Source organism: Malaclemys terrapin, chromosome 21 (genome assembly GCF_027887155.1).
Source record: "Malaclemys terrapin pileata isolate rMalTer1 chromosome 21, rMalTer1.hap1, whole genome shotgun sequence".
In the NCBI taxonomy this organism is placed as follows: Eukaryota; Metazoa; Chordata; order Testudines; family Emydidae; genus Malaclemys; species Malaclemys terrapin.
In genome coordinates this window covers 1,753,653-1,820,132 of record NC_071525.1, presented here as the reverse complement: position 1 = coordinate 1,820,132, position 66,480 = coordinate 1,753,653, and the positions used below count along the sequence as shown (strand labels likewise).

At 56.8% G+C, this 66,480-nt stretch overlaps 7 protein-coding genes across 9 annotated transcripts in view; all 7 read right to left on the bottom strand.

The window, feature by feature from the left end:
- S100A7 (S100 calcium binding protein A7) overlaps positions 1-330 on the bottom strand; it is a 2,010-nt gene extending 1,680 nt beyond the window's left edge. Inside the window, exon 1 of the mRNA XM_054011357.1 lies at positions 226-330. The gene's annotated coding sequence lies outside the window, so the exon portion shown is untranslated. The remainder of the gene's footprint in view (positions 1-225) is intronic.
- A 20,348-nt stretch (positions 331-20,678) lies between these two features.
- On the bottom strand, positions 20,679-23,554 carry S100A6 (S100 calcium binding protein A6). Its single transcript, XM_054011113.1, has 3 exons — positions 23,445-23,554; positions 21,979-22,141; positions 20,679-20,893 (listed from the first exon to the last, which is right to left on the bottom strand). Exons 2-3 carry the CDS (start codon positions 22,114-22,116, stop codon positions 20,759-20,761), a joined length of 273 nt encoding a protein of 90 aa, XP_053867088.1. The 5' UTR covers positions 22,117-22,141; positions 23,445-23,554; the 3' UTR covers positions 20,679-20,758.
- A 206-nt stretch (positions 23,555-23,760) lies between these two features.
- LOC128827260 (protein S100-A5-like) lies at positions 23,761-28,517 on the bottom strand. Of its 3 annotated transcripts, none has more exons than XM_054011111.1 (3): positions 26,537-28,517; positions 25,081-25,237; positions 23,761-24,467 (listed from the first exon to the last, which is right to left on the bottom strand). In XM_054011111.1, exons 2-3 carry the CDS (start codon positions 25,231-25,233, stop codon positions 24,324-24,326), a joined length of 297 nt encoding a protein of 98 aa, XP_053867086.1. In that variant the 5' UTR covers positions 25,234-25,237; positions 26,537-28,517; the 3' UTR covers positions 23,761-24,323. The 3 variants fall into 3 exon arrangements, with proteins under 3 accessions (XP_053867086.1, XP_053867085.1, XP_053867084.1); XM_054011110.1 differs by having other exon boundaries at positions 27,805-28,517; XM_054011109.1 differs by lacking the exon at positions 26,537-28,517 and adding an exon at positions 25,723-26,238.
- Positions 28,518-30,684: 2,167 nt separating this feature from the next.
- LOC128827261 (protein S100-A4-like) lies at positions 30,685-33,600 on the bottom strand. The gene is made up of 3 exons (XM_054011112.1): positions 33,492-33,600; positions 31,910-32,068; positions 30,685-31,022 (listed from the first exon to the last, which is right to left on the bottom strand). The coding sequence occupies exons 2-3, from the start codon at positions 32,048-32,050 to the stop codon at positions 30,858-30,860; spliced, it is 306 nt and encodes a 101-aa protein (XP_053867087.1). The 5' UTR covers positions 32,051-32,068; positions 33,492-33,600; the 3' UTR covers positions 30,685-30,857.
- A 1,148-nt stretch (positions 33,601-34,748) lies between these two features.
- Positions 34,749-41,313, bottom strand: LOC128827122 (protein S100-A2-like). The gene is made up of 3 exons (XM_054010864.1): positions 41,196-41,313; positions 36,987-37,151; positions 34,749-35,315 (listed from the first exon to the last, which is right to left on the bottom strand). The coding sequence occupies exons 2-3, from the start codon at positions 37,131-37,133 to the stop codon at positions 35,151-35,153; spliced, it is 312 nt and encodes a 103-aa protein (XP_053866839.1). The 5' UTR covers positions 37,134-37,151; positions 41,196-41,313; the 3' UTR covers positions 34,749-35,150.
- Positions 41,314-45,693: 4,380 nt separating this feature from the next.
- Positions 45,694-48,058, bottom strand: LOC128827123 (protein S100-A2-like). The gene is made up of 3 exons (XM_054010865.1): positions 47,949-48,058; positions 46,280-46,436; positions 45,694-45,928 (listed from the first exon to the last, which is right to left on the bottom strand). The coding sequence occupies exons 2-3, from the start codon at positions 46,418-46,420 to the stop codon at positions 45,764-45,766; spliced, it is 306 nt and encodes a 101-aa protein (XP_053866840.1). The 5' UTR covers positions 46,421-46,436; positions 47,949-48,058; the 3' UTR covers positions 45,694-45,763.
- Positions 48,059-50,556: 2,498 nt separating this feature from the next.
- LOC128827307 (protein S100-A4-like) lies at positions 50,557-53,531 on the bottom strand. Its single transcript, XM_054011166.1, has 3 exons — positions 53,391-53,531; positions 52,657-52,815; positions 50,557-50,752 (listed from the first exon to the last, which is right to left on the bottom strand). The coding sequence occupies exons 1-3, from the start codon at positions 53,529-53,531 to the stop codon at positions 50,588-50,590; spliced, it is 465 nt and encodes a 154-aa protein (XP_053867141.1). The 3' UTR covers positions 50,557-50,587.
- Positions 53,532-66,480: the final 12,949 nt, after the last annotated feature.

The following is a 66,480-nucleotide window of genomic DNA, read 5'->3' as shown; positions in this document are numbered from 1 at the left end:
AACACAGAATCTAAAGCCCTCTCCGTGTGCCTTGGAGACTATCCTGTACTTCCAGCAGCATTTCCTACCCCTGCGTCAGTGGGGGGGATCCTGCTTCGTGATCTCCCTGAAGCAGCCCGGCAGTGTCCCCTGTTTATAAAGCGCTATACAAGGCAGTTGGTTAGAAAAGCCAGGGTGTGGTTCAAATAAATAAATAATAAGGCTACTTATCGTAAACAGACTTACCCGAATCTTGGAGATCAGAAGAGGAGATGATCAGTCAGGTGTGGTGAAGCCAGTGCAGAGATCAGACACTTTTATACTCTCCTTGCACTGAGTTTAGTACACACACAGACAACGCCCTCAGATAGTGGCATTATTGTTTTCGTTCTTTAATGCTATTTGGAGTCTTGTGCAACGCGCTGCACCCAGCACGCCCAGGCGAGAATTCTGGAACCGGTCCAGAAAGTGACGCCTGCCAGGGTCACTTCAGAGGCACAGTCTGGGCGTTTGCTCTGTGCGACCAGCCGGCACGGGGTACAGACAGGGGTGCAGGAATCCTGAGGCTGGTATGTGCATTCTAGTTCCCCAAACAGCATTATGGGGGGTCTCAAAAGCCAGTGCCACACTGGTTATCAAAGTCATTGCAAAACAACTGTATGGATGTTGTTATAGAATATCAGGGTTAGAAGGGACTTCAGGAGGTCATCTAGTCCAACCCCCTGCTCAAAGAAGGACCAATCCCCAGACAGATTTTTGCCCCAGATCCCTAAATGGCCCCCTCAAGGATTGAACTCATAACCCTGGGTTTAGCAGGCCAATGCTCAAACCACTGAGCTATCCCTCCTCCCCACTGAAAATGTGTTCTTTGAGTCTGTGTCCAGCGAAGGTGAAAACCAAGTTTTGTCAGACAAGAGATGTTTAATCTGTAACACTGGTCCACAGTGGGCCTCCTACCACCAGTCTGAACTGAATGCAAAGGAAGGATTGTGAGAACTTCAGAAAGAAATGAAGAGGAAGAGAAAAACAGTGGGGCAGTCGGGGGGGGCATAGACCTCACTTCGAAGGATTGCTCTGCTATATTTGGGGTGCAGAGAAGACACGTCCCACCTAGGAAGTCAATGGATAGTGGATTTGCTTTATGAAAGTAGGATCTCAACCAGGCTTGGCTGAAAATGCTGCCAGATCTTCAGCTCCTATAAATCAGTGTCGTTCGTTGATTTCAATGGCACAACGTTGACCTAATACCAGCTGGGGGCTCTCTGACCCATTGACTTCAATGGAGTGCTGTCTCTTTACACCAGCTGGGGATTTGGCCCTCTGACTTCAATAGATCCATGCCCCTTTACACAGCTTAAGATATGACTCGATGTCTTTAGTTTCTCAAGCCAAGAACGCAATGTTCCAGGTAAATTTTTGCTTCCTGTACATGTGGGCGGTAGGTAATGGCCCATATTTCTTCATTCTCTTGCTCACACTTTTAAGCCCATGAACTATCTGCTCCGCCCTCCATTCTGCATCTCCCTAGGGACTTCTCCTTTCTCAACTGTTTTCTAAGGGAGTTTCTTGCAAAAGAGACGAGGGCTACACCCCTGAAATCTGCCCAAGGCTTATTAAATGGGAGGCATATCACAGCAGCGTTTTTCGTTATCTTACTAGGAACAAAACTGAGACAAAGTCAGCAGTTAGCTCCTGTTGGCCTGGCCTCTTTTAACTCATCTGGTAAAACAGCAATTTGTCACCTCCCCTGAATTCTCTGTGATGGACCTTTTTCCCCACTAGAAATCCATTCTCCATAACCAGCATTTTGCACTGCCAAGCCCTGTCACCTGCCAGCTTTTTTCTGCCTTCAGTAAAACTTGTGAGACTTGAAAGAAAGAACCAGCCGTTGCTCCAATAATTCCTTCTCGTGATGGGCGGATTGGACGCCCCTCTTCCCTCCACTCGTTCTGGAAGGGGCATCCCAACCTTGTCCACTCAGGTCCCGATCCCCCACGCACGCTCCATGCACTTCATAGGAACGAAGTCATTCCCCCTGAACCGATGCCAAAGTCTTGCCTCGACTGGAGACGCTGCCAGCCGAGCATGGATGAGTTGCCAAACTAAAGTCATCGCAGCACATGATAAAAGCTTCGGGCATTTCAATCAGGTGCATCATCCTTTTGATAGAAAGTTCAATGCCACCTACTGCGTTGTGCAGCCTTTTCTATTTCTCCCAGGGGTATGCCTCAGGAACCCCAGTTCGCAGGCTGGACCCCTTCCTTGGCTCGCTCGGTAAGGTAACAAAGACAGCTTAGCGCAGACAGTAACATTCAGCTTGCCTTGGTTTGGGGTCAAAGCATTTCCCTCCCTCCCCGACACTTCTTCACACTCCCGGTCGAGGAATACCCATTAACGCGACCATCTGAGTCAACCATTCCCCCATAGCCATTCACCCTCTCCATTACAGGGCAAAGTTTAGCTTTTTTAAAAGAAACCTTCACACTGGAAGGTCAAATGGCCCATGCATCAGTCTTTAAAATAAGTCCACTGGCTGCCTTCTTCAATGGAAAATATCCTCGCCACACTTATCGACTGATTCATAGATTTTCTAAGGCCAGAAGGAGCCATCTGATCCAACATTCTCCATAACCCAGCCCACAGAATTTTACACAGTAATTCCTGTATCCGGCCAACAGTTTGCGGGTGAACTAGGGTATGTCTACACTACGAAATTAGGTTGATTTTATAGAAGTTGATTTTTAGAAATCGATTTTATACAGTTGATTGCCTATGTCCACACTAAGCGCATTAAGTCGGCGGAGTGCGTCCTCACTACCGTGGCTAGCATCGACTCACGGAGCGGTGCACTGTAGGAAGCTATCCCACAGTTCCCGCAGTCTCCGCCGCCCATTGGAATTCTGGGGTAAGCTCCCAATGCCTGATGGGGCAAAAACATTGTCGCGGGTGGTTTTGGGTACATGTCATCAGTCGCCCCTCCCTCCGTGAAAGCAACGTCAGACAATCATTTCGCGTCTTTTTTCCATGCAGACGCCATACCATGGCAAGCCTGGAGCCCGCTCAGCTCAGCTCACCGTCACCCATGCTGTTGTGAGCATTGTAAACAGCTCGTGCATTATACTGCAGTATGTGCAGAACCGGACTAAGAGACGGCAGCACGAGGAGGATTTTGATGAGGACATGGACACAGACGTTCCTGAAAGCACGGGCTGTGGCAACTGGGACATTATGGTGGCACTGGGGCTGTTGATAGAGTGGAACGCCGATTCTGGGCCCGGCAAACAAGCACAGACTGGTGGGACCGCATAGTATTGCAGGTATGGGATGATTCACAGTGGCTGCGAAACTTTCGCGTGAGTAAGGCCACTTTCCTGAAACTCTGTGAGTTGCTTTCCCCCACCCTGAAGTGCAGGAATCCCAAGATGAGAGCTGCCTTGACTGTTGAGAAGTGAGTGGCAACAGCCCTGTGGAAGTTTGCAACACCAGACTGCTACCAGTCAGTCGGGAATCAATCTGGAGTGGGCAAGTCTACTGTGGGGACTGCTGTGATCCAAGTCGCCAATGCATTCACTGACGTTCTGTTATCAAGGGTAGTGACTCTGGGAAATGTGCAGGTCATAGTGGATGGCTTTGCTGCAGTGGGGTTCCCTAACTGTGGTGGGGCGATAGACGGAACGCATATCCCTATCTTGGCACTGGACCACCTTGGCAACCATTACATAAACCGCAAGGGGTACTTCTCAATGGTGCTGCAAGCACTGGTGGATCATAAGGGACGTTTCACCGACATCAGCGTAGGATGGCCAGGAAAGATGCATGACGCTCGCATCTTTAGGAACTCCGGGCTGTTCGAGCAGCTGCAAGACGGGACTTAGTTCCCAGACCACAAAATTACCATTGGGGATGTTGAAACGCCAATCGTTATCCTTGGGGACCCCTTGCTCCCATGGTTCATGAAGCCTGGACAGTAGTAAGGAGCAGTTCAACTATAGGCTGAGCAAGTGCAGAATGGTGGTAGAATGTGCCTTTGGACGTTTAAAAGCTCGCTGGCGCTGTTTGCTGACTAGGTTAGATGGAGCCACCTCCTCGCCACCCCGTCCCCGCCCCCCGCATTCTTGGGTGTCTGGGTGAGGAGGATATGGAACATGGGGAGGAGGGTAGGTGGTTATACTGTGGATGCAGTGGGGGTCTGTGCTCTTGTTGGCTTTCCTGCAGCTCCAACACACGCTTCATCATGTCCATTTGCTCGCCCAACAGACGCTTCAGCATGTCCATTTGCTCCCCCATTAGCCTCAGCATCACGTCCTGCCTCCGCTCTTCGCACTCACTCAATTCTTTCCCGGCCTCTGCCACTGAGTGCCTCCATGCATTAAGCTGTGCCCTACCAGTGTGCAGGGCCGGCTCTAGCGTTTTTGCCGCCCCAAGCAGAAAAAAAAAAAAAAAAAAGCTTTTATCGTGATCGGCGGCAGCTCTAGTGCCGCTTCATTCTACGGAGGCAATTCGGCGGCAGGTCCTTCGCTCCAAGAGGGAGTGACGGCCCCGCCGCCGAATTGCTGCCAAACAGACGGACGTGCCGCCCCCCTCTTCATTGGCCGCCCCAGGCACCTGCTTGCTACGCTGGTGCCTGGAGCCAGCCTGTTAGTGCGGGAGGACGGCATCAGCTCAGAAAATGTCATCGCGAGTGCATTTTTTTCACCTTCTAATCTGCAATATCCGCAGAGACGGAGATGATAGGGGGAGCATAGAAACATTTGCACCTGGGGGGAGACAAAAAGGGAGAGTAAAATTGGGTTGGCTTCTTATGACTTCATAACATGTGGGAATGTTTTCAAACTGCAGCGCCCCCCTTTCCAAGAGCAAGCAATGGGTTGGGTTTTACATTTAAAAGGAGGGGCTGCAGTATTCGGGTAGATGTGCAGCACACACCTTCCCCCACCCCACCACATGGCTATTCTCCGGAATGATTCCTTCTCCCCCGCCTCCCCCCGACCGCGTGGCTATTCTCTGGGATGATCCCTTTTAGCCAAGCACAAACAGCCCAGCATGAACTTTTACTGTTCCCTTACAAAAATTCCCCTATTTCAACCAGGTGACCATGAACACTATTGCTTTTAAACACTGTACTGTAGTTACAAATGTTCACTCACCAGAGGTGTTAGCAGATGTGCCCATTACTTTGCGGTATGCTCATTTATTCGGGTTACTCCTCTGGGGAAGGGGGTTCTGTAATCCTATCAATGTACTGCTTGTGTCACTTGTGTTTTCATATGGAGCTCTACTTCTCCCTTCTGCAAGTCCCCTCCCAATGGAGCTATCCTGCAGGACCTAGGTTCCCCAGGGCTGGGTTCCTCCAGCCCCAGAACCGGATGAACACACACACACACACAGCAAGTCTGAGCGGACCGGGTCAATCAGCACTGTCAAGCTGACCCCTTATCTGTCTCTGGACTCACTGGGCTGGAGGAAGCAGCACTTTCAAGCTGCCCCCCCCCCCATATGCCCCTGAGCTCAATGGACTGGGTCAAGCAGCACTTTCAAGCTGTTACCCTTATGCATCCCAGATTCAGCACGTCCCTATCCCCACTCTCACATCACAATTGTACTGGCAGTAACCTACTTGATGAGCAAACCCCGCAGTATTTTGGGCACTGCAGGGATCTTTAGCTTAGGTAAAAGAAGTGTTGCTGTAGAGTGAATGGGGGAAGCTAAAAACACAAACGAGTAAAGTTCAGCAAGAGAGAGAGAAGCAACCAGCTTAACCATAGAAGTTATTTATTGAATAATAGTGATAACTACACAAGGAGCCTAAACCAACATAACCATACATGATTAAAGGTTAATACCTAAGGTAGAAAGGAAAACAGAGAGAGAGAGAGAGAGGGGAGGGTCTCACCCACTCCATGAGGCTTGAACTGGTCGGGGTTCCCAGATGATGGTGGTAGCGGAGGGACCTGAATGCTGGAGACAGGCAGAGCCCCCAGCACAATCAGTCAGGAGATGGAGTTTTATAGATTCATAGATTATAGGACTGGAAGGGACCTCGAGAGGTCATCGAGTCCAGTCCCCTGCCCGCATGGCAGGACCAAATACTGCCTAGACCATCCCTAATAGACATTTATCTAACCTACTCTTAAATATCTCCAGAGACGGAGATTCCACAACCTCCCTAGGCAATTTGTTCCAGTGTTTAACCACCCTGACAGTTAGGAACTTTTTCCTAATGTCCAACCTAGACCTCCCTTGCTGCAGTTTAAACCCATTGTTTCTGGTTCTATCCTTAGAGGCTAAGGTGAACAAGTTCTCTCCCTCCTCCTTATGACACCCTTTTAGATACCTGAAAACTGCTATCATGTCCCCTCTCAGTCTTCTCTTTTCCAAACTAAACAAACCCAATTCTTTCAGCCTTCCTTCATAGGTCATGTTCTCAAGACCTTTAATCATTCTTGTCGCTCTTCTTTGGACCCTTTCCAATTTCTCCACATCTTTTTTAAAATGCGGTGCCCAGAACTGGACACAATACTCCAGCTGAGGCCTAACCAGAGCAGAGTAGAGCGGAAGAATGACTTCTCGTGTCTTGCTCACAACACACCTGTTAATGCACCCCAGAATCATGTTTGCTTTTTTTGCAACAGCATCACACTGTTGACTCATATTTAGCTTGTGGTCCACTATAACCCCTAGATCCCTTTCTGCCGTACTCCTTCCTAGACAGTCTTTTCCCATTCTGTATGTGTGAAATTGATTTTTCCTTCCTAAGTGGAGCACTTTGCATTTGTCTTTGTTAAACTTCATCCTGTTTAACTCAGACCATTTCTCCAATTTGTCCAGATCATTTTGAATTATGACCCTGTCCTCCAAAGTAGTTGCAATCCCTCCCAGTTTGGTATCATCCGCAAACTTAATAAGCGTACTTTCTATGCCAATATCTAAGTCGTTGATGAAGATATTGAACAGAGCCGGTCCCAAAACAGACCCCTGCGGAACCCCACTCGTTACGCCTTTCCAGCAGGATTGGGAACCATTAATAACAACTCTCTGAGTACGGTTATCCAGCCAGTTATGCACCCACCTTATAGTAGCCCCATCTAATTTGTATTTGCCTAGTTTATCGATAAGAATATCATGCGAGACCGTATCAAATGCCTTACTAAAGTCTAGGTATACCACATCCACAGCTTCACCCTTATCCACAAGGCTCGTTATCCTATCAAAGAAAGCTATCAGATTGGTTTGACATGATTTGTTCTTCACAAATCCATGCTGGCTATTCCCTATCACCTTACCACCTTCCAAGTGTTTGCAGATGATTTCCTTAATTACTTGCTCCATTATCTTCCCTGGCACAGAAGTTAAACTAACTGGTCTGTAGTTACCTGGGTTGTTTTTATTTCCCTTTTTATAGATGGGCACTATATTTGCCCTTTTCCAGTCTTCTGGAATCTCTCCCGTCTCCCATGACTTTCCAAAGATAATAGCTAGAGGCTCAGATACCTCCTCTATTAGCTCCTTGAGTATTCTAGGATGCATTTCATCAGGCCCGGGTGACTTGCAGGCATCTAACTTTTCTAAGTGATTTTTAACTTGTTCTTTTTTTATTTTATCCGTTAAACCTACCCCCTTCCCATTAGCATTCACTATGTTAGGCATTCCTTCAGACTTCTCGGTGAAGACCGAAACAAAGAAGTCATTAAGCATCTCTGCCATTTCCAAGTTTCCTGTTACTGTTTCTCCCTCTTCACTAAGCAGTGGGCCTACCCTGTCTTTGGTCTTCCTCTTGCTTCTAATGTATTGATAAAAAGTCTTCTTGTTTCCTTCTATTCCCGTAGCTAGTTTGAGCTCATTTTGTGCCTTTGCCTTTCTAATCTTGCCCCTGCATTCCTGTGTTGTTTGCCTATATTCATCCTTTGTAATCTGTCCTAGTTTCCATTTTTTATATGACTCCTTTTTATTTTTTAGATCGTGCAAGATCTCGTGGTTAAGCCAAGGTGGTCTTTTGCCACATTTTCTATCTTTCCTAACCAGCGGAATAGCTTGCTTTTGGGCCCTTAATAGTGTCCCTTTGAAAAACTGCCAACTCTCCTCAGTTGTTTTTCCCCTCAGTCTTGATTCCCATGGGACCTTACCTATCAGCTCTCTGAGCTTACCAAAATCTGCCTTCCTGAAATCCATTGTCTCTATTTTGCTGTTCTCCCTTCTACCCTTCTTTAGAATTGCAAACTCTATGATTTCATGATCACTTTCACCCAGGCTGCCTTCTACGTTCACATTCTCAACGAGTTCCTCCCTATTTGTTAAAATCAAGTCTAGAACAGCTTCCCCCCTGGTAGCTTTTTCCACCTTCTGAAATAAAAAGTTGCATAGTTTGGATCTAAGCATCAGAACCCTGACTGAAGGGTGAGTAGGGATTTTTGTAGAGAAATTACAATGGTTCAAGGGAGAACACTAGATTTGTTTCTAGGTAAGCTGATGACTCCAGGGTTTTCTTTAGACTAGACAATAGGAGCTGATCACTCTGGGCTATGGGGGGTGTTTTCTTCCAGGGAGCTCACAATGCAACTAGGCTGCGTCAGTATTTGGATATCAATTAAGGATTCATTTCTAGAATTATTTGGGCATAAGCTTTCATGGGTAAAAACCTCACTTCTTCAGATGCATAGAGTGAAAGTTACAGATGCAGGCATTATATACTGACACATGGAGAGCAGGGAGTTACTTCGCAAGTGGAGAACCAGTGCTGACAGGGCCAATTCAATCAGGGTGGATGTAGTCCACTCCCAATAATAGATGAGGAGGTGTCAATTCCAGGAAAGGAAAAACCACTTCTGTAATGACAGGTTTCAGAGTAGCAGCCGGGTTAGTCTGTATCCGCAAAAAGAACAGGAGTACTCCTAAGTACTCTAAGGTGCCACAAGTACTCCTGCTTCTGTAATGAGCCAGCCACTCCCAGTCCCTATTCAAGCCCAGATTAATGGTGTTAAATTTGCAAATGAATTTTAGTTCTGCTGTTTCTCTTTGAAGTCTGTTTCTGAAGTTTTTTTGTTCAATGATAGTGACTTTTAAATCTGTAATAGAATGACCAGGGAGATTGAAGTATTCACTTACTGGCTTATGTATGTTACCATTCCTGATGTCCGATTTGTGTCCATTTATTCTTTTATGGAGGGACTGTCCGGTTTGGCCAATGTACATGGCAGAGGGGCATTGCTGGCACATGATGGCATATATAACATTAGTGGATGTGCAGGTGAATGAGCCCTTGATGGTGTGGCTGATGTGGTTGGGTCCTCTGATGGTGTCGCCAGAGTAGATATGGGGACAGAAATGGACAAAAATCGGACACTGAGACAGAACAAATGACTTGACCTTCTTGCATCTGAAGAAGTGAGGTTCTTACCCACAAAAGCTTATGTTCCCAATACTTCTGTTAGTCTTAAAGGTGCCACAGGACCCTCTGTTGCTTTTTACAGATTCAGACTAACACGGCTACCCCTCTGATACTCAACTTTCACTCTATGCATCTGAAGAAGTGAGGTTTTTACCCACGAAAGCTTATGCCCAAATAAATCTGTTAGTCTTTAAGGTGCCACCAGACTCCTTGTTGTTTTTGTAGATACAGACTAACACGGCTACCCCCTGATACTTGATTACTAGAATTGGTCTGATAACTGCTGAGCTGGGTGTGTGCAGACATAGGTTCATTAGCATCTGGAGCAGAGATTCCCAGGATTCAGTGCTTCCCTGCTTTTTCTGGTCCCAGAGTTCAGTGAGGTTCTCTGTTCTCCATTCTGTATGTAAATGGAGATGTCTCCCTGTCCCATCATTCATGCAGATGAGGCAAGGGGAGTTGTCTCTGCTCTCCATTCTGTATGCTAATGGAGATGTCTTAATCTTGTCACCCTTGTCAGGAGGGGTCTAGGTGTGTCTCCCAACGCCCTTCACTGCTCTCTGCAAGTTTTTTTCCTCTGATGGGTTTTGGTTTAAGCAAAGGCTGGGGGGGAGGGTGTCTTTCATGAGTCAGGCTGGATACTGCACCCTGGTTCCCTAAGAACACAGAGGTGTTTGGTATCAGAGGGGCCTTCTCCGGCTTCAGGCTTGGGGATCCCACCATGGGAGGGTATTGACTCCAGGGTGATGAAAAGGTCCTGGCTGCCAGGGAGAAGGGATTCACCACCTGCCTGCTGCGCATTCTCCTCATCCTCATCCTCCGCCTCTTCCTCATCCACAAAATCCTTCTCCATGTTGCGTGAGACTCCCCCCTTGCAGATGTCCATGGACAGTGGTGGGGCGGTGGTAGGGTCTCCCCTTAGAATGCCATGCAGCTGTTCATAGAAGCATCATGTATGGGGCTCTGACCCGAAGCGACCATTTGCCTCCTTTGTCTTGGTAGGCTTGCCTGAGCTCCTTAACTTTCACGCGGCACTGCTGTGTGTCCCTGGGGTAGCCTCTGTCCAACATGCCCTGGGAGATTTTGGCAAATATATTTGCATTTCTTCTTTTGGATCAGAGTTCTGCCTGCACAGATCCTTCTCCCCATACAGCAATCAGATCCAGTGTCTCCCGTTCACTCCATGCTGGAGCTCGTTTGCGATTCTGGGGGGACTGCATGGTCACCTGTGCTGCTGAGCTCGCCACGCTTACCAAGCAGGAAATTAAATTCAAAAGTTCCCAGGGCTTTTCCTGTGTACCTGGCTAGTGCATCGGAGTTGAAAGTGCTGTCCAGAGCGGTCACAATGGAGCACTCTGGGATAGCTCCCGGAGGCCAATACCGTCAAATTGCGGCCACACTACCCCAAATTCGACCCAGCAAGGTCGATTTTAGCGCTACTCCCCTTGCTGGGGAGGAGTGCAGAAGTCGATTTTAAGAGCCCTTTAGGTCGACGGAACAACCGGGTTGGTTGTGTGGACGCAGTCATTTTTAAATCAACCTAACGCGGCTAAATTCGACCTAACCCCGTAGTGTAGACCAGGCCTTAGACAGATCTCCAATCTTGATTTAGAGACTTCAAGTGACAGAAAAACCATCGTGTCTCTTTAGAAGGTGCCCCAAGAGTTCAGTACCCTCACTGTCAAGAAATTGCACCTTATTTCCTGTTTGAATTTGTCTAGCTTCAACATCCAGCCATTGGATCTTGCTATGCTTTTGTCTGCTAAAGCAAAAATGACCTCTAGTATCAGACATCTTCTCCCTAGGCAGATACTTATAGACCATGATCAAGTCACCTCGTAACCTCGTCTTGATAAACTAAACAGATTGGACGTCTCAAGTCTTTAAAGCAGGTTTCCCAGTCTTCTAAAAACATCATTCTTGTGTCTCTCTTCTGAACCCTCCCCAATTAAGGTTAATTAAGGGCTCTCACTCCCCTGCACCTCACTTCTCTTTCTATAGGATCTGTCTATAGTCAGAAACCCAGCCATTGCTAGAATGGTGCTAAATTGACTTCCTGTGTAGGTAGGTTTTTATTGATGGTATAAACCTGTCTACCAGTCATGCTATAGACTAAATCGTGAATTCTCAACCTCTAGAGGTCGCAAATAGGCTTCAAGGGAGTCATGGCCACCCTCTCCTCCTTTATGGCTCGATGGGAAGAGGGGTTGACTACTTTTTTCTGTTGTCATGATGGAAAAGATGATAGCCTTGTTTGCTATGGTTGGTTCTGTTTCATTAGGGTCCCTATAGCTTTTGGGGGGTCCTCTCAGGTTCCTGGAGATTGTTCATGATTAGAAAAATTATTATTAGTTATTTGGATTGCAGTAGCCCTGAGGATCCCTAGCCCGGGACCAGGCCCCCATTGTACTAGGGCAGGGGTCGGCAACCTCTGGCACGTGGGCCAGTTTGTTTACCTGCCGCGTCCGCAGGTTCAGTCGATCGCGGCTCTGACTGGCCGCAGTTCGCTGCTCCAGGCCAATGAGGGTGGCGGGAAGCCGCGGCCAGCAAATCCCTCGGCCCACGCCGCTTCTTGCACCCCTCATTGGCCTGGGACGGCGAACCGCGGCCAGTGGGAGCCACGATCGGCCAAACCTGTGGACGCGGCAGGTAAACAAACTGGCCCGGCCCACCAGGGTGCTTGCCCTGGCGAGCCGCGTGCCAGAGGTTGCCGACCCCGGTGCGAGGGGCTGTACAAAGTCAGAACCAAAAAGATGATTTGGAGGAGAAACATAGCTTGTTCCATTCCTCCAGGCTTCCTGGCCTGTAGCACAGACTATAGGGTTTAGGAATGTCACAACTGCATAAGCATCTATGCTGAGATGCTGGAAAAAGAAACCAAGGGATGCTGTGAAGACAAAGGCCTCACTTAATACCTTACATTTCAAACCATGGCCAAATGACACGCGTGAGGGAGGAGAGCTCTGGACCCAGGCCTGCTTCGGGCTCCGGCCCCTCCCTGCTCCCTCCTCTTCAACCCCTTCTTTTCCAGCCACTGGCCTTGCCCGGACCTGTTGGCTCAGTGACGCTGGCAAGAGAAGATCTGCCATGCCGTTGGCTCTGAGCACACCGCGGTGCCCTCTGGGGAGGGATCTGCCAGCGGATATCAAAAATGCCCTTTGCTCAGTTCCCCGGTGCAAGGACAGCTTCGCCTGCACGCGCGAGGTGCGGCGAAAGGAAGGCGCACTGTGGTTTGGAACGTAGCTCACTAACTAAGGCAAGAGAGGAAGGCAGCAGCACAGGGAAGAGCCCTCAGCCTCCACGGCAAAGAATCATCGCCGTGGGGTGCCGGGCCTGGCACCTGGCTTGCAAATGGCCATTGTGGAGCGGGTAGAAAACAGATCCTGGCGGCTACGGTCAGCGCTGTTGACTGTCTGGTTGGGGCTGGCAGGCTCCCTGCTAGCCTCCACGCACGTCCCCCGTCCGGCTCTTAGGTGTAGGGGCAGCCAGGGGGCTCCGCATGCTGCCCCTGCCCCAAGCGCCGCCACCACAGCTCCCATTGGCCGGGAACTGCGGTGGTGGTGCCCGCAGACGGGGCAGCACGCAGAGCCGCCTGGCTGCACCTCCGTGTAGGAGCCGGAAGGGGGACATGTCGGCTGCTTCCAGGAGCTGCTTGAGGTAAGCACCACCCAGAGCATGCACCCCTGAGCCCCCCCCTGCGCCCCAACCCCCTGCCCCAGCCCTGATCCCCCTCCCACCCTCCGAACCCACTTGATCGCAGCCCGGAGCCGCCTCCTGCAGCTTAAACCTCTCATCCCCATCCCCACCCCAGAGCCTGCAGCCCCAGACAGAGCCTTCACACACCCCCACACCCAAACCCCCTGCCCCAGCCCGGAGTCCCCTCCTGCACCCTGAACCCCCCATTTCTGGCCCCACCCCAGAACCTGCAGCCCCAGCCCAGAGCCTGTACCCCCTCCCGCACCTCAACCCCTTGCCTTAGCCCGGAGCCACCTCCCATAGTCCAAACCCCTCGGCTCCACCCCCCCCCCCACAGCCCGGAGCTCCCTCCTGCACCCCAAACACCTCATCCCTGGCCCCACCCCAGAGCCCGCACCCCCCCCCCCCATACTCCAGCCCCCTGAGTCAGCCCAGTGACAATGAGCGAGTGAGTGAGGTTGGGGAGAGCGAGCGACGGGGGAGGGGGAACGGAGTGAGTGGGGGCGGGGCCTCTGAGAAGGGGCGGGGCCTCAGAGGAGGGGTGGGGCAGGGCAGAGGTGTTCGGTTTTGTGTGAGTAGAAAAATGTCAGGCCAGGTAGTCAGACGGCTACAGTTTATAGAGTGGCTGCGGTTTGCTAGCCAAGCCGGCAGGACCCCCACCCAGGGCGCTCGCAGTCTAGGGACCGACAGAAGAGAGGATGCAGTCGAGTCGAGCTGGCTGCACAGATGCGTCTCGCACCCTTCTTGTGAATTGCAGGGGCGGGGCTCGAGTGGAGGGCAGCGTGGCAGGACAGAGGCGACGCCGGCAGCAGTGGATCCCAGGGGCTGAGTGGCAGAAGGGACCTGTGGGAAGGGCAGACAGACCTGCTTGTGGGCAAAGCTGCGGGAGAGCTGGCTTCAAGCCCCACTCCGCCACAGACCCCTGCGTGACCTGGACCAGTCACTTAGCTCCCCACCTGTAAAATGGGAGAATGAGCCTTCCTTTGTCTGCCTGGCCCACCTAGCCCGGGAGCTCTCTGGAGCAGGGGCTGTCTCCTGCCACGTGTCTGCAGTGCCCGGCCCGACAAGGCCCTGAATTCCATCTAGCTCTTAGGTGCCTCCATAACCTGGGGCGGGAGGTCAGTGGAGAGCAAAGGGGGCTGGAAGGGAAACGGAAATAGATCAGATCCGCAGCCTAAATGTCCCCCCTTCTCCGTCCCGCCCCAGTCCTGCTCCTTTGGGCAGCCGAAAACAACCCCTGTCACAGGGTGGCTGGGCCCCGTCAGGGGAGACGGGCCCCAGCCCACCTGCGACCAGCCTCACTCACCTCCCCAGGTGGGGAGAATGCAGAGCATGTGAGGAAGCAGCTGCAGAGAGCAAAGGGCACGTCTACACTGCGAAACCCCCCTGCAGGAGCGCGTCTCAGAGCCCAGGGCGACAGATTCGGGCTCACGCTACGGCAGTGAAAATAGCCGCGGAGACATTCCTGCTCGGGCTGGAGCCTGGCTGTCAAACCCGGCCAGGGGCTTGGATCTCCACCAATGCACCCTGCATCACTGCAGCCTATTTACGTGAGTGGCGCGTTAGGACGCTGGCGACCGCTCCCTGGAGAGGCTGCGGAAGCAAAGCCCAGAGCCGCCCCGCCACATGGAACCAAGGGAGAATCATTTACCCTGCCCGCTAGTGACATGGAGCCCTCCGGCTTTTGGGACGCTGTTGGGGCCTCTTTTGGTTGCCCGGAAGCCATGCACCCACCCTGGAGACCGGCAGGGTTCTGAGGGATACGCCGTCCCAACACGGAGTGCTACCTGGAGCGAAGAAACCAGTCCCCACATAGGCCCGAACACACAAGAGTGTGTGAATCTCCATCGACCTGGTACGCGCCAAGGACACGCCGTCCATAGCTTTGCTGCCATCTCGTGGCCTGTCCCGTAAACACACCCCACTGCTAACACAGCCCACTCCCCACGCGTGCCTGTAAACCAGGGGTCGGCAACCTTTCAGACGTGCTGTGCCGAGTCTTCATTTATTCACTCTGATTTAAGGTTTCGTGTGCCTGTCATACATGTTAACGTTTTTAGAAGGTCTCTTTCTAGAAGTCTATAATATAGAACTAAACTATTGTCGTATGTAAAGTAAATAAGGTTTTTAAAATGTTTAAGAAGATTCATTTAAAATGCAGAGCCCCCCGGACCAGAGGCCAGGACCCGGGCAGTGTGAGTGCCACTGAAAATCAGCTCGCGTGCCGCCTTCAGCACGTGTGCCATAGGTTGCCTACCCCAGCTGTATACACAGGGAGCTCTGTCTCATGCCTGCCACCTGGGGGCACTTCAGGTTGTTGGTCTTCTTTAAATGCAACAGGCATTTGGTTCAATGGATTTCAATAGTTCGGCTGCTTTTTACACACAGGCCAGGCCGTACGACCCCCCATGCAGCTGTGCTCTGCCTGCAGCGTGGAATCCCTCTCCCTCCAGCAAGCAGGTCTCCCCCGAAGCCTGTATCCCTCTGAGCCTGCCGTTTCTGAGTCCTGGTTGTGTTGGGGTAGCTGATTTATTGCAGATAAACAAGGGATTGCAGGTGGTGAGGAGATGGAAGGATGGATGATGGGTGTATACGGAGAGAGAGAGAAAAATTGCTGGAAGAAGGAAGGATAGCTGGATGGATGGATAGACAGATAAGGATCTAGGAGGATGGATGGGTAATTTGTTTACAATATTGACAACCCCAAACATTTAAAATCATGAATGAGGCACCCACCATGTCACACTGGCTTCAAAACCACGAGATTTTAAAAAACAACTTGGGGAGGTGGGGGGAGGGGTCCTTGGATTTTGAGCTTTCACTTGGATCCTGTTTTCAGGCTTTTCTCTGAACCAATAAGGACTAGAAACCTCTTTCTTTTTAATGAAAGCTGAGGTTCTCGTGTAATTAGGCTGCCCGCTTCTGGGGCTCTGAACTCTGGGCACCGAGGAAGAGAGAAGAACAGAGCACGAATACCGTGGAAATGAAAATGTTAAGACGGATGCTTGGAGTTACACGGCTGGACCATGTTCAGAGCAAAAGAATCCAGGGAAGGGGGAAGGTGGCCTAGGGTGACCAGACAGCAAGTGTGAAAAATTGGGACGGGGGGGAGGGGGAAAGGTGCCTAAATAAGAAAAAGCCCCAAATATCGGGGCTGTCCCTTTAAAATAGGGACATCTGGTCACCCTAAGGTGGCCCCAATTATAGAAAAGCTCCAGGAATCCAGGCTGTGAAAAGAAGAATGGAAGAACATATCGGAAACAGGGTGTTACACTTAGAAGCGGAGAGCAAGAAAACCCAAAATTAGATGGGTGGATGTCATACAAAAAATTTGATTAACTACAGAATTTACAAGGGACCGTTTCAAGACCGACTGGAACGGCAAAGAAGGGCTGCAAGACCCGCTCCCATATAGTTGGGACTAAGGCTAGAAGAAGAAGACGGTTCTCGTGTAATCACAGGACTCCGGGAGCTGCTGCTTTAAAAGAAAAACACCAAATATCACAAAAACTTGGCAACAGTGTAACAGTTTATGAGATGCTGGTTGGGGATTAGCAGAGCTCCTGGACCAGATCCCCAGCAGCAGCCTAGTGCTATCTCTCTGGCCCAGCGGTGCTTGTTACTTTTGGGGACAAATCTCCTGTTTCAGAGGGCCAGCTGGGGTAAATCAGTGGGGGAGCGCCATGGACGTCAGCTGAGGATCTAGCCCAGAGTACTGTGTGTGCATCACTTAAACACCCTAGTTATCCCGCTGGCCTGCGTTAGCGCCCGCGTGTTTCATGCAGTCCTGCTCCGGTTCGCTGTTTAAGAAGCAGAGGCCTGACCACGCTGCTCTTCCCTGTGCACGGCGTGTGTACGTGAACAATGAGATGCGTCTCTGCCGGCCGATTGCAAAGAACAAACAAACCCCGGTGTGTGCTGAACGCGTCACTCTGGGATCTCTGACCTCGGCTGGCTGGTTGGTAACGTTGAGTGCCTGGAACGCCTGGCGCTGGTGTCAGCGACGGCAGCTTCCCGCTGGAACAGCAACACCAGAGAGGCCCATTTGGGTCACTGCTGAAGCCCTATCTGTGCAAAATGAGCGGCGAGAGGGGCTGAGAACCTGCTTGATCACCGTCCTGGCTATTTGGCTGAGGGGTTCCGGGAATCATTTAGCAGGGCCAATATCCTCGCGAGTAGGCCAGTCCTGCAAGAATGTGTGTGTGGCTTTCGTTGCTATGTGGCGTGTCTGAGCGCTGCAACGCTGGCCTTCTCCTAACCACATCCTGAGATGTTTGCAAGGCTTGGCACGGCGGCTGGTTCGCATGGCAGCCGGGTTTCACGCAGCGACCTTTAGAATTCGCCGCCGCAATAGCTCTCCCTTGATTTACACCAACGGGGCAGCTGGCCCCAAATGTTTAGCGGTCACCTTTGCAAGCTTTGCTCTAGTGCCTTTTGTCTGCTAATGCTCTTCACAACCGAACGCTGAAAACTCGATTAGCAACTGAAACGTGAATACCACAAACACGCTCATTCCGGCCGGACCACAACGGCAAAAGGCTAGTCCCTCAGCTGGCGTGAACCAGAGTAGCTGCATTGACTTCAGCGGAGCAGAGGATCAGGCCCAAAGAGCTTCCAGGCAGCTGGTGTTAACATTAACTTCTAAGGGGCAATCGAGCAAGTGCATCACTGCAAAGTTGGACACCCATCTCCGTAGGGAGCCGGTTTGTCCTCCAGGTGGCGCTGCTGCGATCTGTTATCTACGCCAGTGGCTCCAAACTTCCCAAAATACTGTCCCCCTCTCAGGAATCTGATTGGTCCTATGCACCCCCAAGTTTCATCTCACTTAAAAACGACTTGCTTACAAAATCAGCCAGAAAGTGACAGACGTGTCACAGCCACTAGTACTGACAAATTGCCGCCTTTTGCCTTTTTACCATCTAATTAGCAAAGAAGCGATTGGAATATAAATCTTGTACTTACATTTCAGTGTATAGTCTATAGAGCAGTATACAAGTCATTCAGTGGTTTGAGCATTGGCCTGCTAAGCCCAGGGTTGTGAGTTCAATCCTTGAGGGGGCCACTTAGGGATCTGGGGCAAAAATCAGTCCTTGGTCCTGCTAGTGAAGGCAGGGAGCTGGATTTGATGACCTTTTGGGGTCCCTTCCAGTTCTATGAGATAGGTATATCTCCATATATTATATTATTGTCTGTATGAAATTTTAGTTTGTACTGACTTCGCCAGTGCTTTTCATGTAGCCTGTTGTAAAACTAGGCAAGTGTCTAACTGAGGTGACGTACCCCCTGGAAGACCTCTGCGTACCCCAGGGGTCAGAGGTGCTGGAACTAGGGGGGCTGCTGCACCCCCTGGCTGGAAGTGGTTTCCATCACACACTGGGTTACAGTTTGGTTCAAGGCTCTCAGCTCCCCGACTGTACACACTGTCCCAGTGCCCCTGCCGGGGGGATTGAGACCCACTGCCCTACAGTGCCCCAGAGCACAAGCTTTCCAAGCAGACAGTTGCCCTGTGAAATCCGAGTCGTTAATTACCCACGCGTAAATCTCCCCCTTCTTGAGAAGGGGAGCAGTGCAGCGAGGGCAGGCAAGGGGCACAGGGCTCCTGGGTTTTACACCTGGCTCTGCCCCTTGCTCAAGTCTCTGTCCCTCCAGTTCCTTTTCCCACCCCACGTCGGTCTCGTTCAGGACACGGGAAGGGACTGGCTCGTACTCTGGGCGTGCACACACCTCAGCAGGCAGGACGAGGCCCTGCTTTTAGCTGGGGCCTGTCGGTTCTCCTGCCGTACAGACAAGAACCGTCCGTCTCACTAGCAGGAAGCACTTCCTTGTTGTGCAGCCCTACTATCCCTATTGGGAATGGCTCCTCTGCCCCGGGGTGAGTGACGCTACGCACCTCTCCCTCTGCAACATTCGCTCTCTGCCAAGCCTGTGGGGGCCGGATACACAGCCCTAGGGTCGCTGTGGATTGGCCCAGAGGGCTATAGGGTGTGGGAGCCGGGGGGGGGGGGGGGGGGAGATATTACTCACTAGTAGAGGGGGGGTCTGGAGGCACATTAATAGTTTATGGCACTAGACAGACATTCGTTCTACGCACGCACTATGTATACAGCATCAGATGTAGCCGGTCACCGCGGCATTCCCGAGAGGAACGAGCCCCTCCTTTGTTTGAAGAGCCCGCTGGGGCCGCGCACTGCCAGGGCGACACCCACGTCTGCCCAGGAGGGCCCGCACCCCGCGCAGTCAGGACCAGAGAGCCGAGGGGGCTCAGGGCCCCTTTAAAGGAAGGTTTTGTCAGCAGCCCCCGGTGGCTTTTCTTGCCCTGGGATGTCGCCGGATCTCTCGCTGGCTGCGGGACTCCTGCTAAGAGGGCGAATAACTCTTCCCACGTGCTGACAAGGCCCCAGGTGCGCGAGCCAAGCCCCGCCTCGCAGGTATTGCCATGGTGACACACCTGCAGCCCCACCCACTCCCCTGAGCACTGACAAGGCTGCGCTGCGGGCGTGGAGTGACCACATCCTCCCCTAACGTTACAGGAACCAGGGGGGCCTGGTGGTTAAAGAGCAGGAGACCTGAGACCAGGCTCAGCCACCAGCTTCCTTTTTCATCTCTCTGCCTGGGCGGAGTGTGCCAGGGCTTCTAGCCAGCTGCAGCCCGGTAGGGCAGAGCGCTTAGGGGGCCCCAGGGCTCTCAGAGGCTCCTAATGGCTCTAGCCTCCTCCATATCCCAGTGGGGTGGCTGCTGAGTGCAGAGCCGATGCGGGCTGCGAGGCAAACGGCTGGGTCAGTATCTCCCTGCAGTTCTTTGCTAGAAGGGCTGGACAGCTCTGAGTGACCCACCCCAGACAGTCCCCCACGTCTCACAGCTCGGCGCTTCAGGGCTTGGGAGCTGTTAGACCAGGGGTCGGCCACCTTTCAGAAGCGGGGTGCCGAGTCTTCATTTATTCACTCTCATTTAAGGTTTTGCGTGCCCGTAATACATTTTAAGAAGGTCTCTTTCTATAAGATATAACTAAACTATTGGTGTATGTAAAGTAAATAAAGTTTTTAAAATTAAATTAAAATGCAGAGCCCCCCGGACCGGTGGCCAGGATCCGGGCAGTGCGAGTGCCACTGAAAATCAGTTTGTGTGCCGCCTTCGGCATGTGTGCCATAGGTTGCCCACCCCTGCATTAGGCCATGCCAAGCCAGGGTGTGACTCTAGCCTGCCGCAGTCGGAGTGTCCGCGTGCGCCCTCCTGATGTGCGTGAATAGTTTGTTAGGGCGGCTGATCTAGTCCTCACTGATGTGGGACTCGCTCACAGGGCATTAAACCTTAACACACAGTGCCCAGGAGTCTGCACCAGGCTCGCACGGGGGAGGATTCCCACCCCCCATTGCCAGTCTAGAGACAAGCCCTCTCCCCCCCGGCTTGGTGCATGTGACACGCAGACCTCTCCTGGGCAGGTGAAGTGCTGCAGCGTCTCCTGACTTTCCGCCCTCACCTGTTAAACCGATAAAATCAAGAAGGAGACCCCTTGTGGAAACGGTTCGTCCCAGCCCCACCTGGAGCCCAGCTCCTGAAACCCTCTCAAAACCCAACGACGTTTCCTGAGCTTTACAAAAACAGGCCCCATCAACAGCAGCAATGTACAAAAACTTTTATTGGATACGCAGTGACTCATCGGGGCGCATTCCCCAGCAGGCTGCTTCGGCCCGTCTACTACTAAGATTTCAAAACCTCGTTGTAAATCATGGCCAGGGCACCTAGGAAAGTGACGTACTCCTGGAAGTTGACTTCCTGGTCCTTGTTCCGGTCCAGGTCCTCCATGAGCCCAACAATTTCAGCATCCTTCAGTTTCTAGAGCCAGAGGAAAGCACAGAAGCCAATCACAACCCAGGGAGGGGACAGTCGGGGTTCCAGGTGCACTGGGGGCGGGGGGTACATCGGTGCAGGGTTTAACATTTCCCAGAAGCCTCCTTTCCTGGCCCACAATTGCTGCTATGAGAGGAGAGCTTTTGGTGGTTGGGTTTAGCATGCAGGTGCTGGGGGAGGGGGGAATAGAGGGAGGGGGCTGGTGGCCCCTGCTATACAAGAAGTCCACCTAGATGACCTGGTGGCTGTTCCCGCCTTCCACTCTATGACTAACACGGTGACTTGGGACCCCCCATAGTTTCTTCCCGTCATTTTTTGTTGTGTAAAGTGCAAAAGACGCCCGAACAGCCTGGTACACACTGGGTGTCGCCGAGCAGGGAGGCCTGAGAGCCCCCTGAACCTGGGGGCAGTTGCCTACGGCTCCTGGGGGGCACCCTGACAGCTGGGGATTGCTAAGTGCAGCGGCACTCTGGCCGCACACCCCCCCTTCACCCTGCCTGTCCCCCGAGCGGATGACACAGGAGCGGACTACACTAGATCTACACCCACGCCCGGGGAATTCTTAGCCGAGGAGATTTGCCAGCTTTGTAGCAGTCACAGTGATGCAGCAAGGGAGGAACAAGAGGGGGCTCTGGCCGCGGGCTGCAATATTTCTGCCTTCACAGAGAGCTGCGAAGATCTTCAGGAGGGGCTGTGGGTAAGGGCTCTGGAGTGGGACTTGGGGACGCAGGTTCTGGTCCCAGCTCACTTCCCACCTCACGCCCCTCCTACGCTTGGTCTAGTTCAGTTGTGAGCGTTTCAGGGCAGGGGTTCTCGTTTGTACAGCACCTAACACAACAGAGTCCCAACCCTGCCCGGGGCCTCTCTGCACTAACGTAATGCAAACAACCCTAACGCGTCTCCTTCACTCACAGCGGAGCCGGCTGCAATCAACAGGGAGCTGGCCTGGGTCACTAACGTGCTTACGACGATAACAAGAACAGAGGATGGACTTTTCTGGGGGCTGATTTTCACCAAGTCCAACATGCAAATCCTCAAACACCTGCGACCCCGTCTCCAGCCACACTCACCGCCCCAATGGTCAACTCCTTCTGGATTAGTTCCTTCAGCTCCTTCTTGCTCAGCGTGTTCTTGTCCCCTTCCTTTCCCGAGTACTTGTGGAAAATGCTGACCAAGAGCCCGATGGCCTGGTCCAGAGGTGCTGCCATCTCTGCAGGTCTGTGGTGGGTAGATCTGAGGGGAGCGAGGAGAAGACAGTCAGTGAGCGAGGCCAGGACACGGAGCCTCGGGGGAACAGAGGACCCGTTCTGGAAACGGAACCACTAGAACTGGAAGAGCAAAGCCTGCCCCAGAATCCCTGCCCTGGGGGGAAGAGACAAGCCTGAGGAGCTGGGAAGTTTGGGGAACTCCCCCTAACTCAGCCCCAAAGGACTCTGCTCTGTGAGCCACGCCCTCCCATCCAGGGAGCGCTCCACGGCACCTGGGGCCCTTTCCCCTGGCCTCCCGCCCAGCATCTCTCAGGAGAGCCGCATAAACGTGGCATCCCCAGAAAAACGAGGGTGAGGAGTTTCTGCCCGTCTCAGCGCCCGGGGAGGGAGCCAACAGACAGCGGGCCTGGGGGGGGGGGGGGGAGGGACCTGCACAGACTGAGGGAGGGTCTCAAATTTCCACGGACCTTGGCCTTGGTCCGCGAGGCACTGAAGTCAGTGGCCAGACCCCTGAGCAGCCGCCCCCTCCCCGCTGGCGCGTTAGCCCCAGGGGTGAGCGCAGCCCAGAGCCCCGCGGGGGAAGGTCAGAGGAAGAGGAAAGGCTGTAGGTGACCAGACCCCAGGGTGAGGGGCTCTGTGGTACGGCCAGAGAGACCACAGGAGGGCGACCAAGGGCCAAATTCGGTCTCAGGTCCGTGTCCTTCCTTCCATACGGGCCAAACCTGCCCCACCCGTTTGCCCCCAGCGCCAGAGGCGCAGCCCCAAGGTCCCTCACTCCCGAGGGGTCTAAGCAGCAGGGGATTCCTACAGCCCCCCCACCCGCCTCTTTCCATGCAAGGGGGGCCCGGACCCCGGTTGTACAGCGAGACGCGGGATAAAGCGGGGGCGGTCCAGTGTTGCCCCGCCCGTTTCCACAAGGGGTCGCCAAACCCGACGCGTTGGGCTGTGGCGCAGAGACTTGGCCACAGACCGGGAGTCGCCCAGCCCCGCCCGGCTCCGGCGGAGTTTTCCTCCCTCTGCACCGAGCCGGGTCGGAGGGCGCAGATCCCGCGCAAGAGGGGCGCAGATCCCGGGCGCAGACCCCGCGCAGATCCCGGGCGCAGCCGCTTCTTTGCTTGCGAGGCGCCCGGCGCGGAGCCGGGCTCGGGCTGCGCGGAGCTGCGCACCGTGTGGACACGGATCGGGCAAGCCCCAGGCAAAGTGGGGGCTGCCGAGCTCAAGGGAACGGACCCGGACCCGGACCCTGGGGCTCAGCTGCGTGCAGGGAGGGGGAGCCCCGCGCCCCCCGCCAGAGCCGGGGCGGGAGGAGAGGCACGAACCGGACTCACCAAGACAACGGAGCAGGCTGCGGGTGTGAAGGAGGCGTGGGGCTGGGGTGAGGGAGCCGCCCGCGGGCTGCCGTTATATAGCGGGCCGGAGCCCAGCCCAGCAACCCTGCCCACTGCCCAGAGGAGAGGGGGGCCTGGGTGTGGCTTGGGGAGACCACGCCCCTCTGCCCCCTAACCCCGCCCACTCATGTGGCTGCCCCCAATATGCCCTGCCCTGTACATGCCCGGGGCCCCCTCCCTGTTCCCAGCCTCACCCAGCTTAGCCCCGCTCTCCTGCAGCAGGCCGTGCCGGGGTGGGGTGGGGTGGGGTGGGGTGGGGAAGGCAAGGGGCGATCAGCAATGCTGGCAGATTCCCCCGGGGCCAGGGGCACCAGCGAGGCAGGATAGCACTGGGGGGCTGCCCTCCGTGACCCACAGACCACCCCCCACTGACCCCAGAGCGCCGCCCATCCAGCCGCAGGACAGTCATCTCCCAGCCCAGCTCCCTCCCGGGAGCCTGGAAACCAGCCAAGGCCCAGGGTGTGTTGTTATTACAGTTCTAGGTGCCCTTGGGGCCATGACTGAGATCAGGGCCCCACCCACATCCTCAAAGGGACCCACTGGGAGTCCGGCACCTAAATAACGAGGCTCTGGGCCATTGTGCCAGGGCCTGCAGAGACAGCCCCTGTCCCTGAAGAGTTTGCAGGCGAGCTGGCTCGATAGAGGGGCGTGGGGAATGGACCGACAGACAGGCGAAGAGAAAAGAGATCTTCTAGCCTGGCTAGACGGCCCAGCAGGGTGGATGGAAGGAAACACATGACACTGGGAGAACGGTGGACAGAACGCTTTTTATTGAAAGCAGCCGGACAGTGTCCCGGTCTCAGGCCCCCCTCCCCCCAGCTATTTGCTCTGTCCCCGGAAGAAGTCGTTGTAGGCCATACACAAGGTGGACAGGAAAACCGAGTATTCCTTGAAGTCGATTTCCTGGTCGCTGTTCCGGTCTAGGCTTTTCATGAGCTGCTCAATGCCGCCTTCCTTCATTCTCTGCAGGAAAGGGCGAGGGAAGATAAAACCTGCAGGGAGCCGCTCTGGCCCTAGGTGCTGGTTTTCCTTTCCCTGTATGGTAATCTGGCTCGTTAACGATGCAGGAGTCTCGCCCCTGGGCTCCTGCTAACCATGGTGCAGAACAGGGAGGAGACGTTACCGTTACTTTCCCTCCCCGTCGGGCAGCTGCGAAATGGGAGCAAAGCTTCCTTGGGAGGAAAACAATCCCCAGGCCTGACATGAGCACAGTGGGCAAAGATACCAGGCCAGATCCAGCCCTGGGGAAGGCATCCGTCCCCCCAGGACGGGCGGGGGAGCTGCGAGTCTGAGTTCACAAGAGCAAACTGATCCATTGGTTGGGCCAAAAAACTGGGGGGGAAACTTTGAAAAATGTTCGTATTTTCCCCCTACATTTCCTGTGGATTTTTTTTTTTCATGTTTTGGACGGAAAAAAACCCCAAATTTTATTTAGTTTTCAGTTCTGCAAAAATCTCAAATCTGATCCGTTTGGGGAGAAACCCAGGAGAGTTTGATCCGAACCAAAATGCTCATTTTGATCCCCCAAATTCCTCATTTTGATCCCCCCCCAAAAAAATGTTTCCGAAGCACTCACCTCCCCCAGGCCCAGCTCGTTCTTCACCAGCTCCTTCAGTTCCCCCTTGCTCAGGGTCATCTTGTCGCCTTCCTTCCCCGAGTACTTGTGGAAGGTGCAGACTAGGGTTGCCAAGGCCTTTTCCAGAGGCGTTTCCATGGCGCTCGTCCACATCGGTCTGAAAGAGAGAGCAGGGCCTGGCACGGTCTCGCGGCGAAACGGGGCTGCCCCGGGAAGAACTGTGCACACAAGCCCCAGTGAGCAAGGCGCAGACAGGCTGTGGTGGGGCGGAGGGGGAGTGAAGAGACCGGTCCTGCCACATTAATACTTCGCTTGCCACACAGCACTTCCCAGTTTCAAAGTGCTCTCCGACCAATCGCTTCTTCTTCTGGGTAGGACCCACCAAGCTCGGGGCCCTGGGCCTAAACAGACCCCAGCCCATGTCACAGGTGGGTGACATTGGCCTATTCAAGAGACAAGCTGGGGCTGGGGGGGAGAATATCTTTTCTTGGACCAACATTTGTTGGTGAGAGAGACAAGAAGCTGGGACCTCACTAATACCCCAGGACGGACGTGGCTACACCACCACGGCGTCCTCTCCTGTCATCACGCCGCCTCCTTTCTGCCCAGCGCTTGCAGCGTCTGCCTGGCCATGCCCGGTACCTGGGTAGAGCGTGTGAGCTGCGAGCGGGCTCCGGAAGGAGCTCTGATTCGTGGCATGGGGAGCCAGGGTGAAGTGGAGCCCGGGTGGCCAACCACATGCTGCATTGGAGGAAGCGACCGCGAGGTGGTTAAGCCGGTTGCATCCGGTCCCTTCCGGGGCTGCCAGCTGCCTGTGTGCCATGGCCAGAGCCCAGACCTGCTGGATACAGCCGTGACAGGTGGGAAACGTGGGCACCTCATTCATATCCCCCGGGGGATGGCGCTTAGCCGTGCAGGTGGTGCTATCCACGTCTTGCCATGGCCTGCTTCTCGGCTAGCTCACTGGTTACGGCATTGGCCTCGGGCCCAGGTACACCAGCGTCAATCCCCCGCTCTGTCCCTGCCTCCCTGCATGACCCTGGGCACATCCCCTCATCTCTCTGGGTCTCTGTTAATTGCCCATCCTTTGCCTGTCTTGTCTATTCAGACTGGAGGCTGTTTGGAGCAGGGTTTCTCAGTGCTGCCGTAACAACAACATGGGAAGCTGCCTGGCAGACGGATGGTTAATAATTAAGAGTGAGGATTATGAGGAAGGTCCTGTCCAGGGCTCCAGGGCAGTTGCTCCTGCTGGTTTACCCATTTCCCTTATCACGGGGCTGGCTCATAGGAAGTCAGGAGCTATAAAATACAGGGCTTGGTGCCTCAGAGCATTGCAACTCCATGAAGCCGTAAAGTGAGTAAATACCAGCAATAGCAGTTAGCCACAGGCAGGGTGCAGCCGGGCATCTTGGGGCTAAGCCCTGCCCAGAGATGCAGAGCTGTTCTTGTGACTCACCCGAGCAATCAGAGCAGGTGGGTCTGACTGGCTGGGAATTTCAAAGGCATTTAAGGGAATTCGGTGTCGAATTTTGTTGTTTTCCAATCAGATCTGGGTTCCTCACTCTCTCGGTCCCTGTCCCCTTCCCATGAAAATCCCACCAACTCAGATGTTGCAAATCTCTCCAGGACAGAGGGAACTAAGGGCAGCAGCAAAGATCCTGCAGGGGGAAGCAGGCAAGCTCAGGATGAGTTAACAAGGCAGGAATCTCCCAGAAGTGGGGGAAATGCCACCATGCCCCCAGCCTTCACTGCCAACCCGGCCTCTGGAAAATGAGCCACAGAGCATCCAGGCAAACAGAAAAACTGCTGCTGTAGCAGGCCAGGAATTCCCCCTGGGAATCTCAAGCCAACATTCCCACGAGGAGTTTAAAAAATCCTGGTTCCTCTTGGAAAAGTAGCGTCCCTTAGAGCCGGCTGGGAGGGAGAGAGTCCAAAGGGCCACTAGATCCAGGGTGCCAGGACTGGAGCCAGCAGGGCACCGCCGGGTGAGGCCAGTGCTGTTACTGAGTGTGCAAAGGAGGGAGCCAAGCCACCTTCCCTGGGACCCCCAGATGGTAGTGACGTAATCGGCGTGGCCCCGTTATCTCTCAGCTCAGGAGCCGGAAAGCAGGTGAGATCAGGCGATGTCTAAGCAGCCAGCCAGGGGAGAACTGCGCCAAGGAGACTGTGCCAACGCCCAGAAGCATCTCAGAGCCAGCTCCCCTGCAGCTCAACCCACGCCTCCTGGAGAGTGACTGCCACAGCTGGAGGGAGGCAGCCCCCTGGCACTGGGAATAACTGGGGGGAGGATGCACACCTGGAGAGAGGTCTGCACAGCTGTGGCAGGGATCCCCCAGCACTGTGCCTGCAAGGGAGGGTGTGCACATCTGGAAAGGGGCATGCATCTCGGGCGAAAGGGCCTTCTAACGCGGTGTGCCAGGGAGGGGTTTGCACATCTGGAAAGGGGCATGCACCTCTGGCGAAAGGGCCTTCTAACGCTGTGTGCCAGGGAGGGGTGTACACATCTAGAAAGGGGCATGCACCTCTGGCGAGAGGGCCTTCTAACGCTGTGTGCCAGGGAGGGGTGTGCGCAGCTGCGGAGAGGATCTGCTAAGCCTGGGCACGCTGCCAAGGGTGTGGCACATCTGGTGAGGGGAGGGAGAGAGAACCCACCGAGGCGGCACTCTGGAGAGTCAGTTTTTTAAAGGCCACAAGAGCCAATGTTATAAAACAAAACCAACTTACCAAGACGAGAGCAAAGGGAAAAGCAGAGAGTCCAGAGCAGAGTAGGCAGCTCCCTTTTATATGCTCGGAGCTCCCCGAGGGAGCCCGGGTTTCTAGCACGCCAGAGGACCAATGGAAAGCTGATCTTGTTGCCAGGATCCTGGTTGCAACCTCCCTCCCTGCCCATTGCTCTCCAGATGTTGCTTGAACTCAGATCTGAATTCTCCTGCACCTGCTCTTGTGATGGCCCAGGCATGCAGGTCAGATGGGCAAACCCCACACCCGCTGCCCACGTGAGCCTCTGACTTGTCCCGTTCTCAGTTACACCGGTGTCAATCCAGAGTGGCTCCACTGAAGCCAAAGGAGTGACTCCAGATTCACTCAGCAGAAGCCAGTCCCTGGTGTGCAGTGACTCGGGCGACGCCTCTCGCTAACAGCGCTTGGGGGGACAATCCCACCCAGGCCCAGGCCTGGAGCTGCCCGTTTATATGGGCACAGGCTGGGCCTAGGGCTAAAGGAAACAACAAGGGCCCTGTCACCCACTTCCTCGGCAGCAGCTGCTGCGTGGCACCTGCACCTGTGGTGACAGGGGATTTCCCGGTGAGCGGGATGCACAGGCGGGCGGGGGACCTGTCGCTTAGCAGCCAGAGGCTGGGAGCAAGTTTGGGACGAGCGCCAGCAATGAAGGTAGCTGGAGGATGCAAAGGGCCGTGGCAAGAAGGGAAGAGCAGAGAGAGAACTGGAAGGTTAAGGGAGGAAATGGGGGGGGGCAATCACAGATTTGGGGGGCAGGGGCTCAGTGCAGTGTCGAGCTCAAAGAATTCGTGGTCGTCCGATCGCTAGGGAGGAGCAAGACATATTGCATGGGGAAGACCTACCAAAGGCGGTTCCCGTGTCCTCTCTCTGCTCCCGCCACGCTCAGGCTCTGTCGCAGAGCCAGCCCGGGTGATCAGCACCCGGGGGTGAGACGCCTCGGTGCCAGGCCCTGCCCCAGCGGCCGTGTCCTCACTGGGGCTGCGCTCTCCTGCGGGTGCCGCCAGCCCGGCCTGGACCTCGGGGGCCGCATCCCGTGCTAAGTGGAGCCGCTCTGATCCTTTCCCAAGGGATTGTAGGAGAAGTTGTCTGTCCTACTGGGTGCAGGACAGGGGGGCTTGTGGGAAGGTATTGGAGGACTATCAGCAGGCCAGTGGCTTAACCTGCAGTTGCCACCCCAAGTGGAAGGAGAGCCTGGGCTTGGACTCAGCTAGCCAGCTAGCCCAGATTGCAAGCACCACGGACGTGAGGGGCGAGGGTGAGCTGGGGGTAACTCTGCCGTGAAGACAGATCCTCAGGGCCCGGTTCACTGCTGTCCTGCAGCTGCCGTCATTTGCAGCAGTGGGCATGAGACTGCCAGGTCGGCACGGTGACTTGCACACCCACTTGTGAGCACTGGTGCAAATGACGGCAAGAGGCACAGGACAATGGTGAGCCCGCCCTGGGTGTGTAACGGAGGGGGCGGGGGGCTCCCAGCCTGTCCTGACTGCAACAGGACTCAAAGGGTGTCATGTGATCTGGGAGGTGGGCGGATGGCTCTGGATAGAATAACCAAGCCTTTGTGCTTGGCGTGCATTGCAATTACACACTAATAACAACGGGCGTCTGTCCCTGCCGCCCGGCTCAGGCAGGACACGGCCGCGCCGCGTTGCCAGCTCCTGCAACCTGACCGGGAGTCTTGTGATTTGGGGCAGGGTTTCTTAAAGCCATGAGCTGCTGGAATCATGTGATCACCTGTGAATCCCAGCTTCCACCTACAGCGCAATCAGGTGTCTAGCCCGCCTGGCTGCTAGCGTCTCTGAGACCAGAAGACAAATAAAGATCCTGCATTTATTTGTAAAAAGAAATCTCATGACTTTTAAAGCCCCGACTTAGCCGTGCTGCAAGCGCTCCTCCCTCCCCGCAGAACCCTGGGTGCTGAGGCGGGTCGGCCTGTCCCACCAGGCTGGCTGCCTCGGCTCCTGGAGCAAGACAGCCTGTGCCAGGAGGGGCGGATGTTTGGGGCATGGGTCTGGGATCTTAACTGGCTTCAGCTGACGGTCATCGGTTTCCACTTCCTGCCCGCCCCCCTCTCCCCCGGGCACCCTGGGCTGCTGCTCCAGCCTTTGAAGCCGACGTGACTCGGGGTGCTGCGAGAACAGCTGGCCTCACATTGCACAAGACCCAGCCCTGGGGAATGCCCCGTGCTCGGCACTATTGCAACCCACTGAAAATGCAGCAAATTCTGTTTTATCCCAGCCGAGCCCGCCCCAGCTCGGCCCATCCCTGCCCATTTGCTGTTCACTCAGCGTGGCCAAACTCTGAGGTCCTTACTCAGGCGGCGCGCCCATCAGCCCCAGGGGCAGCTCTGCCTGGCTACCCACCGGCCACTGGGGTTGTCTGCACCTTCTCGGGGCTTCAGGGCCTGGGTTGCTGCTGTTTATTCCACATGCTGTAAGGTCACTGAGGGCCTGATCTAGGGGGAGAGGTCCACAGCTTCGGCTCACACCCCAAATTTAAACCCCCACACCAAATATTCCTGAAAAATGAGGTTTTAACCCCAGACCTTTAGCAGAGACCCCTACCACACGAGCTAAAGGAGTAATTCTCTTAGCTGGTAGCAGTAGTAGGTTGTTATCCTCTATGTGCCCCAGGCTCCAGGACCGTTAGCTCTTTCTGCTGTTAACTCAGCAGGCAAAGCAACAGAGGGGAGGGGAAATATATGGGGTTCTGCAGGATTCATTTTTTGTCATTGTTATACACCAGACCAGACTCAGAGGGCGAGGATCAGTCACGGTTCTATTTTTGTCCATGCCTGTGACCCTGGACAATAAAGAATCTGCCCATCAGCATGGTATCTGGGCACCAAGAAAACAAATACACCAGAGACCTTCTTTAAAGCAACCTTTATTGAAAGAACAACAGCTTCATAATGCAGGGGCGATGGGTGACGGACAATAAGCAGGGCGCTGTCAGCAGGGCACGGCAGGGATACACCCCAGATATTGCCCCCGGAGCTGAGTTTCTGGGGGTCTGTTCCCCGCTGCCTCCAGGGCCAGGCGTCACATCTTCCGGGGCATCTTGTCAGGGCAGTCCTGGAAGTCCTCATTGCACATCATGGCGACGCAGGCCAGGAAGGTCGCGTACTCCTGGAAATCCACTTCCTTGTCCCGGTTGCTATCCAGGTTGTTCATAAGCCTTTGGAAGCTGGCTTCATCGGTTTGTTTCTGCCACGGGGAGGGGAAGATAAAAAGCGAGTTTTGCGTTAAAGAGTTTGGTTCCTGAGCTGGTCCCCGGGCGGACAACTCCTCTGACCCACCACAACTCCCACTGCCTGGAGCAGCCGCCCGCATCTCTCGGCACCAGCAGCTTCTCATGGTGCATCGCACACTGAGTAGCTTGGGACACAGAGAATCCCACATCCAGCCAAAACTAGGAAGGGTATTTAAAGAGGCAGAACATAAATGCCCAAATTAACCTCAATGGCCCAGCCAGCTAACCCCCCGGTCCTTGGGGCAGGTGCCAGGGGATCTTTAATATCAACCCCATCTGTGTGGGAAGGACCCTGCCACACCCCAGTAACAATCCCCAGCTCTCTGAGCGCTGTGCCAAGGAGGTCGGTATCTTTAGCCCCATTCTACAGACAGGGAAACTGAGGCAAAGACAGGTGAAATGACATGCCCACAGTCTCCAACAGGTTTTGAACCCAGGTCTCCTGAGTCTCACTCCAGTGCTCCGTCCGCTAGGCCGCACTGTCATCAGTGCCTCCCACAAGGAGCCACCCACGTGGGCCCAATGGCAGGATCAGGGCCTCCGTTTTCCCAGCGTATCTGAGAGATACGGTAGCACACACCCCAGGCCACAGCAGTGGGCCAGAACTGGCAGAGAACAGAGCACCGACTGACTCCCCCGGTCTATCTGCTGTGTCCCATGAACATCGCTAGCCACCTCTTCGCCCGGCTGGCGCTTGTGACATGTGTCAGGAGCCTGGCCCAGGCTGGTCCCATCCCACCACGGGTGACTGTCACTAACGCGCCCCGACCGGCTTCCCAGCTCGCGGCTCAGCCCAGCGGAGATGGGCCCAGCCCCCCAGCCGAGCCTCCGTTGCCCTTACGCTGATGTAGCTTGGCAGCTCCTTCGTGACCAGGTCCTTGAGCTCAGCCTTGTTGAGCTTGAATTTATCGCCTTCCTTCCCAGAGTACTTGTGGAACGTGGAGACCATCGTGTCCAGAGCTCGCTCCAGGGGCCGGGCCATCGTGCACCGCTAGCAAATCTGACAGGGAGACGAGGGATGCTTGTTAGAGGGGGGTCCACCCCACTGGGGAGCACAAACCGGCCTGGCCAGGGCAAAGAAGTTACAGTGTAGGACGGCATGAGCTCTGCTCCGTGAGCTTAGCACGGCCTGCGTGGCTTTACCTGGGCATTGCCAGCGAGGAAAGAGACCCCAAGCCAGACAATGGGGCGAGGGGCTTCTGTTTTCATAACTGGGAGCCGGTGGTAATGGGGTGCAGAAAGCCAAGGTAGCTAGACACGGGGATCGGTTACCCCGTCGCACAGCTAGGGCCTTGTCTTTCCAATGACTTTGGGCACCGCACCGTGTAGGACTTCGGCCTGGCCGAGAGGTGTTTATGGCCAATCAGACCTTCAGAAGCCCCGTATTAATGATAACCCTCTTCCTGCATGCTACGAGCAGTATGCCTCACAGACAAGCACCTGTCAGGGCTGGTCTAGAAAATACTTAGTCCTGCCATGAGTGCAGGGGACGGGACTAGATGACCTCTCGAGGTCCCTTCCAGTCCTGCAATTCTCTGATCGCTTAAACATCACCAGCCCATGCGGTGACCTGAGCTCAGCCCACAAAGGTGCTGAAACGTGGCTAATTATACGTCCACGCGGGTGCCATCTGCCTCCGTTAGCGGCCCAGCGCAATGTCCCACCGGTCCCAGCAGAGAGTCACGCCCTCCTTTGGACCATGGGCTAGAACTAACTCAGGCTCGGAGGGGCAGCTCCTGATCTCCGTCGCACTGGGCTCAATCCAGGGTGACTCCACCAACTGTCCCAGGGTCTGCCCCAGAGCAGGCTCCATCCTGCGTCAGGCCCTGCCTGCCCCGTGATGTGCCCCACGGGCAGGGCACACTGATGTGTCATTCCTTCCTGCCTCCACTGCTCTCCTACTGCCAGCACAGGCGGGGCGTTGGCTTCTGGCACTGCTGCCGAATACCAGCCCCGAGGCGAGGAGGGGAAAAACTTGGGGACAGAGGGGTGGCAGCAGGGGATGGAGGAGGAAAGCCCCATTGAGAAGAAGGGACTCTCCAGCCGCACCATGTGCATTGGCTGAGTTCAGCTGCAAGAACTGAGTGAAGGGGACGGTTACTGGCCCGCGCAGAGCTGTGTCTGGAGGGGCTCGGCCGCCCCACCTCTGCAGCAGAAGAGAGCAGCGCAAGCAGCCAGATGCAAAAAGCAGCCTCTGAAATAAAGTCCGCCGGCTCGGCAGCTGCAGAAAGTCAGTGACTGGCTTTCCCTGCTGACTCACAGAAACCATTGGCTCTGCTGCCCTCAAAGCCAGACCCCCGGTGGTTGCCCAGGGGAGCCCCCCCTCCCCGAACGCGGTGCGGCGAGGCAGACCCGAAATGCAAACTGCTGGCCTCGAAGAATAATCGTAGCCGCCCAAACATCTTAGAAGAAAATAAACTTACCCAGGCAACCGAACAGGAAGCTGAGCGAGGGAAGGCAGAGCCGGAGTGGAGGCTGAGTAACAGGGCTTAATATTTATAGCCCTAGCGAGAGCTTCGAGGGACACCCACTTGGGGGGGTTAGAATTAAAAAGAGGCCAATGGAAGTGCGAGTCTTTTTGCAGACAGCTGGCGGGAGAACACGAATGCCCCTGGGCCATCACATACACACACACCCCCGCCCTTTGATGATGCTTTCCAGCTGTTTGGCAAGGAGGGATTTTCACCCTTGGTTAGGCGAGAGGAAGGCTGGGGAGTGGGGGGAGCCACCAGCCACACAGGCCATGAAATCCTGCTTCCAGGCCTTAGCTCGGGAGCGGCAGTGGGGGGGAAGGGTTGCCTAGATGGGATGGAAAATCAGTAGGGCTGGACAAAGGGTGCATGGGGGAATTGAGGAGAATAGCATCTTCAAAGCCCTTCCCACACTCCGGCTCTGCGAGGTGACAGAGATGTCGGAGACCTGCGTGACTTTGCAGCTTCTAGCGAAATGCACCTGCCAGCTCGCTGCCTAAGCATTTATATAGGCCTCCTTCACCCTAGGGTCACAGCGCCTGGCACGCCAGGTCTGTCTTGTCGTCCCCCTCGTCTCCAGGGAGGAGCCGTTTTCCACACTGCCTGCGTTCATGTGTTCATTCTGGGGGGACCTGGCCACCACGTGCTGAACGGTCACTGCGCCCAGGGTCATACGAAGTCTTTATTAATATTTCAAACCAGCCAGTCTGACAGGACAAGCGAAGAAAACCCACGATCAGGAGAGAAAACCCAGAGCCGTGTCACCCTGCTGCAGTGGAAGGAACTGGTCCTGACTAAGCAGTTGGCTCTGGACTCGTTCCACGCTCATGGCAGTCAATTCTGAACAGGGCAAATATGGCAAAAATACCTCCAGGATTGGTGGTGCATCTCCAGCGCCCTGCTCATGATATTATTTAACTAAAATGAGATGCAAATGATTCATATTTCATAACTGCAAGGACTGTGCGGTGGAATTCAGGGTTGAGTAACTTAATCCTGTTTGGGAAGTTCTTGTCATGAACTGGCATGTGGGTTGGAGTGCTGCTGCCCTCTGCTGCATGCAGTCAGCTCAGATCAACCATGTGTCATGAACCCTGTACTGCAGCGTTGCTCAACATTTTCAGGCTCTCATTCAGTCACAAATGTATGTGACACCCCCCTCCCCAACACACAACACATTAACTATGAAAGCAAGAGTACAACAATGTCTCAATGAAGCCAATAGAACTGATTTGTGTGGCTGTGTATTGAGAGGTTGACAGAGCACACTTCACCTGGATGGACCGGGCCGTGCTGGGAGTGGGGAAAGGAGATTTGCTTTGCTGTAGACTAATACATTTTTCGATGCCTCACGAACCCCCGGTTGCCTTTCAGGACCCTACTCTCCAGGATTGAGAAACAAAGCTCTACTGCTGCTCGGTGAGGGAAAGTCTCCTTTAGCTCAAGGGAGTGGCTCTGTGTATTTGGGTCAGGTAGACGCAAGTTCAATCCTTGACACACCATGACCTTTCCCAGTGTGAGGTTCCCAGGTAGCGGCACGGTTGCTGCCAGACCTATAAGTTTGCTCTCCTGCTTTGTATTCATGCCCTGTACAAAGCCAGCTGGGTGGGTTTATTGTCCGCGTGGCAGAACGACAGGGGAGTCCAAGAAAAACTCATGGCATAAGGTGCACGCCACCGCCACGAAGCGAATGTACTCCTGGAAGTCAACTTCCCCATCTCTGTTAGCATCCAGGATGCTCATCAGTTCCTCAAAGGCACCTTCCTTCACTTGGACCTGGGGGCAAGAGTGAAGATGAGTAACAGGGCAAGAGAAACCCCCTTAGGAGTCTTTCAAACGCGGTGATGGCCAGACGGGACAGATCAGCTAGTGGTTAGAACAGTAGGCTACAGTTCAGGAGACCCGCCTTCAAGTCCTGTCTTTGCCACGAATTCTGCGACGGACTCTGGGCAAACCGCTCCGAGCTTTACTCCCAGGGGGTAATAAGGGACCAATAATTAGTCTAGTTAGGCAACTTTGCAACAAAAAAACTTCAAAAACAGACTCCAAAGAGAGACTGCTGAACTTGAATTAATATGCAAATTAGATACAATTAACTTAGGTTTAAACAGAGACTGGGAATGGCTGGGTCATTACACTGATTGAATCTATTTCCCCATGTTAAGTTCTCCTCACACCTTCTATGGGTCATCTCGATTATCACTTCAAAGGTTTTTTTCTCTCTCCTGCTGATGATAGCTCATCTCAATTGATTGGCCTCTTACAGTTGGTCGGGCTACTCCCACCTTTTCCTGTTCTCTGTATGTATAAATATCTTCTTACTGTGTGTTCCAGTCTATGCATCCGAAGAAGTGGGCTGTAGCCACGAAAGCTTATGCTCTAATAAATGTGTTAGTCTCTAAGGTGCCACAAGTCCTCCTGTTCTTTTTGCGGATACAGACTAACACGGCTGCTACTCTGAAATCTATTTAGGTTGTAAGCTCTTTGGGACAGGAACTGTCTCTCCCGATGCATTTGTACAGCGCTGGTTCAAGGGGCCTGGATCACGCGTGGGGCCGCTCGGTGCCACCGGAACCTATGTAATAAGGAGCTGAGGAAGAAATGTCCGTCCCAAGCGGGTTGCGGAAGTTCGACACCTTTCCCTGGTCGCTGTCAGAGGCAGTTATCATTCCTCTGCCCTGTGATGAAATGCTGGTCCCCCACCACCACCCCGGTTTTCACAGGCCCAGCCCCATTCTGCAGGGGCTGGTCACGTCCTGCCAACTTGGCTCATAAGACATTGAAATCGGACCAAACTATCCTCAGAGCTGCTGTAACCCCTGGTGACAGCCCAGCACCAGGCCACCAGGGCATGGTTGCTGGGCAGCATTTGTACGGCCACGCACGGGGTCTGCTTCCAGTCCAAGCCAGAACCCAGAAGAGCAGGTGTAAATCGTCATGTCCCATTCCAGAGGCTGGTCCTCATAGAGGATAACAGCCTACTACTGTCATCTGCTACCAGGGCTACTCTTCTCGCTCAAGTGGCAGAGAGTCCAGGCTTTGGTCCCAGAGACCTGGGGCTCAGATGGAGCTGGTGGGGATTTGTCCATGGGACAAGGAAAGATACGTTGAAAACAAATAAAAACGTCAAGAGGCAGCATGGCCTAGTGGATAGGGCTCTAGCTAGAGAACTAGGCTCTTTCCTGGCTCTGGCACTGACTTGCTGGGTGACCTTGGTCACCTCACTTCCCTTCTCCATGCCTGTTTCCCCTCCCACCCTGGGTCTATTAGACTGTGAGCTCCAGGACTGTCTCTCCTGCTTGGTCTGGGCAGCTGAGGCCGCTAGGTCCTGGGAATTATTGTCATTCACAGTTTGTAACCAGTTCGGGGTGGAGACTGCTCTCGTCTCATCCCAACGGCTCCGTTCCAGCCTGCCTGGGCACCCTCTACCTCCGCACGCTTACTCACGTCTCCCAGGCTGGGCAGCTCCTTCTCCAGCAGCTCCTTCAGCTCCCCTCTGCTGAGCGTGAATCTGTCGCCTTCCTGTTTGGAATAGCGCTGGAAAGTGCAAACCAGCACGGCCAGCGCCTGCTGCAGCGTCTGCGGAGCGGCCATGGCTCCCGCCCGGTGGGGCTGAAAGGCAGGAGCAGCGCAGGTGGGTTAGCAGAGGCCACGGCCCCACTGGGGAGACAGAGAACGTGGGGGGCCCTTTGGGTGGGGCGTGTAGAGGAACCGACCCGGGGAGCTGAAGGTGGCCAGGTGGCCGGTTTTCGAGTGGAACACCCGGTCGAAAAGAGACCCTGGCGGTTCCGGTCAGCACCGTTAAAAGTCCCGTTGGCGGTGCTGCGGAGCTAAGGCAGGCTAGTCCCTACTTGTCCGGGCTCCGCACTGCGCCCCGGGAGCGGCCAGCAGGCCCAGCTCCTAGGCAGGGAGGCCACAGGGCTCCACGCGTTGCCCCTGCCCCGAGCACCAGCTCCGCACTCCCATTGGCCAGGAATCATGGCCAATGGGAGCCGCAGGGGCGGTGCCTGCAGGTGAGAGCAGCGTGCGGAGCTGCCTGCCATGCCTCCGCCTAGGAGCCGGGCCTGCTGGCCGCTTCGAAGGCGCAGCGCGGAGTCAGGACAGGCAGGAACCCTGCCTTACCCCCTGCTGCGCCACTAACCGGGAGCCGCTGGAGGTAAGCCCGCGCCCCAACCCCCTGCCCCAGCCCTGAGCCCCCCCAAACCTGGAGTCCCCTCCTACACCCCAAACCCCTCATCCATGGCCCCACCCCAGAGCCTGCACCCCCAGCTGGAGCCCTCACCCCCTCCTGCACCCCAACCCCCTGCCCTAGCCCGGAGCCCCCTCCTGCACCCTGAACCCCTCATTTCTGGCCCCACCCCAGAGCCCACACCCCCAGTTACAACCCTCACCCCTCCTGCACCCCAACTCCCTGTCCCAATCCAGAGCCCCCTCCCGCACCTTGAACCCCTCATTTCTGGCCCCACCCCAGAGCCTGCACCCCCAGTTAGAGCCCTCACCCTTTCCCGCACCCCAACCCCCTGCCCCAGCCCAGTGAAAGTGAGTGAGGATGGGGGAGAGCGAGCAACGGAGGGAGGGGGAATGTAGTGAGCGGGGGGCAGGGAAGGGGGGAGTGGCCTCAAGGAAGAGGCGGGGCTAGGGTGTTCGGTTTTGTGCAATTTGAAAGTTGGGAACCCTAGGCAGCCCAGGGAAGGCCCAGCGCCTCCCAGCTTTGAACAACTCATGCCCAGGTTGGTTATTGCTCCACCAAACCCTGATGGGGCCGTCTAGCGTCCCCGGCCCTCGAGCAGCGACGTGAGCCGTGCAGGGGAGGTGCTGGGGAACGGAGATAGCGACTCGGAGGAGTTTGCCCTGTGACCACGGAGGTGCCTTTTGCCAGCGCTAAGCCGGGCTGTGTCGCCGGGGGCATTACCAGCGCCTCAGAGGAGGCTCTCGCTCGACGCCTCCGTTTTCAGAGGTCTCTAAATCACACACCCACCGTCCACGTCGTCTCAAACTCAGCAGAAACATTCGACCTTGTCCCCCGGCCCGGCCTACCGGTTCTGAGGCCAATCCGTCTCTCTTTGTGGAGTCTAGAGGGGAACCCAGCACTGGCCTTTGAATGGAGACCCTCAGCTCGGAGGTGGCTCAGACGGGCCGGCGTGGTGCCAGAGTCCACTGCAGCCTTCCCGTTGATTTCAACGGGCTTTGCACCAGGCCCTGGAGTACTGGGGCGCCCTCCCCCGTGACACAGAAACACGGGAGAGGTGCCATGTTCTGCAGCTGATGCGTCCACTGGGAGATACTCTGGGGACAGAGGCCCGACCCCCTCCCTGCCCCCCCCACACACACACAGGAATTTCTGCTGGGAATATCGAGCCGCGTACGGCCACTGGGTCCCGCATTAGCTGCAAAACCAAACCTGGTAGCCCAGGAGAGGCCTTGCTTTGGAAAGGGATTGGAATCGTACAAAGTTGAACCACAGCGGGTGTTTCCTTCCCCTCCGCACACCCACACGCTGAGTCACTCCGGCCTGTGGCAGGCAGCGCCTGCTTTTCCACCAGCTCCTCCAGCGTCCCTGCTCTGGCCCGCCCAGCTCGGAGGAGGCAAACGAGCTGAGCTGTGAAGGGCCGGGGCTGGGGGGTGTCCTCCAGGGAAAGTCCCCTCGGGTAGCTTTGGGCAGTTTGGTGATCAGTAGAAAACATTAGTGAGAGAGAGAGAGACACGTTGTGGAAGGAAGGAAGGATAGATAGATAGATAGAGGGGGTGTATGGGGATAGATAGATAGATAGATAGATAGATAGATAGATAGATAGATAGATAGATAGAGGGGGTGTATGGGGATAGATAGATGGGGGTGTCTGTGGATAGATAGATAGATAGAGGGGGTGTCTGGGGACAGATGGATAGATAGATAGAGGGGGTGTCTGGGGATAGATAGATAGATAGATAGATAGATAGATAGATAGATAGAGGGGGTGTCTGGGGATAGATAGATAGATAGATAGATAGATAGATAGATAGATAGATAGATAGATGGGGTGTATGGGATAGATAGATAGATAGATAGATAGATAGATAGATAGATAGATAGATAGATAGATAGAGGGGGTGTCTGGGGATAGATAGATAGATAGATAGATAGATAGATAGATAGATAGATGGGGTGTATGGGATAGATAGATAGATAGATAGATAGATAGATAGATAGATAGATAGATAGATAGATAGATAGAGGGGGTGTATGGGGATAGATAGATAGATAGATAGATAGATAGATAGATAGATAGATAGATAGATAGATAGATAGAGGGGGGTGGATGGGGATAGATAGATAGATAGATAGATAGATAGATAGATAGATAGATAGATAGAGGGGGTGTATGGGGATAGATAGATAGATAGATAGATAGATAGATAGATAGATAGATAGAGGGGGGTGGATGGGGATAGATAGATAGATAGATAGATAGATAGATAGATAGATAGATAGATAGAGGGGGGTGGATGGGGATAGATAGATAGATAGATAGATAGATAGATAGATAGATAGATAGAGGGGGTGGATGGGGATAGATAGATAGATAGATAGATAGATAGATAGATAGATAGAGGGGGTGGATGGGGATAGATAGATAGATAGATAGATAGATAGATAGAGGGGGTGGATGGGGATAGATAGATAGATAGATAGATAGATAGATAGATAGATAGATAGAGGGGGTGGATGGGGATAGATAGATAGATAGATAGATAGATAGATAGATAGAGGGGGTGGATGGGGATAGATAGATAGATAGATAGATAGATAGATAGATAGATAGATAGAGGGGGTGGATGGGGATAGATAGATAGATAGATAGAGGGGGTGTATGGGGATAGATAGATAGATAGATAGATAGAGGGGGTGTATGGGGATAGATGGATAGATGGATAGATAGATAGATAGATAGTCAGTCTTCATGGTGAGGATGACCAAGCAGTGTTGGGCCAAGGCCAGGACAGTTTCCTGGCTTCTCCAGAGGGGACACAGGTGTATGGGGTCCTGCAGGAGTGAGGGGCCCTATTGCCAGTTCTCCCCTCCTGTGCAGAGAGCCAGACCTCAGCCCTCCCCGGGCAGGTGGATAAACACCCCCGCCCTGGCAGGGCAAAGGCAAAGGCAGGAAAATGCCCAGTTCAGCCCGGCCCTCCTCGGGGGAGCCAGCAGCCGGTTGAAGGGCAGCGGGCACGGGAGACGAGATGGATGCAGCGGGGCTCAAAGGGATGACGCCGGCCACAGACACAACCCTGCTCTTTCCAAAGCTCTTCTCATCTGCCATCCCCGGGGGTTAAAATACATCATTCCTAGAGTGGTCCCGGGCCAGGCCAGGCGGTGGTTTGGCAGGGCGGCCGCTGAGTAAATCCCCATTTGCCTTGAAAATGGGAGCCAGCCGGAGAGACGGACCGAGCGCCCAGCCAAAGGCACATTGCAAGGGGTGTGGCGGCTTCCCCTCCTCTGCCAGGGCTCCCCCATTCCCCCCCTCTCTGCTGCTGCACACGTGGGCCCCATCACGCCAGAAACCTCTACCGGCATCGCTTCCTGGGAGCGGCATCCCCACAGCTGGAACATCGGGGCAACCTCTGGAGCCCAGCCCAACCCCTCGGGGAAAGATGGCAGCATTTAGGAACAAAACTCACCGACACGGACAACGAGGTTAAGGGTCCGGGGCAGCCCAGCGTGAGCAGGCGTGTAGGGAGGGTGGGAACCGTCCTGAAGCCACCAGCTTTACCAGCTCCCGGTTCAGACTCGGATGGGCTCTCCCAGGCATCAGGTTAATATCGCAGGCAAGTCTGGGAAACGGCCCCGAGCCAGATCCACCCAAGAGTTGCATCAAACTGGCTTCGAATCCACGCCCTGAGCCGCGCATGGAGTTGGAGCAGCATCACAGACGGTTTTGAAATCCAGGCTGGGCATTTGTCTAAACGCTTTGCTCTGGGAATTGGGGGGGTCAACTCTCCGGCCCGTCTTATCCCGGAGGTCAGACAATGTCCGCAATGGGCCCCTCTAGCCATCTGTGACTCCACGAATCCCCCAGCACACGGAGGGTCCTGGACTCCTTCATTTACTGAGCACAAGCGTTTCAGCTGGGGGGTCTCTCCCTTCCCATCCGTTCAAATCCTTTCTCCCCCTCTGGTGGGAGGAGGGAATCGAACCTGGGTCTCCCATATCCCACTGGAGTGCTCTTGCCACAGGGCAAAAAGTTATAAGATGGGCACCAGCTGCTGCGCCTCTTGCCAGCTTCTGAACAGGACCTGACCAGAGATGCGCTCGGAGCTCGCCTACCAGCCCAGGCCCCACACACAACTGGGACAGCCAACCGCCTCTACTCCCGGTGCACGGGCCTTTCTGGGCGTGGGCGCACAGGCAGTGGGGCTGGGGTCCAGAGGCAGTGACGTAGGTGCCTACAAGGCTCAGCAGGCGTTTTGTGGATCATAGTGGAGCCAAGACTTGGACTTAGGCCCCTAAACCTGAAACTCGCCTGCCCAAGCACCTTCCTGACCCCACTTCCTGTGCCACGTTTCGGGGGTGACCACCACTTCCCTGCTGCCCAAGGGGGTGCAGATAAACACATCAACCCCTGTGAGATCCAACCAACAGTCTGTTCCAAGTGCTGTATGCCCCTCACTCTGCAGTAGGGCAACGCCAGATTAGGCGGAAGGAGCCCAGGACTATATTCCTGTCTCATGTCTCTTTAAACAAAAGCTCACAGGTGCAGTGCTGGCTTTGTTTCTGGTGTCCGTCCGTCCCCCAGGATTTGTAAACTTGTTCAAACTTCCCAGATAAATAGTTTCAAGAACTTGTGAGCTGTTCAGCTACTCTGGCACCAGCGGTGCTAAGAGAGACACCGAGGAGCGAAGAGAGACAGGCTCATCGTGACATGGAAAAAGCTCACTGGCGATTTCTGCGCTTTTACGTCCTTTGAGAGGGTGGTTCAGGGCTGGGGAATGAAGTGTCATTAAACCTTCAGGGGCTCGGTTTCTTACCCGGAGAACGCAGGGCTATGAAACTACCCCCCTTGGCAAACAAATATAACATCAAATAAATCCCCAGCTCTTTAATAATGCATCATAAATAAATAGAAAACAGCACAAATTCCTGCAGCTAAATACAACCCTGTCTGGAAAGGCAGCTGCTTCTGGCCCAGGGAGAGGATCTTGTCTTTAAATAATGGATTTAAAGATCACCTTAGCAGAGCAACTTCCCCCAGCCCCCTGTTTGAATCTGGTCTCCCAATTGAGAAGTAGGTTAAATCTGTTGTCAATTTCCTTACCCAATGTGGGAAGCTGATTGGTTCCCCTCAGGGGCGTGGGACAGGCCAGCTGTGTTATAAAAGACCAGCTCTGGGGGGAGGGAAAGGCACTGAGAGATCTGAGTATTTTCAGTGTTGGGGAAGTGGTGGAAAAAGTGAGAAGGGATGTTTTAAAGAGGGAAAAAAGAGCTGCCTTTGTTTGTGGTTTAGGCCTTTATAAATAGCCCAGGCGGATGTCTTTGGGGTGTAGCGTTTCAAGGAAGGATTTTAATGCTGGCTCTCTGCATGCAGGCTCTTGCTCTAGGTAGATGAGTGACTCATGTGGGTGTGGCACAGAGATGAGCAGCCTAGGACCGTAGTACATAACTCTGTTTTTTAGATGAGACAGGTGGGGGCGGGGGAGCGTGGCTAGTTCACAGCTGGCAGCCCCATAGGGTGGGATTGAAGTTTCTCCATCTTGTAGGAGATTTAAATGATCAACTGACTTGCAGGGGAGGCCATCCTGTTTCTGTCGTGGGGGGTGTCACGGACTCACAGATCGTGCCCATTCTTGGCTCTGTGGGGGGTGCCCCTTTCAGTAGGACAGCCCTTCTCCAGGGTCCACTCTCTCCTGGGGTTGGCCCCTCCACCTCCTGGAGCCGCAACCTCTGAGTCTTAGCACATCTGTCTCTCGCTGTGGGCCTCCTCAGGGAGTCCCCTCGCTCGGGACCCCCAGGGCCTCCACGCCTGAAGGGGTTGATGCAACCCTGTTCTCTAGACCGGAGCGACTCTCAGCCAGTGTAATACAGGAGGGTTTATTGAGAGTTGAACCCACACAGGAAACTCTCAGGGCCTTAGGTCTGGCCTCCCTCAGCCCAGCACATCCCAGTCTCTCTGCATCCAGGTGGGCTCTGCCTGCTCCCCCTCTCCAGCCCTGAGCCCCCCTGCTTCCCAGCTGGGCATCTGAGATCCCCTGCCCCAAACCCCGTCTCTGTCCATTGTCTTCTCTCCAGGTAAACTGGGTTGTAAACTGGGGCCTCCTCTCCCCTCTTCTGTCCTCTGGCTGGAACCGGCTGGTTAGGTCACTGGGTCCTCACTCTGCAACCCATTGTCCTCCCACTGTCCAGAACCAGCTGCAACTCCTGATCTGGGTCTCTGGGTCGCCCAGTCGCCGGGGTAAACTCCCTCTCCCCTCACCTCATTAAACCAGTAACACCCAGGGAAACTGAGTCCCACCCCCTCCGCATGCAAACCATTGAAACCCCACCGAAAACAAGAAAAACCCCCACTTCGTCACAGGGGGGCTGCTAGGTCCTAGGCAGCGTGTGGAGCCACTATCTTAGCCTGGTTGCGGTCAGGACACCCGGTGCTGCACAGGGACTTACCCAGGGCTTCATTTGTATTGAAAGAGGTGCCGGGGCTCAGGCAGTCTTTTAACCTTCATAACTACGGCAACAAGCCCAGAGGCACCGGGGCTCTGAACGGCCAGGCCCGGGGCTCAGGCCTGGACCAACGTAAGCACCAGACTTAACTACTTTGAAGGCTCTTCCCCGGAAATAAAAGCTCTTCCTACCCAAGGGAAGAAGGACTCAGCCCAGTTTTCCTGCCTTCTGGCCTCTCCTCAGCATGGTGCAGCGCGGCTCCGTTCCCGGCTCTGAGGCCGCGGAAGGGGACTGGTTAATAGGAGAACTCGGGTCCATTCCAGCGCTCGGAGGGAGTGGGGTCTAGTGGCTAGTACACCAAGGGGCCAGTGGTGAAGAAAACTAAGCTCTGTATAATAATAACTCCACCGACCCAGAGAGGGGGGCTCATGGTCTGAAACGCCCGATCTCTGTGCAAGCCCAGGTCAGAATCCACCCTGCTGAGATGAAGCAGTGAGTTCCACCTAGTTGTAAGAGGTTGCGGCACAATCCGCAAAGGCTCTGCCTGTTCTCCAGGGCTCGTCAAATCCTCAATTGTGCAGCGCGCTGGGGTCGCTGCCTCCCTCCGCCTCAGAGGTGGCTGCATTTCAGTGGCGCTTTGTGTCCTCCAGCACTTAGATGGGGGGAAGGGTGTTGTATAAAGCAATAGATTCCCTACCCCTGGCTGGGGCGGGTAGGAATTGGGCAGTGTCCCTTTAAATAGTCCGGGAGCCTCCGGCGCTGCTCACCGTGTCCTAGTGCGGACACAGGGCAGCCGGGTGGACGTGGAGCTCGGCCGTGTGAGTTCTTGGACCCGGCTGCGTCCCCGGGAGAGCAAAGGCGCACAGAACCGGCCCGGGGCCGCATTCCGAGAAGGACTAAGGGGTAAATTTTTCCAAGAGAGAGTCATTACCCAGAGGGGCGATTTCCAAAGGGGTGGAGAGATTCTCCATCACTGGCAATTTAAGAATCCCAATGGGATGTTTTCCAAAAAGCTCGGCTCTAGGAATTCTGTGGGGCCCGTTCTCTGGACGGAGCTACGCAGACGAGAGGCTCACAACGGTCCCTCCTCGCCTTGACATCTCTGAATGTATGCCCCCGAGGCAGGCAGGCGCCTACTCCCCCCATGTGTCTGTGAAACCAAGCCAGTGCCACGTTCGTGGGGCCAGGCTGGGGGAGGCAGGTTCGGGGGGGTTGGCACCGCCCGGGGTGGAATAGCAGGCTATTCCAGCCAGGTCCCAACACCCTGCCCGTTACTGGGGTATCTGGGCGCCTGCTGGGAAGAGAGGGTGTGTGAGGTCCCTGTGAGTCGGATCAGACTTGGGTTTTCTGCCCAGCACATGGTTTAACCCCCACCCTTCTCCTCCTGCCACGCAGGTTTCACGGGCATGGCGGGCTGTGTCAGCAGCCTCTGGGTCAGGCGGGAAGCCAGGGGCGTTACGAGGGGGAAAGGGAAGCCTTCCGGGGGCCCGATCCCAGCCCTGCTCACGAGACACAACAGAAACCTCTGGCTGAAGCAACTTTACTGTGCGTGGACCCGGTTCACACACAGCGGCCACGCAGGGCGGCTCGGGGTTCAGATCTTGCGGTTCCTCTCGTCGGCGCACTCCTGGAAAAACTCGTGGCACAGCTCGGCGGTGAGAGCCAGGAACACCGCGTACTCCTGGAAATCCAGCTCCTCGTCCCCATTGGCATCCAGATTCCCCATCAGCTTCTTCAGGCCACTTTCGTCCACCTGGTCCTGCAGCGGGGGGAGGAGAGAGACACGGGCATCGAATGCAGCTTGGGCCCAGACCCTGGTCAAATAGGAAGCCGGGCTCCACAGGCCGATAGATGGGGAGGAGGAAGGATAGTATAGTGGTTACAGCTCAGATCTGGGAGCCAGGACTCTTAAGGAAATCACTGCCTCAGTTTCCCCATAGGATACTTCCTTTGTAAAGAGCTAAGGCTTTAGGTGCCACATCAGCTGCTATTGTTATTTGGAAACCACGTTGGCTGCGTGTCTGCTTGACGCCCATCGGCTCTGAAAGCGTCAGGCCGAGCCTCTGCGGGCCAGCCCGAGAGTCCCCCACCTGCATCCCCCTCCACTTACCCCGACAAAGCTGGGCAGCTCCGTGAGGAGCAGCTCCTTCATCTCCGCCTTGCTGAGCTTGTACCTGTCCCCCTCCTTGCCGGAATACTTATGGAAGGTGCCCACCAGCACCGCGAGGGCATGTTCCATGGGAGACGCCATCCCGCCGCCGGCAGAGCTGAAAGGGGACAGAAAAGGGTCCAGAGAAGAGCAACAAGAATGATTAAAGGTCTTGAGAACATGACCTATGAAAGAAGGCTGAAAGAATTGGGTTTGTTTAGTTTGGAAAAGAGAAGACTGAGAGGGGACATGATAGCAGTTTTCAGGTATCTAAAAGGGTGTCATAAGGAGGAGGGAGAAAACTTGTTCACCTTAGCCTCTAAGGATAGAACAAGAAGCAATGGGTTTAAACTGCAGCAAGGGAGGTCTAGGTTGGACATTAGGAAAAAGTTCCTAACTGTCAGGGTGGTTAAACACTGGAATAAATTGCCTAGGGAGGTTGTGGAATCTCCATCTCTGGAGATATTTAAGAGTAGGTTAGATAAAGGTCTATCAGGGATGGTCTAGACAGTATTTGGTCCTGCCATGCGGGCAGGGGACTGGACTCGATGACCTCTCGAGGTCCCTTCCAGTCCTAGAATCTATGGATCTCTGGACAGCAGAGTGCAGGGCTTGGGGGAGAGCAAATGGCACTTCGGGAGGGATAGGGGGGCTGACTCTCCAGCCTCCCCCCGCGAGGTCTCACCTTGCAGCACCCCCCACTGTGCTCCGGGGCACGGTGATGGAACAAAAACGACATGATCCAGTGACCTCGCCGTGACTGACTGTTTTTTCCCTGCCCCTCTGCCGGGAAATCGACTACAAATGTGGCGTGCCAGGATCGTAGCCTCAGAAGGAGACAGAGGGAGGGAGGCAAAGCCCAGCCCCGCGTGTGTAACCCTGTCCTGGGGGCCGTGCCCGCGTCTGACCCATACCAGAGCCGGTCTGGCTTTTCCTGGGGCTTTGGCAGCGTTCGTCTCACTGAACTGAACTCTCCGGGGCTGGCTCGGGGGGATGGGTCCTTCCTGCTGCAGGAGTGCCTAGCAGCTAGAGCCCCACATGGCTTTCATCCCGCTCCCGCTATCACAGCAGTGAGTCCTGCAGGACCCGCGGGATCCCACTCCTGCTGCAGGGCTCGGGGTCAGTCCCTGCTCCGCCCAGGGAGAGTGCAAAGCAGCAATGGGGCTAGAAACCCCTACGTAATTCCCCTGCCTGCTCCGGGCCTTCATTAGCAGAGCACCGTCCCCCAGCGCCCCTGGGAAGGAGAGGCCGTAGCCCCACCCGGCTGCCTATGGGGAAACAGAATGGTGAAAGACAGGCTCTGGGTTACACAACACGTCAGTGGCAAAGCAGGGATTCGAACCCAGCACCGGGCATGAGAGATGCAGGGGGGATTTCTGCTACACACACGCTAGGAAGCAGAGCTTGAGCTGATGGGTCAGAACCATCCCCAGCCCAACAGCCCCCAGGCGTTGAACTCCGCCAACAGCTCCGGGGCGTGGCTCTGTAGCCCGCGTCTGCAGCTCCGGAGTGGACCCAGCCCCCTCACTCTGCACCTGCCAGGAAGTCCCAACGCCTCTCAAAGTGCCCTTTGCAGCCAGCTACGGAGCAAGGCCGTGCAATGAAACCAAATAATCCCCAGAAAACTTACCAAGCCAAGTGGAAGGGGGATCCGAGCAGCGAGGGAAGGGAATGGAGGCAGGGGAAGTGTGGCGCTATACCCAATAGGATGCAGCCTGCTTTCTCCAGCAGCTCTGGGAAGAGCAGACCTGTAAGAACCTGAATTCCCCTAAAAGACGCCCTCCCCGCAGGCCAGCCTGCGGCGCGGCCTCCCCGAGCTGAATTTCCATCTTCAGCACCCAGCGTCTCTATTTCAGTTGTGTCCCGTCCCTGGGGAGGGAAGCTGGGTGGCTTGGATGGGGTTAATTCATGTCCAGGGGTGCTTTGGACCTGGATAAATGCTGCAAGTCGTTTGTGGTTTGGATTGAGAATTGTGAGCTGAAAATGCAGGGATCAAGCCTCATTCTGGGGTGGATCCTGGCCCCCCCCATGACACCCAGGCCTAGCAAGACCCCCAGATATCACCCCACAAAATTAAAAGGCATTTTCCCCTTTAGGCTCTGAGGCTGTTGTTTGAACCATGACTATTAACGGCAGCTTTTCCTGATAACCAGCACAGACCTGCCGCCCGCTAACGAGGCCCTGGGTGTGGGAGCTGAAACCTGTCTAGCAGGTATTGCAGAGCTGAGCACACCTGGGTACCTGCAGCCACACCCACACACCTGAGCACAGACCCAGCCACGTGAGCTCAGCTGGTCCATGTGCCAGGAGGTAACATGCAAGATTGCTCCCTGGAAACGTTACGGGGCAGGAATTCAGACCGACCCCAGATTTGATTCCCAGAATAATCAGTTGCCCAAATACAAAATGGGAAATGGACTGCCAAGGCCGGGGTACTGCAGAAACGGATCTGGGAGTTATAGGGGGTCACAGGCTATGAGTCCATGTGATACTGCTGCAAAGCAAGTGAACGCCATTCCGGGATGGACCAGCTGGAGTGTTATAAGTGAGACGCAGGACGTCATTCTTCTGCTCTTCTTCGCGCTGATCGGGCCTCACCCGGAGCAGTGTCCAGTTCTGAACACTGCGCTTCGGGGACGGGGGGGGCAAATTGGAGAAAGCCCAGAGGAGAGCGTCTAGAAAACACGGCCTACAAGGAAAGGCTGAAAAATTGGGTTTGTTTCGTGTGGAGAAGAGAAGGCTGAGGGGGGAACAGAACAGTCTTCAGACATGTAAAAGGTTGTTATAAAGAGGAGGGTGATAAATTGTTCTCCTGAACCACTGGGGTCAGGACGAGAAGTAACGGGTTGAAATTGCAGCAAGGGAGATTTCGATCAGAGGTTAGGGCAAACAGCCTGTCGGGGTCGTTAAGCACTGGAACTGATTACTGACCGAGGTTGTGGAATCTCTGTCACTGGAGGGTTTTAGGAGCAGGTTGGACAAACCCCTGTTGGGGATGTTCTAGACAATACTTAGTCCTGGCTGAGTGCAGGGGACTGGACTAGACGACCTCGCGAGGGCCCTTCCAGCCCAACATTTCTATAATTCCAGGCCTCTTCAGCCTCTGAGATTCTCCCGGGGGGTCTAGTCCCTCTGGTGGCTTAGGGGACGTCTCCTCTCCAAGCCTCCAGCTGCTTCCCTGCTGCGAACAGCCCTGGCCTTGGGTCCCTCCTCAGCCCTCAGCGTTTCAGCATCTTGGGAATGGCAGATCCAGGGGCCTCTCTACTTCAGTCCCTCGCTTCCTGACCCCCTCGCCCTCTCAGCATAGCCCAGACGCCTGCCTTAGGGGCAGGGTTGCCCCGTGGGTTCGTGTCCGCCTGCCTGGGGCCCCTGCTGCTCTAAATCGTGGCTCCGGGAGGGGTCGATGTGTGTTTTAACCGACACTCGGTGTGAGCGAGGAAGCTGCCCGTGCTCTCTCGAGACGGATCGTGTGGAAGCGAAAGGACCCGGCTCACCGGTGGAAGGCGACCTCCCAATGTTCATCCCGTGGCTGGATGCACAGCGGGAAGGCGCTCGGCTCCTACGGGCGGGAGAGCGGCACAAGAACCTACAGGGAACTGACCAGTGCAGGGAGGCTTTAGTCGCAGGGCAATGCAGCTGGCCGGGGTCTCAGGAGCCACCGAGAATGCAGCCCAGCTGGGAGAATTCGAGGTTATCGCTCCAGGCTGGCCTTGCACAGCCCTTCACACGCGTGGGCCGCCAAAGCTCGCGCACCAAGAGCTTTGCAAGCCGAGTCGGCCCGAGCTTGGGCCATGTGGTTCGAGTTACAGGCGCGCCGAGGCTCTGCTCAGAGCATGCAGAGCCCAGTGTGTGGGGTCCTTTTTTTCCTTTTCTGCTTGCGTCACTCGGAAACGGCTTGAATCATCAGGCTCAAAGTTTCCAAAACAATCGCCCCTGGGCTGGGACGCAGCATGGGGAATCCTAGGCCGAAAGGAATCGGCAGGGGGAATTGATGAGTAATTTGAAAAGGCTAATTAGCCAGGAAGTTAGACCTGAACCTTCTCTATGGAGGCCACTGCTCCCCCCTCCCCTCATTACCGGCTGGATTCTGAAAGGCTCAGAGGAGACTCTGGGATCACAGAGCCCTGGAGATGAGCCCAGAAAATCTCGCTCCTGAGACACACCCTGGCATAAGCATCTTTAGAAAGACTTTTATTGAAAGCCCGGGTGATTACACTGGAAACACGGGGGGCTGAGGCACAGGAATCCCGGCCCCACAGGCGTCTGGGGTCACTTCTTACGCAGCTGTTTCTGGCGCTGATCCTTGAAGAAGTCATTGAAGCCCATGGCCACGCAGGCTAAGAAGCAGGCGAACTCCTGGAAATCCACCTCGTTGTCCTTGTTGACATCCAGGTCGCTCATGATCTTCTGAAATTCAGCGTCGTCCATTTGCTTCTGTGAGAAGCCGGGGGAGAGACGCCGGGTTAGCTCAGCGGCCTGCTTCTAGGTGGGGTCCCTGCCACCACCAGGCTGCACGTCGGACGCTCAGCCGGTCAATGCTGGAGCAGGCCAATATCCTGGCTCCCTCCCTCCCTCCCCCAACCACTCGCTTGCGTGGTTCAGCAGCTGGGTACGTCTTGTCTAGGAGCATGGCAGCCTGGATCAGACCAGCCGGTATCCCGCCTCCGACACTGGCTGGCACCAGCAGCTTCAGAGGAGGGTGCAAGAAACCCCCAGCTGGCCGAGCTAGGACAGTCCACCCAAGAGGCTAAGATTTACTCGTGTAAGCCCGGAAGCACATGGTTCATTGCCCTTCCAAAATATTCACCCTCGTGAACTGATTGTAGTCTAGTTAAACTAGGAGCACGTTGGCTCTGGGACTGTCACTCATGTCTGGGCAGCACCAGCACAATGAGCCCCTGATCTGGTGGAGACCTTGGGGTGCTCGTCTTCACATAACCCGGGCTAACCCCGTTTGGCTCTTTGTCCCCCTCTAAGAGCCAACTGCTAGCAGAGCACCTCATCCTCCCTGATTGAACTAACCTCGTTATCTCCAGACTGATTCATACCTGCCTCTGGAAATTTCTATTACTTGCATCTGAAAAAGTGAGGTTCTTACCCACGAAAGCTTATGCTCCCCATACTTCTGTTAGTCTTAAAGGTGCCACAGGACCCTCTGTTGCTTTTTACAGATTCAGACTAACACGGCTACCCCTCTGCTACTTGTCCCCCTCTAGTGGCTGCACCACATCTGGAAGGTTGAGTCTGCTACTGCCTCTGGGTTAATGGGCTTAGTCTGAATCTGGGAGCATGAGCTGAAAGTCCCCAGGTTCTGTTCCCACACGTGACCCGTGGGAACAGGGGCCTTGTTAAACGCAGACTAGGGGGCCCAGCTCGTCACGTGGGAAAGTGTCCGGCATTTCTGGAGATCTCACTGAATAGTTCTGATTGCAGGAAAAGACCAACCTTTGTGGCAATTTGGAAAGCATCATAATTTGATTAAGACTTGAAACAGGCGGATTTTGGGTATTGAACGTCTTCCCATGGCGCTTTTTTTTTAATTATTATTGAAATTTTGTTTTTTAAATTTGGTAATTTTTGAAAATGCAAATTGTTTAATTTCCAAAATCAAGGGGATTTCTTTGGGGGGGGGGGGGGGGGGGTTTTCCAAAAATGAACATTTTGATAATTTAAAAAAAAGTCCTTTTTATAATTAAAAAAAAAACATTGTTTAAACTGACCAATCAGAGTTGGGAAAGAAAGAAAAGATTTGTCCGAAATTTAAAAAAATCAGTACATTTGTGTGACGCTGTCTGGTTCTGAAAGATGGTTTCACCATAAATACTAGTTCAACCAAAAAATGGTGATCATTTTGAATCTTTTCCCTAATATTCACCCTAACTCTTTCTTCTCTTAATTTCTTCCTGCTGCAATTGTCTGTCCATCTCCCTGAGGGCTTTGTCGTGGTGCCCATCACCACAGTATCTGGGCACCTTGCACATGAAATAGGACAATAGCATGGCCCTTCGTGGCGTCTGTGGCTTCTCTTCCCGTTCAAGCTACTCTTCTCTGCGCCGTGCTAAGGGCAGACGGGGCTATGACCATCTGGCCTGGCCTCCTGCTTAACCACAGACCTCTATGCAGAGGGGAGTGGATCCGAACCCACCTCTCCACCTGGAGACCAGAGCACAAGGCAGATGGAGCCTTGACCCTTAGACCAGGTTGGTAACTGGTAAATAATTCCTCCCCGCTCCTTGATTGACACCCTTCGTGGACAGGTGTCGCATTCCCCCGCCCCCTTTGAGACGTCACCCAACACGTCTCAGCGTTTCGGTCTTTCCCTGCACCGTGGCACTTACGCTCTGGAAGCTCGGAAGCTCCTTGGTCAGCAGCTCCTTAAGCTCGGCCTTGCTGAGTTTGAATTTGTCGCCTTGCTTCGCCGAGTACTTGTGGAAGGTCGAGACCATCACGGCCAGAGCCTGCTCCAGGGGAACTGCCATCCTGGATCGCGCGCGAACCTGAGAAGCAGAAGCAGAAGCAGGGGGCGCGGGTTAGAGCCAGGGAGGGGAGCAAAGGGAAGGTGGGAACAGACTGACCCTCGCCCAGGCTCACAGAATAGGAGGGAAGATGGTGCCTGGGGTGTCTCAAACTAGCTCCACCATCTTGGAAAGGGATTTGCACCACTGGATGCAATGTCCTCCGTCATGGAGAACAATAGCCGCAGCCGAAGGGCCTTCACAGCTGGCGAGGGACTGGCCCAGCTGGGCCCAGCTGTATGTGCTGGAGAGAGATCTCCACAGCTGGCGAGGGACTGGCCCAGCTGGGCCCAGCTGTATGTGCTGGAGAGAGATCTCCACAGCTGGCGAGGGACTGGCCCAGCTGGGCCCAGCTGTATGTGCTGGAGAGAGATCTCCACAGCTGGCGAGGGACTGGCCCAGCTGGGCCCAGCTGTATGTGCTGGAGAGAGATCTCCACAGCAGGAGACAACATCTGGGTGAAGGCTGCAGCAGAGCGTAACGTGCAGCTCTGGCCTAAATCTAGAGCCACCTGCCCAGGTGGCAATGGACAGGGAGCTCCGGGGGGAGCCGCTTACTGAGATCAGTGCAGGGGCTGGCAGCCAAGGAGCAGAGATGCTGGTGCACAGTGGGAACTGGCTATTTATACTTTCCGAGCCCTGCCACCCAAATCCCCGACCCCTGCAGCTTTCAGAACAGCCAGTAACATGGGATCTCATCCCTCCCAACCAGCCCCGCGCTGCAGCGAGTGAGGAAAGGAGATTCGCTCCCGGCCAGTTTCACCCACGCCCCGGTTTTGCCTAACGAGCCATGTGATCTCATTACCGGGGGTGGCTGGCTCTTCACTCGGGTCACTGGGCCCCCAGGTGGGGATGTGGAATTGACCGGGCTGAGATGCGAGCTGACACTTGGGCGCAGTCTCCGGGGCGGCAGGGCGGGGAGGCCGAGGTCAGCTCGGGCCAGCCAGTGCTTTCCTCACCCTCCCCCCCCTCGCTAGTCACCGACCCGCCGTGGGGCTAGCAGACGGGGTCTAACCTGGGCCGTGGGACACCTGGGCTCAGTTCCCTGGGCTGCCACAGACGCTGTGGGTGACCTTGGACCAGTCTCTGCTCCTGCCGGTGCCTTAATTCCCCATCTGCAAAATGTGGGAGGGGTCTCTACATCAGAGAGTAAAATCCCTGACTGACTGGGAGGGGCCCGGCTGCCGTGCGGGGAGGCCCCGGGAGAGATTCGTGGCCTGTGGCTCTGCTGCTGTCCTTAAGGCTGCGTGACCCGTAGCCCTGCTAGCCACAAAGTGACCGCCCCCCCCCACCCCGGATCGCTCTGGCTTCGGTTCCCCTTTAGGCCCGTAGAAGGCGTGCTATGCTGGGGGGGAGCAAGGGCCCAGCCTGTCTCCGATCACAGCCCCGGGCTGCGCGTCCGGAAGCCAGGCTTCGGTTCAGGCCCGGCTTGCCAGCTCGCTGGGGTCAGAAACGGGCCAAGCTGCCACGGTGCAGGAGACCACGTGATTTGCCCCGTGTGGCTTCTTCCAACAAGCACAGTTCCTGCTCCATAGGCCACCTGGAGCGTCTGCAGACAGGGCAGGATAGCTCGTGTCCCGCTGAGCTGCAATGTTCCTGGGCCCGAATTAAACCAGACTCGCCCCAGCGTTTCGCTGCAGGCCAGGTGATCCCCCCCCCCGGCGCTGAGGCCTGCAGGGAGCTCGTTAGCTGTGGCTGACGGACGAGGCCGTGGTTACAGGCAAGAGAGCCGGATCTCACTGGCCCGGGGGACTCTCCCAGCACAGAGAGTTCCCAGCAGCCCAGACAGGCAGGCAAGGTCTCCACCATCAGTGCACCGGGGCTGCCGGGTTGGACGTGGGGACCCCCTGCTCAAATATCGCCCCAGTCTCCCAGTCTCGCCCCCTTGTGTCACCAGTCCCCAGGGAGGAACGTGGCCCAACATGTGATCAAATGGCCCCTATCAAACATCATGGGCTCAGCAGAATTGCTCTGGAAGGCGCAGTTACCCACAGTTCCCGGGCCCCTGGCAGGCTGGCTGACGGGGGCGGGGCGCCCCGGGGCGGCTGGGCCCTGTTTGCCGCCGGTTGCACATCCTTTGGCTCTGGGAGCAGCAGTGTTTGCTGGGCTGGGTGGCCGCTATTGTCACTCCTGTTTGCCCAGCCCCACAATAGCGAACGGCTGTTTGATTAGAAGGTGGCAGCCGGGTGGATCCCGTGCACCTGAAACGTGAGCTGGGCTCTCCGGTTCTGCCACAGGGCAGGATGCGGGGGCTGAGTCATGCCCAGGGCAGGATCGAGGGCTGGGCCCACAGTAGCTTTTTTTTCTCACCTCTCAGTCACCGGTTTGAAGCCAGCCGAGGCTGGGTAGTGAGCTGAGGTACTTCCTAGGGGTGTCAGATCAGAGCCTGGGAAACCCCTTCAAGGATCAGCGTTTCCTAGGTTTTCAGAGCAGAGGGAACCATGAGCCCATGTAACGCACCGCCCCAGCCAGAGCATGTCACCCGCTCGCCCGGGTCCTCAACTCCTAGCTCTGCCTGGGTCCGGCCTCCAGCAATGGAAACTCCACCGCAGCCGTGAATCCCCCTGGTGCTTTAATCCTAAATGACTTTTGCCTGGCTTCGCGCTGCCTTCTCTGCTTGGCTAATGGGCCCTTTAGTACCAGGAAGGCACTTAGACACTGTGATCGGCTAAACAGCCGGACTCCTCGTGTCTCTCACTCTCGACTTGGGGGGCTTGGCGCTGGACAAAGCAGACAGCCCTTGCTCCAGAGAGCTGGCGAGTTCAGTTTCATCCCAGGCCGGATCTGAGCGACACGGGCCCGGGTAACAAAAGCCACCCGCGCGGTCAAGGCATCTCACAAAGAGTTGGTGGGTTTCCCCGTACAGGCCCGGCTCCCGCAGTCCCGTCACTAGAGCAGCAGCTGGTGGCTGGTTGTAAAATGATCGATAACTTTCTAGCTCGAGTCGTCTGCAGAGAGCGGGTGGGAAACGCGACCCTGAATAGCGCAGAAGCCCCCAGGCGAATAAACAGAGCCCAGGCATGTTGTTTTGTGAAATCCCACGAGCGCAGGGTGGGTGACTGGCCTGCAGAGAGAGAGGCCACCAGACAGACGGTCCGGCCTGGGGCTGGAGAGAGCTCGCCAGGGCGTCACTCATGCGCTCCCTGCGCGAGTGTTAAAGGACGTGGGACTCCAGTAGCCATCAGCCCTGAAACTCACTAGAGGTGAAACCCCCCAATGCAAAGACTTATGTCCTGCTTCCGCCCAAGCGGCTCCTGACTCCAGGTCCTTGTACAGGGCGGGAGGTGCGCCATCGCCTTCACCTCTCCGTGACTCTGGGGCCCTGGGGAGGGAGTGGGCAGGAAATTGCACGCTTGGTTTGCATGCTCCGGGGGTGGTTTGATTTCTCAGGGATGGAGCGGGAAGCCACAAAAATTGCAATTTGCATCCAAGCTGGGTGTGCTCAGGGGAGTTATGCTGTCGGCGTGCTGGGTGAAATTCACCGCTGGACACGGGGCGGGGGGCAGGGCGGGGGCCAGGAGACCCACAGGACCCTGTTTCAGCCCTTCCTGGGGGATCTGCGTGGCAAAGAGGAGGAAGCCGGGGTTTATCAAGGATGCTGGGTGCTCCCGGGGGTTACAGTTCAGCGGGATCCACACAGCACCTTGGCTTTGCAGCTGCGTGAGGGGGCTGGACTCTCACGCTGCTCTGCAGGGCGCACGGGGGCATGGGGACAGGTGGCATTGGCGGGCATAGGGAGTGACCCAGTGCAGCAAGTTCTCCTCCATCCATCCAGTGCCCAGCGGCGCCCGCTCCGCTCTCACACGGCATGGGGATGGAGGCTGGTGCTGAGTGCAGCGGGAGGGGGACCAGGAAATCAGAAGTGGCCTCAGCTGTGGAGGTCCCAGCAGGATCTGCTCCCCGCCCAGGGGATGCGCTCGCGTGGCTGGGACAAATCCTGCGGTTTAAATCAGCCCCTGGACACGCGACCAGCTGCCCCCCACACGCATGCAGCCAGAGTAGGCCACCGGCCCCCAGCGTCTGCCTCCCACACGCCCGGCGCTCACAGGAGCCTTGCTTAGAGCCCCTGCACTTCCCGACCCTGCGGAGAGGCGACTGACGGCCCTTGGGAGCGAGACCGCTAGCCACAAACCCACCCCTGCCGTACCGGGGGCCAGCTAAGGGAGAGGGGAGCCTGCGAGCCAGGGGTTATGGCACTGGACAGGACGCTCCCCGGCGGCTGGTGGATTGAGACCGGGAGCGCTCTGGGGCAGGGCCTGGCTCTCTCTAGCCCCCGGCTCTAGCCGCCATGGGGACACCCTTGGCCTCTCTGCTGAGACTGCGACCACGAGAGTCAGTTCCCACCTGTCCCCCGTAGGGACTCGAGTCCCACTCTTCCCTCCCCTGCCCAGACCCACTTGATTCAGGCCACCAAACTGGCAACAAATCCCCGGCCCGGGCCCCCCAACCCGGGAGCAAAGTCAAGAGAGCTCCATGGGCCCGTGGTCGTTACCACCCTGGGCTGGATTTGAACCCGTGGCCTAGAGGTGACAGGCTCTTCTCTTCTGCAAGCAGCAGCACTCGGGGTCTCCGTGCCCCTCTGCGCGCACGGCTGTTGTGAGAGCAAACAGGAAGGGGACGGCGGCGCTCCGCAGGGAGCAGCTGCAGCGGGGGCTAAGAAAACCCAGCCAGGTTATCTTAGCGGCATAGGCCGGGCCGCGCCCCGCACTCAGCCGCCCGCAGCCCGGGGGCTCCTGGCCTCTGCCCGCACCAGGGCGGCTGGGAGGGAAACACTGGGAGGTCAGGACTCGTGAATTCCTCTGGCGCGGACAGAGGGGATCGCAGGGGGGAAGGGCTGCTGGAGTCCGGGGCAGGGGAAAAGGAGGGTAACCTGCAGCAAGCACATCACCGGGGCAGATCAACTGCGGCGCAGCCATGGTGTGATGAGCCGTGCGACAATGGTGCGATGAGCCGTGCAACTGCAGTGCTTGTGCATTGCACTCTCCTAAGCGCTTTAACCCACGCTAGCTGGCCCAGCCCGGACCCGCCTGCTCCTGCCCACCACCCACCCACACCCCTTTGCCCGGTGCAACGAGGTTCCCACGGCAGGCGTGTGAGCGACACCACCTTGCACTAGGGCGTGGGAAGCAGCGAGTGCCCTGGGTTCAGCTGCATCCTACCCAGCCTCCCCCGGGGCTGTTGGGGCTCAGCGTGGCTCCAGCCCAAAAGCAGGCACCAGAGAGGGGGCCCCAATCAACACGACCCCGGGGTAACCTCCCCGGGCTGGGCCCTGTCCAGGAGCCGTGTCCCCCTCAGCACTCAGGAACTGCATCGGAGAAGCTCTCGCTTTCACAGGGGCCAGAGGGGGATGGACGGTGCTGGATGAGCAGAGAGAGGAGGCCGCAGGGCATGAGCCGGCGGGCAGGAGAGGTCCTTGCAGCCGCGGCGGGGTGGTGGTGTGCCGGGGTGGAGAGGGAGGCTGGAGAAGACAGAGGGGGGCTCCCCGAAAGGAGGGCACTGCAGAGGCGAAGACTCTTGCGCCGAGAGCAGCCAGAGAAGTGGTGGGGTGCTGGAGGGGGTTGAAAACCCAGGCCCCTCCAGGGCCAAAGCCTGTGGGTCTCTCCGGGGGCTTCCCCACTGCAAACCCCTCCCCCTCCACCAACGCCCAGCTCCCAGCCTCTCTGGCATCTCGCCCCATGTGCCAGGGCGCGGTGCCCCCGGGGGGCGGGAGACTCTCACTCCCTGGGCTCCCAGCAGCTCAGAGCCACTGAGGCTGTCAGCCCCCCATGGTGCCCCTGCCCAGTGCCCTAGAGAACACACGCCTCCCACCCCTGAGAGCAAGGGACGCTCAGGGCCTGGCCTGGCCGCCTCGGCAGGGGAAGGGGCACTAAGCTGGCTGCCAGCTGTTGGCCAAGGGGCTGAGGGCACCTCCACTGCTTACAGGCCTTAATGCAAATGCAGCAAGGCTCGGGGAGACTCGCCCCACATGCCAGCCTCCCGCACAGGGCACAGCCAACACCTGGCAGGGACAGAACAGGCTTTGTCTGGTTCCTGGGCACCGGCTGGGCCTGGTGCACATGGGTCCAGCAGGCCGCCCCCGGGCATCGGTTTGTTCTTTGTCGCTGGGTGAGAGCGCAAGTGTGCGTGTGTGTGTCTTCGTGCGTGTGTGTGTGTGTTCGTGCATGAGTGCGTGTGCATGCGTGAGTGTGTGCAGGTGTGAGTGTGCGTGTGTGAGTGTGCGTGCATGAGTGTGTGTGCAGGTGTGAGTGTGTGTGCAGGTGTGAGCGTGTGTGTGAGTGTGCGTGTGTGAGTGTGCGTGCGTGAGTGTGTGTGCAGGTGTGAGTGTGTGTGTGCATGAGTACGTGTGCACCGCTTTGGCAGGGCTATAGCAGGCTCCATTCTCCTGTATGCAACACCCCTCCCCCCAGCTACACACAACACCCCATCACCCAGCCCCTGCACGCAACACCCCAGGGATCCACAACACACGCCCCACAAAGAGCCTGGGGTGTGGACACACAGAGCCACACGCCCAGCACACGCATGAAACACGCCACAGCTACGCTCGGCCGGCAACACAGCCCCGGCTGCCCTTTCTCTCCCACGTCCCAGGTCCTGAGCCGGCCGGGGGCTCTGGCGTGTCCCTTGGCTTCGGGCGCTTTGGGCTGAGCGATGGGTCACGAATGGTCCCTGGAGCGTGGGATGATAAACCCAGCTCGGGCGCCGGCGCTGCTCCAGGCAGGGGGAGCACATGGCTCACAGCACGGGCCCGGATGCCTGGGTCCCACTGATAAGGGAGGGGGAGGTGTCTCCTGCGACTCTTACAAATGGTGTCTCACAACAGCGGGGGCTGGTTGGGGGAACCCGTCACCCTGCACCCCCCAGTAGGGGGAGCAGTTCCTCCTTTGTTGCCCCCCCAACAGATACTCAGAGCCCTCCCCCCCTACCCGGTAGGGTCTACACGGAGCTGCCTGTAGCCCTCATCTGCCCCGCCAGGGCCATGGAGGGGTGGGGTGTTGCGTGGGGCAGGGGCCCCAGAGAGCCAGCCCCCCCCCCCCACCCCAGAAAACAGGGTGACTTGGTAGGGAAATGTGCCCCGCCCTGCCCGATGCATCACGTACTAGAGACCCTGCGTGGGATCCTGGCAAGTTCACCAGCCCCCAGCGCTGAGACGGGCCAGGTGAGCCCAGCCCTGATGGTGGCTTGTGTGCTAGATTCCCCCCCCCCCCCCGCCGCCAGTGCTGTGTGCTCAATTCCCCCCCCCCAGTGCTGGATTTCCCGCCCCCCGCCAGTGCTGTGTGCTCAATTCCTCCGCCCCCCAGTACTGTGTGCTGCTCCCCCCTCCCAGTGCTGTGTGATGGATTCCTGCCCCCCCAGTACTGTGTGCTGCTCCCCCCTCCCAGTGCTGTGTGTTTCCCCCCCCCCCCCGGTGCTGTGTGCTGCTCTCCCCCCCCCCCGTGCTGTGTGCTGGATTCCCCCCTCCCACCCCAGCTCGACTCAGTTAGCAGCAGCGCTCGGCACCGCCCCGGCCTTGTGGTTTCCCCGGCAGATTCCAGGGCAGTGACTCAGCCGCCCTGGTCCGGTGCCAGGAGAGGGGCCGTGCCCAGCCCCTCGCTCCCTGCACAGCCAGTCCCCCCCCCAGCTCATGACTGCCCCGGTGCTGGAGCCAGAGGCGCCCGTGGGCCATCGGGGCTGGGGGCGAGCGGGTGCCCACGGACACGCCTGGCGGATAGCGGGTGCAGCTGTGTCAGGGCCCTGCGGGGGGGGGGGGGGGGAGTTGCTGCTCTGCCAGGCGCTTGCCTGGGGCGGTGATGCCGGGGGGGGGGGGGGCAGGGCCCCTGGTCTGCAGGGGAAGCGTCTTCCCAGCTCCCCACCAGGCCTGTGCTCTGCTCACAGCAGGGTCTGTCGTGGGGGGGGAGAGAGGGGGCAGCTGGGGGGGGCAGCTCAGGCCCTGGCTCTCGCCCAGGCAGCCTGTGACTCCCCCAGTGGAAAATCCCCAGCAGGCTCTCCCTGGCCCCCGGCCAGCAATGCGGGCGGTGCCGGAACCCGGGGCCAGAAACTGGGGTTGCCGCTCTCGCTGCTGGGCTCTGAGACAGGAGATCCGGGAGCCCCCCCACAATTCTCCCTCGCCAGATTCCCCCCCCCCCCAGCCCCTCCCAGGATCGGATTCCTCCCCCACACGCACACCTGGGCCCGATTTCTGGCAGCCTCAGCACAGACACCGAGGGCTGCCTCGGGTCCCCTCTTGCTGCCAGGGAGAGGGGCCCTGCAGGGCTGGGCCGAGGTGCACGGGTTGTACTCATGGGGTGCACAGCTAGACTCACAAGTCGGGAGTGAGGGGCACCGGCAGAGCTGGGGGGGGCAGGGCTGGGCTAGGAGGGGCTGCGGGTTGGGAGTGAGGGGCACCGGCAGAGCTGGGGGAGCCCAGGGCTGGGCTAGCAGGGGGCTGCGGGTCGGGAGTGAGGGGCACCGGCAGAACTGGGGGAGCCCAGGGCTGGGCTAGCAGGGGGTGCAGGGCGATTAGCATGGACCCCGCCCCATGCAGCCCACTCAGGCCCCTGGGGGGAGGCACCATTGTAGTGCTGAGCTCTGGGCTCCAGGCAGGCGGCTGGGGCTGGGGAGACAAAGGCCCCGCTGTCCCTCCCAGCCGCCTTTCGGGGGGGATTTTCCCCCGGGCCGGGGGAGGAGGGCGAAGGCAGGAAAAGCCCTTGGCGTTGGGTGTCTGGGGAGCCAGACACGCAGGATGGGGGGCACCGGCTGGATCCAGGCAGGGCCACCGGGCCAGATCCCGGAGCACGGGGAGGATTTTGCTGCCCCAGAGCCTCTGGCAGCGAGAGGCCGAGTCGGGTTCTCCGCGTGCGCCAATGGGATGCAAAGGGAAATCCGGCCCCGGCCCCGGCCACGGCCACGGCCACGGCACCCCCTGCGGGCAGGGCAGGCACCAGCACAGGGGGCCGCCGCAGACCCCCGGCCTTGTGTGCGCACAAATCCCCCCCACATCCGCGCTGCAGTGGGCTGCAGACACACGAGGGACCGAATTAGGGGCTCAGCAGGGGGCGCCGCGGGGCCAGGGGGCTCTGTAGGGGGCGCTATGCTGTGGGGCCAGGGGCTCAGTAGGGGGCGCTATGCTGCGGGACCAGGGGGCTCAGTAGGGGGCGCCGTGCCATGGGGCCAGGGGCTCAGTAGGGGGCGCTATGCTGCGGGACCAGGGGGCTCAGTAGGGGGCGCTATGCTGTGGGGCCAGGGGCTCAGTAGGGGGCGCTATGCTGCGGGACCAGGGGGCTCGGTAGGGGGCGCTATGCTGCGGGACCAGGGGGCTCTGTAGGGGGCGCTATGCTGTGGGCCCAAGGGGCTCTGTAGGGGGCGCCGTGCTGTGGGGTCAGGGGGCTCGGTAGGGGGTGTTGCAGGGCCAGGGGGCTCGGTAGGGGGCGCTATGCTGTGGGACCAAGGGGCTCGGTAGGGGGCGCTGTGCCGCGGGGCCAGGGGGTCAGTAGGGGGCGCCGTGCTGCGGGGCCAGGAGGCTCAGTAGGGGGCGTTGTGGGGCCAGGGGGCTCTGTAGGGGGCGCTATGCTGTGTGGCAAGGGGGCTCGGTAGGGGGCGCCGCGCCGCGGGGCCAGGGGGCTCAGTAGGGGGCGTTGCGGGGCCAGGGGGCTCAGTAGGGAGCGCTGTGGGACCAGGGGGCTCTGTAGGGGGCGCCGCGCCGCGGGGCCAGGGGGCTCGGTAGGGGGCGTTGCGGGGCCAGGGGGCTCGGTAGGGGGCGTTGCGGGGCCAGGGGGCTCAGTAGGGAGCGCTGTGGGACCAGGGGGCTCTGTAGGGGGCGCTATGCTGTGGGACCAGGGGGCTCTGTAGGGGGCGCCGCGGCGCGGGGCCAGGGGCCAGATGAGCTTTACAGCGGGCGTCCTGCTCATTCCAGGTCTCGGGCCCTGTTCACGAGAGCTGAGCTCGGAACCCCAGTGTCCTGGCCCCGGAACCCCAGTGTCCTGGCCCCGGAACCCCGGTGTCCTGGCCCCCTCCCAGCTCTGCTCACTCCATTCTGCCGCCTCAGCCCCGCCTGCAGCATCAGCTGGACGCCGTCCCCTGCGCTGAGCCCTGGCCTGGACTCTCCCGCGGTGTTGCTGTGGGCTGTCAAACAGCTGTCCCTGCCCTCCCCAGAGGTGGCTGCATTGCAGCGGTGAAGAGTAAAACTGATTAACTACAGAGCTGTGGCCGCCCCTTTGCAAAGCCCTTTGTGTTCTCGCTGGGCCTGGGGGCGGGCTGCAGAATCGGCCGACCGGTGCCCACTGTCTGCGCAGGGCTCACGCGTCGCCTCTGGGTGCAGATCCTCGCTCGCACCGAATGTCTCTGTGTCACTCGGCCGGTGCTTTTCCCGGCTCTGGTTTCACACACCCCGTTCACAGGATCGGGGCCGGATCCTCCAGGGGGAGCTGGGGCACTGCCGTCACTGGCAGCAGGGGGGGCGTTCCCCCAGGGGGAAGGTAAGAAAATAAAAGGGGGGTGTCCCACCCACATCCCTGGAGCTCAGGCCCCTGATACACCCACAAAGACACACCCACACACCAGGATCTCTGCACACACACACAACACATACACCAGGATCTCTGCTTCCTCCCCCCCCCCCACCCCCCCCCCCCCCCCCACACACACACACACACCCTGGGGCTCTGCCTGCCAGCCGGGAGTTCCCATTTGCATTGGGCTTTCCTGTCTTTTTTCTTTCAAAGACGCCCCGGAGCGGCCAGATGAGTCACCGGCCCAGCCCTGGGCACCTGCCTTCACTTGGCTCTGAGCCGCTTTGCGGGGAGCGGGGCAAGAGGAGGGAGGGTGTGGCTGTGGCATCTGCCCTCTGTCTGGGGAGGCAGCCCCTCCCTTCCCAGGCACGGACAGAGGGGGGCACGGGGAAGGTGCCCACCAGGCTCTCGTTACCCCGGGTGAAATTGGGGGGTCGTACCAGTGCCGGGGGGGGGGAGCCCTCTGGGTGGGGTTTGCAACAAAGGAACCGTCAACCCCACATGGGATTAAAGCAGCAACGGAGCCTGCAAACGTCCCTCGTGTTGCCCCTAAATCCTTCCCCACAGCCCACAGCCATCACGCCCCGCAGCCCCCTGTGATCCCGCCCCACAGCCCCCCATGATCCCGCCGCCGCCATCCCGCTCCACAGCCCCCCATGATCCCGCCCCGCAGCTCCCTGCGATCCCACCGCCGCCATCCCGCCCCGCAGCCCCCCCGCAATCCCACTCTTGCGATCTTGCCCCGCAGCCCCCTGTGACCCCGAGGGATTAACGCTGATCGGCCTGTTTTTCCACGGAGGCCTGAGCCAGGGACAGACTGTCGGGACACCCCCTCTGCTCCCGGGGTGAGCTGGGGGCAAATGCGTAATGTGGGACCAAGTGAGATTTGAACCCAGCTTGCTGGAGTCCACCACACCGCGCCGTACACCACGGGGACAGACGGATACCCGGGAACAGCCAGCCCTCCCCCAGCACCAGGCGTTTGCCCGCCTCCCGGCCCGAGAATCCCTCGCCCCAGCCCAGCAGATGAAGGGCAGACAGAGACGTTTAATGCCCAGTGCTTGAGGAGAAGGGCGAGAAGCTGGATAGAAGTCAGCAGTGTGCCCTGCCTTGTTGCCAGGAAGGCTAATGGCATATTGGGCTGCATTAGTAGGAGCATTGCCAGCAGATCGAGGGAAGTGATTATTCCCTTTATTCAGCACTGGTGAGGCCACACCTGGAGTATTGCATCCAGTTTTGGTCCCCCCACTACAGAAAGGATGTGGACAAATTGGAGAGAGTCCAGCGGAGGGCAACAAAAATGATCAGGGGGCCGGGGCACATGACTCACAAGGAGAGGCTGAGGGAACTGGGATTATTTACCCTGCAGAAGAGAAGAGTGAGGGGGGATTTGATAGCTGCTTTCATCTACCTGAAGGGGGGTTCCAAAGAGGATGGAGCTCGGCTGTTCTCATTGGTTGCAGATGACAGAACAAGGAGCAATGGTCTCAAGTTGCAGTGGGGGAGGTCCAGGTTGGATATTAGGAAACACTATTTCACTAGGAGGATGGTGAAACACTGGAATGGGTTCCCTAGGGAGGTGGTGGAATCTCCTTCCTTGGAGGTTTTTAAGGCCCGGCTTGACAAAGCCCTGGCTGGGATGATTTAGTCGGGAATTGGTCCTGCTTTGAGCAGGGGGTTGGACTAGATACCTCCTGAGGTCCCTTCCAACCCTGATAGTCTATGATTCTAAGGACCCGCTGCAGCCCGGCTGGTGCTGCCCGTTCCCAGGGACCCAGGCGTGACTGGCATCAGGGCAGCGACTCCTCCCTGTGCAGCAGGATCCTCTGTGTTGCTTGCTCCTCAGGCACACTGGGAAATGATCCCACTGCCCCCCCCCCCCCGAGAGACCGCCCCCCCAGAGCCACAGGGGCTGCTGCCTGTCAGCCACTGGGCCCAGGGCAGCGAGCCTCCAGGCCTCTGCTCCCCCTGCAGCCATGCGGGGGCTCGTTTGTCGGTGTCTCACCGCTCCCCCACAACACCAGGCTCAGCAGGAATATAAGGGGGGCTGCCCCGTACTGGGACGGGAGAGGCCACGGGGTCCCAACCCTAATCCCACCTCTGCCACTAATGTGCCCCCTCCGTGCCTCAGTTTCCCCATCTGGACAAAAGGGGGTGACAATACTGTGGGGCCGGGCAGAGGTTGTGAAAATGAATTAGCAGAGAGAGGCAGACCCCAGACCTGCTTTTCAATGCTTCCCCCCGCCCCCACAGATCCAGACTGCCCCAGCTCGGCCAGCCCCGTTAGCCAAAGCCCACGGGCCCGGGCGTCTCTGTTGACTCCAACTGGCATCACGGGGCCCGGGGTTTATTACAGGTGCTTGGGGCGGGGGGGGGTCAGTGCCAGGGCCTTGGGGGGCAGCTGCGCCCGCTCTGAGCCCCTACGCGTGATGGGAACATGGGAACTGTCCTACCGAGCTCACGGCTGGTGCTAGTGTTTGCTGACACCTAGTGGTGGCACTAGAACATGGCACAAGCTCGATTTGTGTGTGTGTGTGTGTGTGTGTGTGTGTGTGTGTGTGTGTGTCAGACAGGGCCGCCCAGAGGATTCAGGGGCCCTGGGGCAAAGCAATTTCGGGAGCCCCTTCCATAAAAGAAAGTTGCAATACTATAGAATACTATATTCTCGTGGGGGCCCCTGCAGGGCCCGGGGCCTGGGACAAATTGCCCCACTTGCCCCCCACTCTGGGTGACCCTGGAGAGAGAGAGAGACTCACTGCTGCCTTCTGCTGGATGGGATCAGAACTGTCCATCCCTATGTCATAGCCCCTATGTTGCAAACAGCAGATGGAGATTCTCCATTAGCTCATGCAGTGGGGCCCTGGCTTTTAGAGCTGGGGTTGTGGCTTCGTGAGGCCCCCAAGGGCTGAGTCCTGCCAACGGAGAGGAGCCGGGGCCCTGCCGGCAGAGCGGTCCCTGGAGGGGTAGAGCTACATAGCTGAGTCCAGGCCAGGAGTGACACACGGGGTGCTGCAGGCGGGGGGCAGAGGGGATCACAGGGCCTGCCTGCGCCCCGCTTCCCCCAGCTCCCAACTCAGCCCCAAGGGCCAGGCCCGTCTCTCATGGCAGGCGATATTTAGGCCCTGTCTGTCCCTGGCCTGGTTGTGACCCCCCCCCATCTC

What these genes read in the sequence shown, in the direction of transcription:
- LOC128827260 (XM_054011109.1), bottom strand. Translation starts at nt 25,820, where the DNA reads ATGTGGTTGGCCACCCGGGCTCCACTTCACCCTGGCTCCCCATGCCAC. An exon ending in AGCTCACACGCTCTACCCAG is followed by an intron (nt 25,238 to 25,722) that starts GTACCGGGCATG and finishes TCTCTCTTTCAG; the next exon opens with ACCGATGTGGACGAGCGCCA. An exon ending in ACGAGCTGGGCCTGGGGGAG is followed by an intron (nt 24,468 to 25,080) that starts GTGAGTGCTTCG and finishes CCTTTCCTGCAG; the next exon opens with AGAATGAAGGAAGGCGGCAT.
- LOC128827123 (XM_054010865.1), bottom strand. Translation starts at nt 46,420, where the DNA reads ATGGCGTCTCCCATGGAACATGCCCTCGCGGTGCTGGTGGGCACCTTC. An exon ending in AGCTGCCCAGCTTTGTCGGG is followed by an intron (nt 45,929 to 46,279) that starts GTAAGTGGAGGG and finishes CCCCCGCTGCAG; the next exon opens with GACCAGGTGGACGAAAGTGG.
- LOC128827307 (XM_054011166.1), bottom strand. Translation starts at nt 53,531, where the DNA reads ATGAGATCCCATGTTACTGGCTGTTCTGAAAGCTGCAGGGGTCGGGGA. An exon ending in CAGCCCCTGCACTGATCTCA is followed by an intron (nt 52,816 to 53,390) that starts GTAAGCGGCTCC and finishes TCTGCTTCTCAG; the next exon opens with GTTCGCGCGCGATCCAGGAT. An exon ending in AGCTTCCGAGCTTCCAGAGC is followed by an intron (nt 50,753 to 52,656) that starts GTAAGTGCCACG and finishes GGCTTCTCACAG; the next exon opens with AAGCAAATGGACGACGCTGA.
- LOC128827122 (XM_054010864.1), bottom strand. Translation starts at nt 37,133, where the DNA reads ATGGCCGCTCCGCAGACGCTGCAGCAGGCGCTGGCCGTGCTGGTTTGC. An exon ending in AGCTGCCCAGCCTGGGAGAC is followed by an intron (nt 35,316 to 36,986) that starts GTGAGTAAGCGT and finishes TCTTGCCCCCAG; the next exon opens with GTCCAAGTGAAGGAAGGTGC.
- S100A6 (XM_054011113.1), bottom strand. Translation starts at nt 22,116, where the DNA reads ATGGCAGCACCTCTGGACCAGGCCATCGGGCTCTTGGTCAGCATTTTC. An exon ending in AGGAGTTGACCATTGGGGCG is followed by an intron (nt 20,894 to 21,978) that starts GTGAGTGTGGCT and finishes CTCTGGCTCTAG; the next exon opens with AAACTGAAGGATGCTGAAAT.
- LOC128827261 (XM_054011112.1), bottom strand. Translation starts at nt 32,050, where the DNA reads ATGGCCCGGCCCCTGGAGCGAGCTCTGGACACGATGGTCTCCACGTTC. An exon ending in AGCTGCCAAGCTACATCAGC is followed by an intron (nt 31,023 to 31,909) that starts GTAAGGGCAACG and finishes TCCCCGTGGCAG; the next exon opens with AAACAAACCGATGAAGCCAG.